Here is a 58,196-nt window from a genome sequence, read left to right as displayed (position 1 = left end):
CAGAATTTTCCTTTTTCTCCTTTTTTTTTTTTTTTTTTTTTTTTTTTTTTGGGCCTCTCCTTCCCAGTTTTCCTCCTGGAAAATCCACAGGAAAAAGGAGCAGGAATTCAGGGAAATTTGGGAAAATTTGGGAAAAATCCCTCCCAGCCTTAAAGCTTTGAGTTCCAGCTGGAGGAGGAGGGAAAAAAAAACGGGATAAAAACAAATCCGAGGGAATTCCCAGGGAATGGAGAATTTGGGATTCCTGGGAAAGGAGCTTTGGAATGTCGGGAATAATTCCAGGTGGTCCCAAATCCAAGGGAAATAAAGGATTTTATTTGGATGTTGTAGGAAAGGAGGAGCTGCCGGAAGTTCTGGGGGATTTTGGGGAAGGAATTCCCGAATTTTGGGGGGATTTGGAGGGTGGGATTTGGATCATTCCCAAGGCAAAGCAGCGCGGAATTCCAGGGGATCCCGTTTTTCCAGGGGTTCCCAGGAGGGTGGGAAATTCTGGGAAAATTCCAGGAAAGGAGGATGGGAAATTCTGGGAATTGAAGGTGGAAAATCCTGGAAAAATCTTGGGAATGGAGGGTGGGAAATCCTGGGAAATGAGGCAGGAAAATTCCAGGAAATGAGGCAGGAAAATTCCAGGAAAGGAGGATGGAAAATTCTGGAAATTGAGGGTGGGAAATCCTGGAAAATGGGGCAGGAAAATCCTGGGAAAAAAGGGTGAGAAATCCTTGGAAATTAGGATGGGAAATCCTGGGAAAATCTTGGGAAAAGGGTGGAAAATCCTGGGAAAGGAGGGTGGGAAATCATGGGGGAAAAAATGGTGGAAATTCCTGGGAAAGGAGGCAGGAAAATCTTGGGAATTGAGGGTGGGAAAATCCTGGGAATATCCTGAGAAGGGAGGTCAGGAAATCCTTGGGAAGGGGGGCAGAAAATCTTGGGGGAAAAGGGTGGAAAATCCTGGGAAAGGGGTGCGGAAAATCCAAGGAAATGAGGGCGGGAAATCCTGGGAATTAAGGGTGGGAAGTCCTGGGAAAAGAGTGCAGAAAATCCTGGGAAATTAAGGTGGGAAATCCTGGGAAATAAGGGTGGGAAATTCTGGGAATTGAGGGGCAGGAAATCTTAGGAATTGAGGGTGGGAAGTCCTGGAAAGGGGCAGGAAAATCTTGGGAATGGAGGACGGGAAATCCAGGAAATGAGGGCGGGAAATCCCGGGAAATGAGGGTGGAAAATCTTGGAGAAAAAGGGTGGAAGACCCTGGGAAGTGATGGGAAAATCCCGGAAAATGAAGGTGGAAAATCCCAGGAAAAGGGCGGGAATTCCGGGAAGCGGCTCCTAGGCGTTGTTCCCGCTGTCCCAGCCCCAGCGGGGACGGGGACGTGTCCTGGGGAGGCCACCAAGGCCCCGGGGCCGGAAGGGGACCCTGGCCATGTCCTGGTCCTGGTCCTGGTCCTTGTCCTTGTCCGTGTCCTGGTCCTGGTCCTGGTCCTGGTCCTTGTGGTTTCCTGGGAAAAGCCGTGACAGGAATGGCAGCGCGGACAGGAGGGGACAGGAGGTGACGGCTGCTGGTGTCACCTCCAAGCCCTCCTTGGGGACATTCCCAACTCCGTACCGGCATCTGGCTCCGTCCCAGCTCCGGCAGGTTCCGGTGCTCCCGTGGAATTCCTCATGGGATCGGTGCCCGTGGAATTGGTGCCCATGGGATCGGTGCCCGTGGAACTGGTGCCCATGGGATTGGTGCCCATGGGATTGGTGCCCGTGGAATTCCTCATGGAATTGGTGCCCATGGAATTGGTGCCCATGGAATTCCCCATGGAATTTGTGCCCATGGGATTGGTGCTCATGGAATTGGTGCTCATGGAATTGGTGCTCATGGAATTGCTGCCCATGGAATCGGTGCCCATGGAATTAGTGCCCATGGAACTGGTGCTCATGGAATTCCCCATGGAATTCCTCATGGAATCGGTGCCCATGGAATTTGTGCCCTTGGAATGGTTGCCCATGGAATTGGTGCCCATGGAATTGGTGCCCATGGAATTGGTGCCCGTGGAATTCCCTGTGGAATTGGTGCCCATGGACTGGTTTCCCTTGGAATTGGTGCTCATGGAATTCCCCATGGAATTGGTGCCCGTGGAATTGGTGCCCATGGAATTGGTGCCCATGGAATTCCCTGTGGAATTGGTGCCCGTGGAATGGTTTCCCTTGGAATTGGTGCCCATGGAATTCTTCATGGAATTGGTACTCATGGAATTGCTGCCCATGGAATTGGTGCCCATGGAATTAGTGCCCATGGAACTGGTGCTCATGGAATTCCCCATGGAATTCCTCATGGAATCGGTGCCCATGGAATTTGTGCCCTTGGAATGGTTGCCCATGGAATTGGTGCCCATGGAATTGGTGCCCGTGGAATTCCCTGTGGAATTGGTGCCCATGGACTGGTTTCCCTTGGAATTGGTGCTCATGGAATTCCCCATGGAATTGGTGCCCGTGGAATTGGTGCCCATGGAATTGGTGCCCATGGAATTCCCCATGGAATTTGTGCCCATGGATTTGGTGCCCATGGGATTGGTGCTCATGGAATTGGTGCCCATGGAATTCCCTGTGGAATTGGTGCCCGTGGAATGGTTTCCCTTGGAATTGGTGCCCATGGAATTCTTCATGGAATTGGTACTCATGGAATTGCTGCCCATGGAATCGGTGCCCATGGAATTAGTGCCCATGGAATTGGTGCCCGTGGAATGGTTTCCCTTGGAATTGGTGCCCATGGAATTCTTCATGGAATTGGTACTCATGGAATTGCTGCCCATGGAATCGGTGCCCATGGAATTAGTGCCCATGGAATTGGTGCCCGTGGAATGGTTTCCCATGGAATTGGTGCCCACGGAATCCCTCATGGAATTGCTGCCCATGGAATTTGTGCCCATGGAATTCCTCATGGAAGTGGTGCCCATGGACTGGTTTCCCATGGAATTCCTCGCGGAATCCCCCATCCATGGAATTGGTGCCCATGGAATTTGTGCCCGTGGAATTCCCTGTGGAATTGGTGCCCATGGACTGGTTTCCCTTGGAATTGGTGCCCACAGAATCCCTCATGGAATTGGTGCCCATGGAAGTGGTGCCCATGGAATTCCCCATGGACTGGTTTCCCATGGACTGGTTTCCCATGGAATTCCCTGCGGAATCCCCCACGGAAGCGTCCAGGGCGCGGCGCCGCCGCTCCAGGATGGATCCCAGCTCCAGGACGGATCCCGGCTGCTGCTCCCGGCTCTTCCGGCTGCGCCTCCGGCTCGGCCTCCGCAGGGCACCCTGGGACAGCCGGGGTCACCAGGGGACACCAGGGGACACCAGGGGACACCACGGGGACATCAAGAAGACGCCATGGAGACACCACGGGGACATCAAGGAGACGCCACGGGGACTCAAGGGACGCCAAGGGGACACCATGGGAGCATGATGGGGACATTGAAGGGACACCGAGGGGACAGCGTGGGGACACAAAGGGGACATCAAGGGACACCAAGGGGACATGGCTGCCCACCAGGATCCCCTGCAGCTCCAGCGCTGCGCTCCTCCTCTTGCTGGTCATGGAGTCCTGCCGGGAAATCGGGAATGGCTCAATCCCGGGAATTCCTGACCCCGGGAATTCCTGACCCCGGGAATTCCTGAGCCCGGGAATGCCAGGCCTGCCAGCCCGCTGTCCCCATTGTCACCTGGCACGGGGAGGGCCTGGCCCTGGCCGGCCGCAGGACGATCCCGGTGCGGATCCTCTCCAGCATCTCCTGCACGGCCCGGGCATGGACGTCCTCGGTCCCTGCGTCACCTGCCAGGGTGGCACCGCGTGTCACCTCCCCGTGCTGGGGACACCGCTCAGGTCACGCTGTCACCTCCCCGCGCAGTGCCACCCTGTCCCCAGATCACCCCCAATGGAGCTGGGGGACCCCTGGAGCGCCCTCTGTTCTGGTGACACTGGGGACACTCCCCATGTCCCCCACCCATCCTGGTGACACTTTGGGGACACTCCTGATGTCCCCACCCTGGTGACACTCCCAATGTCCCCATCCTGGTGACACTTTGGGGACACTCCCGCTGTCCCCACCCTGGTGACACTTTGGGGACACTCGCTGTCCCCATCCCAATAACACTTTGGGGACACTCCCGCTGTCCCCAGCCTGGTGACACTCTGGGGACACTCCCGCTGTCCCCAGCCTGGTGACACTTTGGGGCCACTCCTGCTGTCCCCAGCCTGGTGACACTCTGGGGACACTCCCGATATCCCACCCCCCATCCCAATAACACTTTGGTGACACTCCCGCTGTCCCCACCCCTCAGGACTCACTTTGCTCCCGGCTTTTCCGCGCCTTCCTCTGCCGCAGGGTGGCCAGGGGGCTGCGGGGGGGACAGGAGGTGACACCAGAGGGGACAGGAGGTGACAAGTCTGTCACCCTGTCCCCTCCCCTCGGGGACAGTCAGGGTGGGGACAGCGGATTTCCGGGAACATTCCGGAATGTTGGCGGGAAGAGCTGCCGGGATGTGTCACCTACTCGGCGGGGCCGGCGGTGGCAGCGGGCGGTGGCAGCGGTGGCGGCGGTGGCACCTCGGGGTGGCCCTGAGGTGGCGGCTGCTGCGCCAGCTGCTCCCGGAGCGATCCCACTGCAATGAGGCGGGATTTGGGATCCCTCCGGAACATTCCGGAATCCCCCATGAACCCTCCAAAATCCCCCTGGAATCTGTCTGGAACTCCTCTGGAATTTTCTGGAATCCTCTGGAATTCTTTGAATCCCCCTGGAATTCCTCTGGAACTCCTTGGAATCCCCCTGCAATCCTCTGGAATCCCCCCGGAATCTTCTGGAATCCCTTTGGAATCCCCCTGGAATTCCTCTGAGATCCTCTGGAACCTTCTGGGATTCTTTGGAATCCAACTGGAATCTCCCCGGAATCTTCTGGAATCCTCCTGGAATCCCCTCTGGAATACCTCTGGAATCCCTCTGGAATTTTATGGAATTCCCCTGGAACCATCTAAAATCACCCTGGAATCATCTGGAATCCTCCTGAAATCCCTCCGGAATGCTTTGGAATCTGTCTAGAATCTTCTGGAATCCCTCTGGATTTTTCCTGGAAACCTCTAAAATCCCCCTGGAATTTTTTTGAATCCCCCCCAATCCCCCTGGAATCTGTCTGGAACTCCTCTGGAATTTTCTGGAATTCTTTGAATCCCCCTGGAATTCCTCTGGAACTCCTTGGAATCCCCCTGCAATCCTCTGGAATCCCCCCGGAATCTTCTGGAATCCCTTTGGAATCCCCCTGGAATTCCTCTGAGATCCTCTGGAACCTTCTGGGATTCTTTGGAATCCAACTGGAATCTCCCCGGAATCTTCTGGAATCCTCCTGGAATCCCTCTGGAATTTTATGGAATTCCCCTGGAATCCTCCTGAAATCCCTCTGGAATGCTTTGGAATCTGTCTAGAATCTTCTGGAATCCCTCTGGATTTTTCCTGGAAACCTCTAAAATCCCCCTGGAATTTTTTTGAATCCCCCCCTGGAATTGTTTGGAATTTTCTGGAATCCTCTAAAATCCCTCTGGAATCCCACGGAACCCTCTGGAATTCCATGGAATGTGGAAATTCCCACCTTCCTTCTCCAGCCCTTCCAGCCTCTCCCTCAGCTCCCGCTTCTCCTCGCGCTCCTCCTGCAGCGCTTCCCGCGCCCGCCGCAGCTCCTCCCGCTCCCGCTCCAGCTCCTTCTCCTGTGGGACGCGGGAATTCCGGGATCTGGGAAAACCCCAAGGACGGCAGCGCTCCCCGACCCTAAAATCGGGGATTTGGGGAAAAACTCCCGGAGGGTTTTAGGGCAAATCTCCCCATGGCGGGATGAGGTTCCATCGACACCTCGGGGAATCCATGGAGGGAAATCCATGGGGGGAAATCCATGGTGGAAATCCATGGAAGGAAATCCATGGTGGAAATCCATGGTGGGAAATTCATGGAAAGGAATCCATGGAAAGGAATCCATGGAGGGAAATCCATGGAGGGAAATCCATGGAGTTAAATCCATGGTGGAAAACCATGGAAAGAAATCCATTGTGGAAGAATGGGATTGTAGGTGTGGTGTCTGGACCCCGCTGTCCCCTCCCCGCGATGTCCCCAGGCCTGGGGACAGTCCCTCACCCGCTGGCGCTGTTCCTGCCGCGTCTCCTCCAGCTCCCGGCTGAGTTTTTCCAATTCCTGGAGCGCTTCCAGGATTTGGGAATTTGGTGTGGCATTCCTCAGCAGGATGGAGCTCTGGCGCTTCGCCTCCTTCTGCTGGAGCAGCATCTGGGAGCGCGGGTGTCACCGCGGTGTCACCTCAGTGTCACCTCGGTGCCACCTTCCAGAGGGGCTGCTGGTGAATCCCACCCGCCTACATCCCAAAAAACCGCAGCAGGAGACTCCTGGGATCACCCCATTCCCTTGGGATCACCTCGTTCCCTCGGGATGGGTGCCAGGGGTGCTGGCACACCCCGCTGTCACCTCCGTGCCACCCCCAGCGGTGTCCCCAAGGCCTTGGTGGCACCTGGTGGGCGAAGGCCTCGGCGTGGCAGCGCAGGTCCTGCTCCAGCTCCAGCTGCTCCAGGGCCTGGCAGTAATCCTGGGTGACAATCTGGGACACTGCGGGGACAGCGGGGTGGCACCGGGGAAAGGGGGACAAGGGCGGGAAATGGGGGAGAGATTTGGGAAATGGGGAAAAGGTTTGGGAAATGGGGGAGAGATTTGGGAAATGGGGGAAAAGGTTTGGGAAATGGGGGGGAAAGGGTGGGAAAAAGGGTGGGAAATGGAGCGGGAAAAGGGGGAATGAGGGTGGGAAATGGGGAAAAAAGGGGGGAAGGGCAGAAAAAAGGGTGGAAAATGGGGGGGAAGTGGAAGAAAAGGGTGGGAAAGGTTTGAGAAATGGGAGGGGAAAGGATGGGAAATGAAAGGGAAATGAGGTGGAGGGAAAAGGGTGGGAAAGGAGGGGAAAAATGATGGGAAAAGGGGGAAAATGGGTGGGAAATGGGGTGGAGAATAGGGGTGGGAAAGGGAGAGAAGAAGGGTGGGGAAAAAGGAGGTGAAAATGAGGGAAAAAAAAAGGGAAATGAGGGTGATGCCACCACGGGCACTTGGGCACGGCCCCCTGGCGTGGCTGGGGACAGCCAGGGGCAGCTGCCCGCCGTTGGTTTGGGGTGGCACCGGTGGCACTGGGGTGGAGAATAGGGGTGGGAAAGGGAGAGAAGAAGGGTGGGGAAAAAGGAGAAAAAGGAGGTGAAAATGAGGGGAAAAAAGGGAAATGAGGGTGATGCCACCACGGGCACTTGGGCACGGCCCCCTGGCGTGGCTGGGGACAGCCAGGGGCAGCTGCCCGCCGTTGGTTTGGGGTGGCACCGGTGGCACTGGTGGCACCGGGAGGGGACACGGGGACCCTGCTGACCTCTCTTGAAGGACCTCAGTGCCCTCTGGCTGGCGGCCAGGGCTGCCCGCAGGCGCTGCTGCTCCTCCCGCTCCAGCTCCAGCTGCGCCGGGAAATTCCGTCAGAAATCCGGGAAATATCCGGGAGAAAGGAAGTGAAAAATCCGTTAAAAATCCGGGAGAAAATCCGTGACAAATCCTCAAAAAATCTGTGGAAACTTCATGAAAGATCTGTGAAAAATCAGGGAGAAATCCAGGAGAAATCTGGGAGAAAATCTATGACAAATCTGTGAGAAATCCATAAAAACTCAGTGAAAAATCCAGGACAAATCTGGGACAAATCCGGAGGAAAAACAAGAAAAAATCAGTGAAAAATCTGGGAGAAAATCTAGGAGAAATCCACAAAAATGTCAAGAGCACTTTCATGAAAAATCAGTGGAAAATCAGTGAAAAATCCTGGAGAAAATCCAGGGGAAATCCACAAAATTTTGTGAACAATTTCGTGAAAAATCAGTAAAAAATCTGGGAGAAAATCAGCGAAAAATCCGCAAAATTCCAGGAGAAAATCAGCGAAAAATCAGCAAAAAAATCCGCAAAATTCCAGGAGAAAATCAGCGAAAAATCAGCGAAAAATCAGCCAAAATTAGCAAAAAATTAATGAAAAATCCCACTCTGAGCCCTGGGACATTGCGGGGGGCTTAATCCCAAAATCCCAAAGTGGGAAATGGGGGTTGGGGCCGGTTTTGGGGTACCTGGGTGTGCAGGTGCTGCAGCTGCGCCTGGAGCTCCCGGTGATGTTCCAGGAGCTGGGAGAGATCTTCCTGTGGAGCTGGGAGAAAAGTGGGAATGAGGGGTGGGAAAGGGGGAAAAAGGGGTGGGGGAATGAGGAGTGGGAAAGGGGGAATTGAGGGGTGGGAAATTGGGAAAAGGGAGGAAAGGGAGGTGGGAAGTGGGAAATGGGGAAAGTGAGGGGTGGGAAAGGGGGAAAAGAGAAGAATAGGGAAAAGGGAAAAATGGAGAAAAGGGGGAAATGAGGAGTGGGAAGTGGGGGGAATGAGGAGTGGGAAAGGTGGGGGAAAAAGTGGGAAATGAGGAGGAGAAATATTGGGAAAGGGGGAATTGAGGGGTGGGAAATTGGGGTGGGAGTGGGGAAAGAGGAAAAAGGGTGGGAAAGGGAAGAAATGAGGGGTGTGAAAGGGGGAAAAAGAGGGAAAAGGGGGATAGGAAACTGGGGGGAATGAGGAGTGGGAAAGGGAGATCAAAAGTGGGAAATGGGGTGGGGGAGAAAGGTTGGGAAAAGGGGAATTGAGGAGTGGGAAATTGGGGAGAAGTTTGGGAAATGGGGGGGGGGGGAAGGGGGAAAAAAGGGAGCTGAGCCCCCTGGTCACCCCATCCCAGCCGTGTCCCCCATATCCCGATTGGAATCTGCCTCTGCAACGGGATCCAGCGGGAATGGGGTGTGACAGCGGGGTGGCACCCCCGGGACACCCCAAACACCCCCCAGGGGCCATCCTGGGGTGGGATCAGGGAATTTGGGATGTTCCCACCGGGTCCTGAGAGCAGGAAGTGGCACCTTGGGAAAAGAGGATGGGAAAGGGGAAGCGCGAGCGGCGTCGGCGACTGCGGTTGGATTTCGGTGTCGCTTTCGCTTGATTTGACCCAAAACGGGGCTTGGGAACAGCCCCAAAGCTCGGCGTGGGGACAAGCTGGGATCTGGGGACACTGGGAGGGGACAGCGGGGCAGGGATAGGATCCTGTTCCAGGGCGGGATGGGATGGGATGGGATGGGATGGGATGGGATGGGATGGAACACCCCAGGCTCACCTGGGAGCTGGGTAGGGGCAGGTGGCTCCTCCGGGGGCACCTCCGTGTGTGTCACCTCCTCTGGGGTCACCTCAGGTGCCATCACAGGTGTCACCTCCTCTGGGGTCACCTCAGGTGCCATCACAGGTGTCACCTCCTCTGGGGTCACCTCAGGGGTCCCTTTGGGGCTCCTGGCCAGGCTGAGCCTCTCCAGCCGAGCGTTCTCCTGCTCCACCAGAATCCCAGAATCCCAGACCTGGGGTTCCCCCCACGCCCCCAAGCCGGCCATGCCCCGAGGGTGCCCCCGCACCTTTGTCCCCATGAAGGGACAGTTTTGGGGACCTGTCCCCATCCCCACCTGGGCACTGAAGGCCTGGGCTCGCTGCCAGCACCGCTGCTCCAGCTCCACCTCGGTGTCCAGCGCCTCCAGCTCGGCCAGCAGCGCCTGCGACGCTGAGGGTGACACCGGGGGTGACACCGGGGGTGACACCGGCGGTGACACCGGGGGTGACACCGGGGGTCAGGTGCCACCAGGGCACTGCGACGCTGAGGGTGACACCGGGGGTGACACCGAGGGTGACACTGGGGGTCAGGTGCCACCAGCATGTCCTGCCCACGGCCCGCTGTGCCCAGAGCCCGGCCAGGGCACCCGGGAGTGGGGCTGGCACTGTGACAGGGGGGATTTACCCCAGAGCCTGCGGGGGGCAGGGAGGTGCTGGGGACACTGGGGACATGGGATGGGACAATGGGAATGGGACACCGGGATGGGACATTGGGGATGGGATATTGGGATGGGACATTGGGAATGGGACACCGGGATGGGACATTGGGATGGGACACCGGGATGGGACAATGGGATGGGACATTGGGGACATGGGATGGGACAATGGGGATGGGACACCGGGATGGGACATTGGGGATGGGATATTGGGATGGGACATTGGGAATGGGACACCGGGATGGGACATTGGGATGGGACACCGGGATGGGACAATGGGATGGGACATTGGGGACATGGGATGGGACAATGGGGATGGGACACCGGGATGGGACACCGGGATGGGACATGGGGATGGGACAATGGGATGGGACATTGGGATGGGACACCGGGATGGGACAATGGGATGGGACAATGGGATGGGACATTGGGATGGGACATTGGGACGGGACATTGGGATGGGACACTGGGATGGGACATTGGGATGGGACATTGGGGATGGGACATTGGGATGGGACAATGGGATGGGACATTGGGATGGGACATTGGGATGGGACACTGGGATGGGACATTGGGATGGGACATTGGGGATGGGACACTGGGATGGGACATTGGGATGGGACATTGGGGATGGGACATTGGGATGGGACATTGGGATGGGACATTGGGATGGGACACCAGGATGGGACATTGGGATGGGACATGGGGACAGAACACAGGGATGAGGCACTGGGGTAGGACACAGGGATGGGACACGGGGATGGGACATGGGGACAAGACACCAGGAAGGGACGGGGCTCACCTTGCTCCAGCTCAGCCAACCGAGTCTCCGTGTCATCTGGCACTGGATCCAGGGGCGGGTGCTGTGGTGGGAAAAACGGGAATGAGGCTCTGGGTTAGCACGGAATTCTGTTGGCATGGAATTCCGTTGGCATGGAATTCCGTTGGCACGGTGTTCTATCGGGATGGCTGTTGCAAATGTCACCGCGTTGGCACAGCGTGGCATTGTCATGGCACGGAATGGCCCTCGGGATGGAATCCCATTGGGATGGCATGGCATTGGGATGGAATTCTATTGGGATGGAATGGCCCTTGGGATAATTAATGCCCTTGGCATGGAATTCCATTGGTACTGGTTGGCAGTGGCACCGCTTTGGTGCGGAATTCCATTGGCAGGCATTCCACCAGCGTGGAATTCCATCGGCACCAGCAGGGCATTCCAGGGGCATTGCATTGGTATTCCATCATCGTTCCATTGGCATTCAATTGGAATTCCATCACCATTCCATTGGCATTCCATCATAATTCCATTGGCATTCCACTGGAATTCCATTGGATTCCATCATCATTCCATTGGAATTCCATCATAATTCAATTGGAATTCCATCATAATTCAATTGGAATTCCATCACCATTCCATTGGCATTCCATCATCATTCCGCTGGAATTCCATCATCATTCCATTGGAATTCCATCATCATTCCATCATCATTCCATTGGCATTCCATCATAATTCCATCATCATTCCATTGGCATTCCATCATCATTCCATCATCATTCCATTGGCATTCCATCATCATTCCATCATCATTCCATTGGCATTCCATCATCATTCCATTGGAATTCCCTTGGTGAGCCCTGAGCCACCCGGACACCCCCAGCGCCGGGGACGCTGTCCCTGTGTCACCCCTGGAATCTGGACATGGGGCACCCCCCGCTTCATCCCCCCGATTTATGGGATCAGGAAGGGGGAATCCAATGGGAAAGGAGCCTGGAAGCGATACCTGGCCAGGAGCTGCCTCTTCATCCTCCTGCTCCTCCTCCTCGCTGCTCCCGGACTCCAAGATGGCTGCGGGGACCCGAGCCAGGACTGTGGTGACACGAGAGGTGACAGTGGGGGACAGGATGGTCCCTGGTACCCCTGAGTGTCCCCTAGCAGAGGGGGACACAGCCCTGGGGTCCCCGATGTGGCGCTGGGGACATCCCTTGTCCCCAGGGTCCCCCTGGACCGTGCCCCACAATCCCAGATCCGGTGGGGAACACTCCCGGGAATCTCAATCCCGACCCCTTTTAGTGGGACCAGACCCTCTCCCTGTCCAATCCCCCAATCCTGAGGAGGGAAAATCCCCCCTGACCCCAAATCCCACCCCCCAAACCCCACTGGTGACCCCCCAGAAATCCCCCACGAGGTTCCCCCTTACCCGTGAGGTGTCCCCCGACTCCGTCCCCAGCCCAGGCCATGCCCAGGGCCCCCAGACCCCCGAGATCTGGGGGTGCTCCCTCTCCCCGGCGCTGCCTCCTCGTTCCCTGCAGGGAAGTGAAACCACCCTGCCCTCCCTCTCCCCTCCCTCCTCCGGAGAGGCCCCGATCCCAGCGGGGGGAAGCGAAACCCACAGTGGGATATTGGAATTTTCCACGGGCAGTTTTCCCCTAAAACACAGAATTATGGGGTTTTGCGGAGCTGCAGCTCGGGGTGGGGTGAGGGGTTCCTGCTCCAGGGGTCCCAGGGTGGGAATTCCATGGCCACGGAAGGAAACATCGGAGCACGGAAGGGTTTGGTGACCACGGTTGTTTATTCACCAATAAAAACAAAGAGATTTTTCCCGATTTTAGGAAGGGGGGTCCAGTTGTAGGAAAGGGGGATCCGGTTGTAGGAAAGGGGGATCCGGTTGTAGGAAAGGGGGATCTGATTGCAGGAAAGGGGGATTTTGGAGGATTTGGGGTCACAGGGCCGTGCCCTGCTCGGGCGCCTTGGCCTCGCGGGGGTAGAACTCGGCCAGGATGTTTTCGGGGATGCGCTTGAGGAGCTGCTTGGGGAAGATGCGCAGGAGCTGCCAGCCGATGTCCAGCGACTCGAAAATGCTCCGGTTCTCGTAGGGACCTGCCGGCGGAGCGGGATGGAGGATTTGGGGCTGCTGCAGGGGCTCTCCCACATCCCAAATCCCCGGTTTAGGGCCGGAGGCTCACCCTGGGAGATGAAGTTCTTCTCGAACTTGTGCAGGAACTCCAGGTAGAGGAGGTCATCAGCGGACAGGGCCTCCTCGCCCACCACGGCCTTCATGGCCTGCACGTCCTTCCCGATGGCGTAGCAGGCGTACTGCGGGATCCAGGGATTCCACCCATGGATCGGGATGGGCACGGACCCCACAGCCCGGCCGGTGCCACCAAGGGACACGACCCACCAGCCCGGGTGGCTCAAAGATATCCCAGCTTGCTCCTGTCCAGCCTGGCCTTGGACATTCCCAGGGATTTGGGGCAGCCCCAGCATTCCTGAGTTCTGTCACTTTCCCTGGATTTTCCCCACATCCCAATACAAGCAGCTGAAGATTTGGGATTTAGAACACCCCATGGAGCTCAGAGGGATCCAATCCTGAATCATCCCAAAATCAAAGCTTCCCTCTGGAATCCCATGGCCATTCCTGGTGCTCTGAGCTCTTCCCTTCTCCAGGAGAACATTCCCAGCTCTCCCAGCCTGGCTCCAGAGCAGCTCCAGCCCTCAGAGCATCTCCAGAACCTCCTCTGGAATTGCTCCAGCAGCTCCACACCCTCCTGAATTTGGGATCTGGCAGCAGGAGCAGCTCCACAGGTGCGATCTCACCTGAGCCTCCCAGGCAGGGACAGGAGGGCCCTGAAGTGACCAACGCCCCCCGGGTGTCCCCAAGCCCTCACCAGCTGGTTGGACACGTCCCCGTGGTCCTTCCTGGTCATTCCCTCTCCGATGGCCGATTTCATCAGCCGGGACAGGGACGGCAGGACGTTGATGGGGGGGTAAATCTGTAGGGTGGGAGCAACCCCAATGTCCAGCCAGCCCTGGGGGACCCCACCCCTACCCCCAGCACCCCCATCCCGGTGTTCCCGGGTGGTTCCCAGCCCTGGTGGGTGCTGGATCCATCCCTGGATCCGTCCAGGATCCATCCCTGGGCATGGGAAGGGGTTTGGGAACGAACCTGGCGGTTGTGGAGCTGCCGGTCCACGTAGATCTGGCCCTCGGTGATGAAACCCGTCAGGTCGGGGATGGGGTGGGTGATGTCTGGGGTGGGGGGACAAAGGGCTTGTGAGACCCCAGAGTGGGGCTGGCAGCTCAGCCGGACACGGGACACCGCTGTGTCACATCTGTGGGGTCACCGGGGCAGCACAGCCCCCACTGGGGTCACTAAAGGGGGTTTGGTGTCACCCCATTGTCCTGGAGCCATCCCAAATGGGTGGGAATGGGATGGTTGGGATGGCACAGAGGGGTTTTGGTGTCACTTCCCTATCCTGGACTGACCCCAAAAGTGAAGGGATGGGGGTGGATTGGATGGCACAGAGGGGTTTTGGTGTCACTCCCTTGTCCTGGAGCCAGGAATCCCAAAAAGGAAGGGATGGGTGTGGTTGGGATGGCACAGAGGGGTTTTAGTGTCACCTCCTTGTCCTGGAGCCACCCCAGATGGGAGGGGATGGGGTGGTTGGGATGGCACGGAGAGGTTTTGATGTCACCCCATTGCCCCAGAATGATCCCAAATGGGAGGGGATGGCAGAGAGGGGTCTCAGTGTCACTCCCTTGTCCTGGAGCCACCCCAAAAGGGAGGGATGGGGGTGGCTTGGATGGCACAGAGGGGTTTTGGTGTCATCCCCTTGCCCCAGAGTGACCCCAAATGGGAGGGGATGGGGATGGTTGGGATGGCAGAGGGGGGTCTCAGTATCACTCCCTTGTCCTGGAGCTGGGGACCCCAAATGGGTGGGAATGGGATGTTTGGGATGGCACAGAGGTGGTTTGGTGTCACCCCATTGCCCCAGAGTGACCCCAGATGGGAAGGGATGGGGGTGGTTGGGATGGCATGGAGAGGTTTTGGTGTCACCCCCTTGTCCTGGAGCTGGGACCCCAAAAGGGAAGGGAGAAGGGTGGCTTGGATGGCCCAGAAGGGTTTTGGTGTCACCCCCTTGTCCTGGAGCCGAGGACCCCAAAAGTGAAGGGATGGGGGTGATTGGGATGGCACAGAGGGGTTTTGGTGTCACCCCCTTGTCCTGGAGCTGGGACCCCAAAAGGGAAGGGATGGGGATGGTTGGGATGGCACAGAGGGGTTTTGGTGTCACGTCCATGTCCTGGAGCTGAGGACCCCAAATGGGAGGGAATGGGGATGGTTGGGATGGCACAGAAGGGTTTTGGTGTCACCCCCTTGTCCTGAAGCCGAGGACCCCAAACAGGAGCTGTTGAGGGGTTGCTGGGGACATGGGGAAGTCTCAGACCCCAAATCACCCCAGCAGCATCACCACCCCAGGAGCTCCCAAAACCGGGGAAAACCGGATCAATTTGGGATTTCCCATCCCTGTGATTTCCCGCAGTGGGGAAATCCCGATCTCCCACGGCGTTCCCGTTCCCTCCCGGTATTCCCGGCCCCGCCTGACCGTCGTTGGGCATGGTGAGGATGGGGATCTGGGTGATGGAGCCGTTCCTGCCCTCCACGCGCCCCGCGCGCTCGTAGATGGTGGCCAGGTCCGTGTACATGTAGCCGGGGAAGCCGCGGCGGCCCGGGACCTCCTCCCTGGCTGCCGACACCTGTGGGGTTGGGGGGATCAGAGCACCCCAAACACCCCAAAAACCACATGAGGCACGAGGGACACGAGTGTCCTGAGCAGCCCAGGTGTGCTTGGTGCCCCAAGCACCCCCAAAAACTCCAGAAGCTTGGGAACCCCAGGTGTGCTGGGAATTCTGAGCACTCCAGACACCCCAAAAACCTCAAACACTTCAAAACACCATGGGAATCCAAGATCTTCTTGTCACCACGATCACCCCAAACCTCCCAAGGACCCTGGGAACCCCAGATGTCGTTGTGACCCTGAGCACTGCGGGTACCCCAAAGACCCCAAACACCCCAAAAACCACAGGAGGTAAAGGTGACACGAGTGTCCTGAGCAGCCCCGACAACCCCAAAAACCCCAGGTGTGCTGGGTATCCCAAACACCCCAAAAATCTCGAGAACTGTGGAAACTCCAGGTATGATGAGGATCCTGAGCACCCCAGACGCCTCAAGGAGCTTGGGAAGCCCAGGTGTGCTGGGAGCCCCAAGCACCTCAGACACCCCAAACACCTCAAAACTCCCAAACACCCCAAAAATCACGGGAACCCCAGCTGTCCTTGTCACCGCGATCACCCCAAACACCCCAAGGACCCTGGGCTGTTCTTGTCACCCTGAGCACCCCAAACTCTCCAAGGATCCTGGGCTGTCTTCGTCACCCCAAATCCCCCAAGGACCCTGGATTGCCCTTGTCACCCTGAGCACCCCAAACCTCCCAAGAACCCCAAACACCTCCAGCTGGCCTTGTAATCCTGAGCACCCCAAATCCCCCAAGGACCCTGGGCTGTCCTTGTCACCCCAAAAACCCCAAGGACCCTGGATTGTCCTTGTCACCCCAAACCCCCCAAGGACCCTGGCCTGTCCTTGTCACCCCAAACCCCCCAAGGACCCTGGGCTGTCCTTGTCACCCCAAAACCCCCAAACACCCTGGGCTGTCCTTGTCACCCCAAACCCCCCAAGGACCCTGGGCTGTCCCTGTCACCCCAAGGACCCTGGGCTGTCCTTGTCACCCCGAGGACCCTGGGCTGTCCCTGTCACCCCGGCCCCCCAAACCGCCGCGCTGACCTCGCGCAGGGCCTCGGCGTAGGAGCTCATGTCGGTCAGGATGACCAGCACGTGCTTCTCGCACTGGTACGCCAGGAACTCGGCCGTGGTCAGCGCCAGCCGCGGCGTGATGATCCTCTCGATCCTGTGGGACACCCCCCATTAGCGCAATTAGGTTAATTAACCCCCCGCAGGGCAGGTTTGGGGTGCCAGGGGGGCGTGCAGAGGAGCCCAGCCTGGTGTGGGGTGGGGTCCCCCCAGTGCAGGGGAATCCCAGAGTTTTTGGGGTCCCACGCAGGGCGGGGCACTGGGGAACCCCAGGGGGAGTCAGGAGAGTTCCCCAAAGTGATCTGGGAATTGTGGGGTCCTGGTGGGGAAGAGGGAGAGGGAGGAAAGGGAGGAAGGAGAGGGAGAGGGAAGAAGGGGAAAGGGGAAAGAAGGGAGTGAAGAGAGGGAGAGGGGAAGGAACGGGAAGGGAGGAAGGAGAAGGAAAATGGAGGAGAAAAGAAGGAGAAGGAAAGGAGGGGAGGAGTAAAAGGAGAGAAAAAGAAAAGTAAAAGAAAAATGGAAAAAAATGAAAAGAAAGAGAAAGAAGGAAAAGGGAGAAAGGAGGAGGAGGGAGAAGGGAAAGAAGGAAAAGGAGAAGTAGAAAGGAAAAGAAGAAGGAAGGAAAAGAATAAGAAAGGAAGGAGGAGGAGGAAGAAGGAAAAGAGGGAGAAGGGGAAAGAGGAAGTAGAAAGGAAAAAAAAGAGGAGACAAAAGGAGAAAGGAGGAGGAGGGAGAAGAGGAGGAGGAGGAGGCAGGGCTGTGCCTCACGTGGGGTCGTTGGCCAGGTTGAGGAAGAGGCACACGTTCTCCATGGAGCCGTTCTGCTCGAAGTCCGACTTGAAGAACCGCGCGGTCTCCATGTTCACCTGCGGCAGGCGGGACACGCGGTCAGCGGGTGGGGACACGGGGACAGGGCGGTTCTGGGGCCACCTGGGATGTCCCATCGTGTCCCTGACTCACCCCCATGGCCGCAAAGACGATGGCAAAGTTGTCCTCGTGGAAATCCACCACATCCTTGGATTTCTTCACCAGCCCGGCCTGGCGGCAGATCTGTGCCGCGATCTGAGGGAGGGGACAGGGACAGGGGTGGCAGCAGGGACACCCCAGAGTGGCCATGGCCCCTGTGGGACCGGGACACGGCCCCATGGACTGGGGGCCAGCGGGGTGTCCTCTCCTTGCTGCGTCCTGCCGTGCCTGTGGTCACTCCTGACTGGTCAGGGATGGTTCCAATCTCATCCCGACCCATGGATCCCATCCCCATCCCAACCCAATCCCATGCCAAGGATCCCATCCCATCCCATCCCATCCCATCCCATCCCATCCCATCCCATCCCATCCCATCCCCCTATGGAATTTCCAGCCCCTCCTGCTCCGTCCCACACTCGTGGGGACATCAGAGGGGTCTGGAGCCCCCCAATCCCTGGATTTAGGGACCCCAAACCAGCCCAGATCCTTCCACAGAGCGCACAGGGATTGCTGTGCCAACAGGGAAACTGAGGCACGAGCTGACGGCAGCTTCCCAACACCAGGAGCAGGAATCTGACATTCCCAATCCCTCCATCCTCTGCTTCCCCAATCCCACCTCGTTGTGGGGCAGTCCAGCAGCAGAGAAGATGGGAATTTTCTGTCCGCGGGCGATGCTGTTCATGACGTCGATGGGAGAGATCCCGGTCTGGATCATCTCCTCGGGATAGATGCGCCCGTGGGGGTTGATGGGCTGGCCTGGAGCGGGAAAAGGAGGGATCATGGAATGCTGGGGTTGGAAGGGGCCTTCAACCCATCCAGTCCCACCCAGGGACAATTCCCACAATCCCAGGGGGCCCCAAGCCCTGTCCAGCCTGGCCTTGGACACTTCCAGGGACGGGGGTGAGGAGGATGCAGGGATCGCCCTGGTTGGGGGCAAAAATTGGGAAGGAAGTTCTGGAGATGAGCAGGGAACAGCTCTGGGGTGGGACAGGAACCATTCCTGCACTTGGACACCCTCCTGGAGCACCCTGGGATGGATGGATGGATGGATGATGGATGGATCCATGGATGGATGCAGGGATGTGGTGACACCACAGCGCACAGTGACACCACAGGGCACGCTGTCACCCCAATTCCAGGCCATCCCCACGCCCCTCCCGCGTTCCCGGAGTTGTCACCGTTGATGTCCAGGAAGTCCTCGGCCATCACCGGGGGGCCGCTGTCGATGGGTTTGGCGGAGCCGTTGAACACCCGGCCTGTGGGGACACAGGGACTGTCCCTACCTGAGGCCACCAGCCAGCGGTGACACCTGCCAGTCCCATGGCCCTGGGACACGGTCCCCATCCCGATCCCGGGACATCCTCCCACTCCCAGAGGGGACACTGGGACTGGAAATGCCACCTGCGGGCTGGGTGACACCGCAGCTCCTGTGGCAGGAAGGTGCCAGCACAGGGGAACAAGACCCCCATGTCCCCAGCCACCCCCATCACCCTGTCCCTGTGTCCCCGTGTCATGTCCCCATCACCCTGTCCCTGTGTCCCACCACCCCCATCACCCTATCCCCATGTCCCCATCACCCCTATTACCCTGTCATCATGTCCCCATGTCCCCATTACCCTGTCCTGTGTCCCCATCGCCCTGTCCCGTGTCCCCATGTCCCCATCACCCTGTCCCTGTGTCCCACCACCCCCATCACCCTGTCCCTGTGTCCCCGTGTCATGTCCATTACCCTGTCCTGTGTCCCCATCGCCCTGTCCCGTGTCCCCATGTCCCAATCACCCCTATTACCCTGTCCCTGTATCCCCATCACCCCATCCCTGTGTCCCCACATTCCCATCACCCCTTCCCCATGTCCCCATCACCCCTATTACCCTGTCCTCATGTCCCCATGCCCCAAGCCACCCCATCACTCTGTCCCTGTGTCCCCATGTCCCCATCACCCTGTCCTGTGTCTTCATCGCCCTGTGCCTGTGTCCCCATGTCCCCATCACCCTGTCCCTGTGTTCCCACATTCCCATCACTCTGTCCCCATGTCCCCATCACCCCTATTACCCTGTCCCTGTGTCCCCATGTCCCCAGCCACCCCCATCACTCTGTCCCTGTGTCCCCATCACCCTGTCCCTGTGTCCCCATGTCCCCACCACCTCCATCACCCTGTCCCCATGCCCCCATGTCCCCATCAACCTCATCACCCTGTTCCGTGTCCCCATCACCCTGTCCCATGTCCCCATTGCCCTGTCCCTGTGTTCCCATGTCCCCAGCACCCCTATTACCCTGTCCCCATGTCCCCACGTCCCCATCACCCTGTCCCGTGTCCCCATCGCCCTGTCCCGTGTCCCCATCGCCCTGTGCCCATGTCCCCGCTCACTCCTCTCTCAGTCCCCATCTCAGTGGGGTGACACCAACCCCCCCGCACGGTCCCCAGGGAGGGGACACGGCCTCGCCGCTCCCTCTCAGCCTCATCGACCGCCTCGGAGCCGCGGTGGCATCGATCGCGACACAGCCGCGCTTCCCTGACCTCGCCCCCCCGGCTGCCGCCCCCTCCCCGCCCGCCCCCCACGGGACACGGTGGCGGTGCGGGGACACGTCAGCGGTGTCACAGCGCATCAGGCTGATGGCAGCGCCGAGCGCCGAGCACGAAAGGTCAGCGGCCACGGCAGCGGCGACTCCCGGGGGACACCGAGAGCGGGAGGGGGCGACACCGGGGGGGCTCGGCCGCCCCCTGCCCTTTGCGGGACGCGATGGCGGCGGACACGCGGCCCCCGTGGGTGGGGGGACAGCGCGGGGACAGGGCCACCCCCCGGCCCGCCCCGAGTGACCCCGGCGGGGTTTGGGGGGCTCGGGGGACATGAGGGGACAGGGGGGGCTCAGAGCTGGATCCCAGAGTGGTTTGGGGGGGAAGGGACCTTAAATCGCATCAATGTCACCTCCCTGCCGTGGGGACACCTTCCACTGCGCCAGGTGGCTTCAAGCGCTGCCCAGCCTGGCCTGGGACACTGCCAGGGACGGGGTGGCACCGCCAGGGACGGGGTGACACTGCCAGGGATAGTGTGACACCTCCAGGGATGGGGTGACACCTCCAGGGAGGCGGTGGCACTGCCAGGGACGGGGTGATGTTTTTAGGGGTGGAGTGACACCGCCAGGGACTCGGTGACACTGCCAGGGACGGGGTGACACCGCCAGGGACAGGTTGACACTTCCAGGGACACGCCAGGGATAGTGTGACACCTCCAGGGATGGGGTGACACCTCCAGGGACGCGGTGCCACCTCACCTGGACTCCTTTCCCCTCCCACGCCACGCGTTCCCGGGATCACCGCCCAGAGGACGCGGGGACGGGTCCCGCCCTGTCCCGGGTGACTGTCACAGCTCGGGGGTGACCCGGGGACGTTCTCAGCCCCAGAGCTGAACCCCAAAACCCCAAACCCCCCAGTTTTCGGTGCCAGCCGTGCCCGGCCTCACCCAGCATGTCCTCGGACACCGGCGTGCGCAGGATGTCCCCCGTGAACTCGCACGTTGTCGCCTTGGCATCGATGCCCGAGGTGCCCTCAAACACCTGCGGAGTGCCCGGGGAGGGCAATTAGTGAGGATTAATTAAGGGTTTGGGGGCCGTGACGTGACCCGCGCTCACCCCAACCCCCCCCGGAGGGGACATAAAAGAGGGGACAAGGTTTGGGGTTAAAATCCCTTCTTGAGGGGCTTTGGGGGGATTTTTTTTGGGGTGGACCGTGAATGCCGCGCCCGCGGGAAAAGCCTTTTGATCCAGATAATATTTGACACCATTCGCGTTAATTAACCCCCGGCCCGCCGCTTTAATTAGAGCCGGGTGGCCCCTGGGAGCAGGGGGATCCGGGGACGGTGACAGGTGACACTCGGAGCCCCCCAGGTGGGTGCGGGGGCTGCGGGTCACTCCCCACAACGCTGAGGCTGCAAAAATCCCCTTTTCTCCCTTTTTTCCCTTCCTTTTATCCCTTTTCCCCTCCCTTTTTCCCCCTGCCCGAGCCTGACTCCCTAATAGGATTAAAAGGGCATCCCCGAGGCACAGGTGGCATCAGAGCGGCGACTTTGGGGCAGCTGCGCCACCCCCCCGGGCCCCACAGGGCCATCTGGGGGGGATCCGGGCTAATTAGGAGGGGTTTGACCCCAAACAGCCCCGGTGTTGGTGGCTTTGGGGACACCCCGGCAGCCCCTGTGGTCCCAGGGCTGGTGGCTTTGGGGACACCCCGGAATCTCCAAACAGCCCCGGGGCCGGTGGCTTTGGGGACACCCCGGCAGCCCCTGTGGTCCCAGTGTTGGTGGCTTTGGGGACACCCCGACAGCCCCTGGAATCCCAGGGTTGGTGGCTTTGGGGACACCCCGGCAGCCCCTGTGGTCCCAGTGTTGGTGGCTTTGGGGACACCCCGACAGCCCCTGGAATCCCAGGGTTGGTGGCTTTGGGGACACCCCGGCAGCCCCCGATACCCCAGGGCTGGTGGCTTTGGGGGGTGGTGGCAGCGCGGTCCTGGGATGGAGCGGGGGGGTCAGTGTGGGGTTGTGGGGTGAGGGAGGGGGACACGGCCTGTCCCGGGACACCCCAGACCATCCCAGGACACTGTCGCCTGTCCCAGGACCCATCCCAGGACACTCCTGGCTATCCCAGGACACTGTCACCTGTCCCGGGACACTGTCACCTGTCCCGGGACCCATCCCAGGACACCAGTCCCGCCTCTTAAGAGGACAGGGACACGAGCCCGACAGCCACCACTGGAGGGGGACAGAGCCACGGGACAGAGCCCGGGACAGGGACCCGGGACAGAGCTCCGGGACAGGGACAGAGTTCCGGGACAGGAATGCAGGACAGGGACCCTGGGACAGTGATAGAGACAGAGCTCGGACACAGCTCAGGGACAGAACCCCGAGACAGGGACCCGGGACAGAGCTCTGGGACAGGGATCCAGGACAGGGACAGAACTCCGGGACACAGCCCGGGACAGTGACCCGGGACAGTGACCCGGGACAGTGACCCGGGACAGGGACAGAGACAGAGCCTGGACAAAACTCAGGGACAGAACCCCGGGACAGAGCCCGGGACAAAGCACGGGGACAGAGTCCCGGGACAGGCACGGAGTCCCGGGTCGCGTAGCCCCCGCGTGTCGCCGTGTGGCGGTGTCGCCACGCCCCCGCGGTGTCGCCGTGTCGCCGCGGTGTCGCCGCGGTGTCGCCGCGCTCACCTGCACGATGGCCTTGGCGCCCATCACCTCCAGCACCTGCCCGCTGCGGGTGGTGCCGTTGGGCAGGGTGAAGTTCACGATCTCGGCGTACTGGGCGAACTGTGGGGACAGCGACACGGCCGAATGGGGTGGCGGTGTCCCCTCTGTCCCCTCAGCCCGCCCCTGTCCCCCCAGCCCCGCCCGCTCCGCTGGTGCTGCCTCAGTTTCCCCTCCTTTGGTCCTGAAGCCACCAAACTGTGAGCAGGGGGACACCGGGCAGCAAAGGGGTGGCGGGGGTGGGGGTGGCACTGCCTGTCCCTGTCGCTGTCCCATCCTGGAGCTGCCCCCGGGCTGTGGCACTGCTCCGTGCCTCAGTTTCCCCGAAGCCGAGGGGATTTTCAGCTCACGAGTAGGTGACAACCAACGCTGTCACAGCCAGAGCCACCAGGCTGCCACCACCCCCAAGGCACGAGTGGCACTCGTGGGACACCGCGGGGACACATCCTGCTCTGGGGACAGTGGCCGATGTCGCTGCTGCCCGGCACGCTCAGGGCTCTCCTGCTCCTCCTCCTTTGATTGGGCTGATTAATTAATAAATGACAGGGCCATGGACACGCGACACCGGGTGACAAAATCCCTCCGGGGGTCACCCAGGTGTCCCTGCCCAGCCAGGAGAGCGGGCAGCAGGGACAGGGAGGGTGACAGCAAGGGGACACGGGGGGTGTGGAGTGACCCCGCTCAGAGCAGGGAGATGGGGCTTGGGCAGGGAACAGGGGACAGAGCTGGAAAAGGGGACAGGGGACCCGGGACAAGGGACAGAGCTGGGAAAGGCGACAGGGGACACGGGACACGGGACAGAGCTGGGAAAGGGGACAGGGGGGGTGACAGCAAGGGGACACGGGGGGTGTGGAGTGACCCCGCTCAGAGCAGGGAGATGGGGCTTGGGCAGGGGACAGGGGACAGAGCTGGGAAAGGGGACAGGGGACAGGGGACAAGGGAAAGGGGACAGGGGATGGGGGACAGGCGACAAGGGACAGAAGACAGAGCTTGGTCAGGGACACAGGGGACAGGGCACAAGGACACAGGGGACAAGGGCTGAGCTCGGGCAGGGACACGGGACATGGGGACAGAGTCCCCGGACCGAGCGCACACATGTCCCACGGAATGTCCCACGGAATGTCACCCGTGTCGGCGCACACGCCACCAGCACGGGGATACGGGGACAAGGGGACACGGGGACATGGGGACACGGGGACACAGGGGAACATGGGGACACGCCACCCGCGCGTTCAGGCGGGGACAGGGCTCTGCTGCCGAGCGCGTCCAGAGGAGGGAGCTCGGACCGGGGACACGAGGGGACAGCCCAGGGGACAGCCCAGGGGACAAGGGACAGGGGGGATGGTACAGGGACAGCGGACAGCCCAGGGGACAAGAGATGGAGAAGAAGGGACAGGGGACAGCCCAGGGGACGGGAGGGAGGGGACACAGGACAGGTGACAGGGACTGGGGACACACTCCTCCCATCGCACCCTCAGCACTGGGGTCCCCACACAGCCGCAGGTGCCACCGCCGAGCTGTCCCCATGTCACCCGGGTCCTACCTTGACGTTGTCCAGCACCACCAGTGGCCCGTTGACACCGCACACTGTCCTGTAGGCTGGGGAGGGGACACCGTCAGTCCCCAGAGCCGCGGGGCCGCCCGGGCGGTGCCACCCCCCCATGCTGTCCCCTCCTGTGTCCCTTTCCCCGTCCCGGTGACACCCAAGTGACCCGTGGTGACACTCCGTCCTGCAGGGAGTGTCACTCGGGTGGCTTCCAGGGCACTCAGGGGTTGTGTCACCTTCTGGAGGTGTCCCCACGTGCCCCGCAGGGATGTCACCAGGACAGTGTCCCCTTGTCCCCTCCTCCCTTGCTCGAGGACCCTGCCTGGCCCTGGATGCGGCGACACTTCCCAAGACCCCGCGGTGGCCCTGGGGACACCCCGGGGGTGACACTGGGGTGGGGCAATGAGGGTGTGACCCCGCGGGGACAACCCTGGGACAGGCGGTGACAAACGGGGACAGGGGTGACAAGCGGGGATGAAGCTGGGTAGGAACACAGGGAGGGAGAGTAGATCCCGGGAGTGCTGGGACTGGGATCCTGGGAATGGGATGGGATCCTGGGAATGCCGGGATTGGGATCCTGGGAACGCCGGGATTGGGATCCTGGGATTGGGATGGGATCCTGGGAACGCCGGGATTGGGATCCTGGGATTGGGATGGGATCCTGGGAATGCTGGGATTGGGATTCTGGGAATTCCAGGACTCGGATCCTGGGAATTCCGGGTGTGGGATGGGATGGATCCCGAGAATAATGGGGTTTGTATTGGATCGTGGGAATGCTGGGGCTGGGATCGAGTCCTAGGAACGCTGGCATTGGGATGGGATCCCGGGAATAATGGGATTGGGATCAGCTCCCGGGAGTGCCGAGATTGGGATGGGATCCCTGGACTGCCAGGATTGGGATCAGCTCCTGGGACTGCCAGGATTGGGATCAGCTCCCGGGAGAGCCGGGTTTGAGATCAATTCCCAGGAACTCCGGGATTTGGATCAGTTCCCGGGAACGCCAGGGTTTAGATCAGCTCCCGGGAGAGCCGGGTTTGGTATCGGGTCTCGGGAATGCCAGGACTGGGATCAACTCCCGGGAGCGCCGGGATTGGGATCAGCTCCCGGGAACGCCGGGTTTGGGATCGGCTCCCGGGACTTCCAGCACTGGGGTCAGCTCCCGGAAGAGCCGGGTTTGGGATCCGCTCCCGGGAACTCCGGGTTTGGGATGGGCCCCCGGCGGTGCAGGTGTGCGGGAGCGGATCCCGCTCTCAGCCGCGCCTCGGTCATCCCGGGAGGTGCCGGAGCCCCGAGCGCTGCCCCGGCCGCGCTGACCCCGCCGGGCCCTTTCATGCCCTGCCCTCCCCTCCCCCGCGCTCCGGCATTCCCACCTGATCCTAATGGGATCGGAGAGGCCGGGCCAGCTGCAGGGCGTCCCGCGGGGATGGGGGGGGTCCCTGGATGTCCCCGGCTGGGACAGCCCCAGGGGGTTCATCCCTGGGGATGGGTCCCGTTCCAATCCCGGGCACCCCACGGGGCACTGTGGGGTCACCCCCGTGGCACAGCAGGACCCTCGGTGTCCCCTCCCCTCTGCCAGGGCAGTGCCAGCGATCCTGGACATTCCAGCAATGGGATGACACAATTCCAGGCTGGTTTGGGTTGGGAAGGACCTTAAAGCCCAGGAATTCCACCCCCGGCACCTTCCACTGTCCCAGGTGGCTCCAAGCCCCAGTGTCCAACCTGGCCTTGGACGTTCCCAGGGATCCAGGGCCAGCCACAGAAAATCTGGGAATTCCAGCCCAGCCAGGAATTCCTTGCCAAGATCCCAGCCCAATCTCCCCTTGGCCAGTGGCAGCCATTCCCTGTGTCCTGTCCCTCTGTCCCTTGTCCCCAGTCCCTCTGCAGCTCTCCTGGAGCCCCTGCAGGGACTCTGAGGATTCCCTGGAATTTTCCCTTCTCCAGGGGAACATTCCCAGCTCTCCCAGCCTGGCTCCAGAGGGACTCCAGCCCTGGGAACAGCTCTGGAATCTGCTGTGGATTTGCTCCAGAAGCTTCAGACCCTCCTGAATTTGGGATCCAGGAGCTGGAGCAGCTCTGCAGGTGGGATCTCACCTGACTGGAGCACAGGGACAGAATTCCCACCTTTCCCAGGGCTGCCCCAAATCCTTTCCCCTCCAGCCTGGATTTGTGCCCCATCCCAGCTTCTCCCGCCCTTGGCCTTGCTGAGCCCCACGAGGTTCTCCCAGCCCCACTCCAGGAGCTAATTAGCTAATTAGCCTTCTCTGCCCTTCCCCAATTAGGGCCGGCTCCTGCTGCTCGCCCATTCAGCCTCCGGAGGGGCCGGCGCACCGGGAGCCCCCTCCCTTCCTTTTGTCCCCTTTATTCCCAAAGTGACCATCCGGCCTTTTATTCCAGCTCCCTCCCAAAGCTCTCCCGCTTCCCTTCCCCCGGCAGAGTTTCTGGGATTTTTTCTTCTCCTCCTTGGCACTCCAGAGCCACCCGTGTGGGACAGGGACACTGGGAGTGTCACTTGTCCTGGTACGGGGTGTCCAACATGGTCCAAGTGGCTGCCACCCCCTTGGGGACATTCCTGGCTGCCCTCCGGGATGGCTCTTCCCACCGGGAATGTGGGAGCCTCTGGCAGTGCTGGTGTCACTAGGGGTGACATTGGATCATTGGCCGAGCTCTTGGGTGATATGGAAATCCATCCATGCATCCATACATCATCCATCCATCCATGCATCCATCCATCCATCCATCCATCCCTCCATCATCCATCCATCCATCATCCGTCATCCATCCATCCATCCATCCATCCCTCCATCATCCATCCATCCATCATCCGTCATCCATCCATCCATCCATCCATCCCTCCATCATCCATCCATCCATCATCCGTCATCCATCCATCCATCCATCCATCCCTCCATCATCCATCCATCCATCATCCGTCATCCATCCATCCATCCATCCATCCCTCCATCATCCATCCATCCATCATCCGTCATCCATCCATCCATCCATCCATCCCTCCATCATCCATCCATCCATCATCCGTCATCCATCCATCCATCCATCCATCCCTCCATCATCCATCCATCCATCATCCGTCATCCATCCATCCATCCATCCATCCCTCCATCATCCATCCATCCATCATCCGTCATCCATCCATCCATCCATCCATCCCTCCATCATCCATCCATCCATCATCCGTCATCCATCCATCCATCCATCCATCCCTCCATCATCCATCCATCCATCATCCGTCATCCATCCATCCATCCATCCATCCCTCCATCATCCATCCATCCATCATCCGTCATCCATCCATCCATCCATCCATCCCTCCATCATCCATCCATCCATCATCCGTCATCCATCCATCCATCCATCCATCCCTCCATCATCCATCCATCCATCATCCGTCATCCATCCATCCATCCATCCATCCCTCCATCATCCATCCATCCATCATCCGTCATCCATCCATCCATCCATCCATCCCTCCATCATCCATCCATCCATCATCCGTCATCCATCCATCCATCCATCCATCCCTCCATCATCCATCCATCCATCATCCGTCATCCATCCATCCATCCATCCATCCCTCCATCATCCATCCATCCATCATCCGTCATCCATCCATCCATCCATCCATCCCTCCATCATCCATCCATCCATCATCCGTCATCCATCCATCCATCCATCCATCCCTCCATCATCCATCCATCCATCATCCGTCATCCATCCATCCATCCATCCATCCCTCCATCATCCATCCATCCATCATCCGTCATCCATCCATCCATCCATCCATCCCTCCATCATCCATCCATCCATCATCCGTCATCCATCCATCCATCCATCCATCCCTCCATCATCCATCCATCCATCATCCGTCATCCATCCATCCATCCATCCATCCCTCCATCATCCATCCATCCATCATCCGTCATCCATCCATCCATCCATCCATCCCTCCATCATCCATCCATCCATCATCCATCCATCTATCCATCCATCCATCCATCCATCCATTGGCAGGGACCTCTGGATGTCACGGAATCCTGGACTGGTTTGGGGTGGGAGGGGTCTCAAATCCCACCCGGTTCCATCCAGGGCCCCTCCCACCATCCCCGGCTGCTCCGAGCCCCGGTGTCCAGCCTGGCCGGGCACATTCCAGGGATCATTCCAGCCCCTGATCCATGCCCGGCTCTGGGATGTTCTGTGGGACAGAGCAGGAAATCACGGCAGCAACGCCACGGGACAGGCATGGAAAGGGATCGGGGTGGGGAGAGAGGAGGAGCAGGAGAAAAAGGAAAAGAAGGAAAAGAAGAAGAACGAGGAGGAAGAGGAGAAGGTGGAGATGAAGGAGAACAATAAAAAGGAGTAGAAGAAGAAGAAGGGGAAGAAGAAGAAGAAGAGGAGGAGAAGAACAAGAAGAAGAAGAAGAGGAGGAGAAGAACAAGAAGAAGAAGAAGAGGAAGAAGGGGAAGAGGAAGAAGAAGAGGAGAAAGAAGAGGAAGAGGAGGAGAAGGACATGAAAGAGAAGAAGAAGTGGAAGAATAGTAGAAAAAGAAGAAGATGAGGGAGGAGGAAGAGGTGGAAGAGGTGAAGAAGGATGAGAAAGAGAAGGAGAAGAAGGAGGAGGAAGGGAAGGATGAAGAAGAAGAAGAAGAAGAAGAGAATGAGGAGGAGAAGGAGAAGAGGATAAGAACAAGAACAAGAAGAGGCGGAAGAGGAGGAGGAGGAAGAAGAGGAGGAGGAAGAAGAGGACGAGGAGAAGAACAAGAGGGGAAGGAAGAGAAGGCTGAGAAGACCAAGAAGAGGAGGAAGAGGAGGAGGAGGAAGAAGAGAAGGAAGAGAAGAAGAAGAAGAAGAAGAAGAGGAGGAGGAAGAAGAGGAGGAGGAAGGCCCAGAAGCGCGGGGGGAGCACCGGAAAGCCCCAGCAGCGATAATGAAGCCGCAGCCGCGGGCTGGGTGGGCTGCGGCCGCCGGCCTGGGGGCGGGGGCAGAGGGGCCGAGGGAAAAGCAAAGTCTTTCAACGTGGCCTTTCCACACCCCCAGCCCCAAATTCACAGCTGCTGTCACTTGCGATCTCCGTCAGCGCTGACACTCACGCACTGCTGACCAGCGCGGCCGCCGCGCGGGGGGGACCGCGGCCCCGGTGACAAAGGGGACCCGACCCGGCTCCACCCGCCGCTAATTGCTCCCGCTGGCCCGCCCTGCCCTCCGCAGCCCCCGCCGCCCCTCCCAGCCCCCCGCACGTAGGGCTCGGCTGCAAAGTGCGCCGGGGGCTCGCTGCCACCTCCGAGGGGGCCGGGGAATGGTTGGGGTGCGAAGGCAGGGAGGAATTCCTTCCCCAAATCCCACCCCAATCTCCCCTTTCCCAGTGGGAAGCCATCCCCCTGTTTTGTCACCTCGTCCTCTGGGCCGGGTGTGCAGGGAGTGATGCTCAACCCCCGCCCCAAATTCCAGAGCTGGGAAGGGATGGGGACACCCGGAGCAGGGATGGGAGGCAGGAGGGATGAACAGCCCCCACAACCCCAAACCCCAGCCCCAGAGCAAAGCCGTGGGTGCAGGGCTGCCCCAGCAGGCCCAGAGCTGCTCCTGAGCCACCCCGGGGCACAGGGAGGGGCCCCGGTGTCCCCCAGGGCACAGAGGGGGGACCCCAGCCCTGGCAGCCCTCGGCAGGGGCAGGGAGGGGCAGAGGGTGCTGGCACCAGGCTCTGGAGGGGCTGGATGCATCCCCACCCCTGGCAGTGTCCGAGGGACAGGGACAGGACCTGGAGCAGCCTGGCACAGTGGGAGGGGTCACTTGGCGTGGCACTGGGTGGGATTTAAACTCCCTCTCAACCCAAAATCCAGGCTTTAAGGATCCCAGGAATGCCGAATTTCCAGAACTCACCCCACAAATCCACCCCCTCTTTTCCTGCTCCAACTCCTCCTCCCAATCCCTCTCACCCCCGAGCCCACCCTGGCACTTTTCCGACAATCCCTAAGTGACCGCTTCCCCCCCCCACCCCCGGCCGGCCCTGGTCGCCTCCTCAACCTGCCCATTGTGCCATGTGTCACTTTGTGCCGCGCTGTCAACCCCGCGGGGCTGGCCCGGGGCTGGCAGGGGCCGTGAAAAGCCCGGCGGGGGGTCACACTCTATGCCACTAATTAGGGCCCGGCGGCCGCGGGTTCCCAGACACACCTGCACGGTCATGTGGGGGCAGCCGGGGAAAAGGCGGCCCCAGCCAAGCGTGAAGCCAGCGAGAAAAAAAAAAAAGGAAAAAAAAACCGAAAAAAAGAGGAAAATTCAATCGTCGGGGTCGCTGTGGGTTTTGCTGGTGGAAAAAAACAGGGAGGGAGGAGAGGGGAGGGAGGGATCCTAAAGGATGTGGGATCAAGGTGGGGGGTGGTTGTGGGGCAGTGGGGTCACAGCCCCCCAGGGCAGGGTGGCCGAGGGTTGGGAGTGTCCCTGGGTCCTGCTCTGCTGCTGCCCGTGTCCCAAACGGCACCAGGAACAGATCCCAAAGGCACCACCCTGTGCCTGGAGCAGCAGAGGTGTCAGGGATAACGGGGACAGCTGGGACGTGGCAGTGACCCACCAAAATCACTGCTGGGCTGGGGCTGCGCGGACAGATTGGGTGTGGGCCTGCTGCTCTGTCCATCTGTCTGTCCAACCATGGATCCATCCATGGATCCATCCATGCATCCATCCATCCATCCATCTATCCATCCATCCATCCATCTATCCATCCATCCATCCATCTATCCATCCATCCATCCATCTATCCATCCATCCATCCATCTATCCATCCATCCATCCATCTATCCATCCATCCATCCATCTATCCATCCATCCATCCATCTATCCATCCATCCATCCATCTATCCATCCATCCATCCATCTATCCATCCATCCATCCATCTATCCATCCATCCATCCATCTATCCATCCATCCATCCATCTATCCATCCATCCATCCATCTATCCATCCATCCATCCATCTATCCATCCATCCATCCATCTATCCATCCATCCATCCATCTATCCATCCATCCATCCATCTATCCATCCATCCATCCATCTATCCATCCATCCATCCATCTATCCATCCATCCATCCATCTATCCATCCATCCATCCATCCATTCCTGCCCATCCCAGTTCTCCCAGTTCTTACTCTGGTGGCCAGTGCCACACTGGGACCCCAAACTGAGAACCTGAACTGGGACCCCAAACTGTGACCCCAAGCTGGGACAGCAAGCGAGGACTCCAAACTGGGACCCTCAACTGGGACCCTAAATCGGAAGCATAAACTGGGATCCTGAACTGGGATCCCAAACTGGAACCCTTAACTGGGAACCTGAGCTGGAACCCTTAACTGGGACCCAAAATTGTGATCCCAAACTGGGACCCCAAGCTGGGATGGCAAGCTAGGGCTCCAAACTGGGATCCCAAACTGGAACCCTAAACTGTGATCCCAAACTGGGATGGCAAGCTAGGACTCCAAACTGGTACCCTAAACTGGGACCCCAAACCGGAATCCCAAACTGGTACCCCAGTCTGGTACCCCAAACTGGTACCCCAATCTGGGACCCCAATCTGGGACCCCAAACTGGGGGAACCCAAAACTGGGGGAACCCTGCACCCCCATGAGCTCAGGTGCCCACCCTGCCCCTCCCCCATATTCAGGGATGTCCCCACCCCTCCGAATGTCACCGCCCAGCCGTGCCACCCCTCTCTGTCCCTCCTGCCACCTCTGCTGTCACCTCCCAGCACATTTTGGGGTGCGGGGACCCGTCTCCAGCTGCCCACCTGGGTGACAGGGACACACCGGGGACAGGACCGGTGCCGGGCTGGGCACGGGGGGGGGGACAAACGCGTCCCTCGAGGGGACAAACGCGACCAGCGGGAAGAAACGGGGGCGGTTTTTCCTGGCAAAGGGACACGCGGGTGACACCGAGCCAAGGGCTGGCGCTCCGCCAGGTGACCCGGGCAGGAGTCACCCGCGGGTGGCCGCTGTTGACAGCAAACACGGCGGGTGGCCGGGCAGGGCCAGCTCGGCTCGGGAGGGACCGGAGCCACCCGGCTGGGGACGAGGGGAGGTGACATCCCAGCGAGGTGGCTCCCGAACCGGCCGGCCCCGGCAGCGAAGGCACAAAGGTCACAACGGACGCCCTTGGTGACAGCGGGGGCTTGGGGACAAGGTGACAGGGGGATCGTGCAGCCCCGTGTGGCGCTGGCACGGTGCCAGGTGTCCCGATGTCGCCATGGGATGGCGACACAGCGGGAAGGGCGCCCCGGCACCTCTGGGGTGTCACCAGGGCGCCCCACAGGTGTCCCCGGGGTGGGGACACCTTCCCCAGTCCTTGTGGGTGCGGTGCCCAGCAGGGGACACCCCCGCAGCCCCACACTGTCACCCTGTCCCCCCCGAGAGACACACGTGGCCCCTGTGCCACCCTGCATGTCGCAGTGCCACCCAGCTGTCCCCTCCTGAGCCGGTGTCACCTGCCCATCCATCCCTGCCATCCCTGCCTGTCCCAGTGCCACCCACCCGTCCCTGTCACCCCTGCCTGTCACCCACTTGTCCCCGTACCTGCTCCAGCGCCACCCACGCACTCCTGCCCGGTGTCACCCCCTCGTCCCTGCCACCACTGCTCGGGGACAGAGGGATGTCCCTCCCCTCCCCTGGGTGTCCCCTCGGTGTCCCCGTGTCCCCCACTCACTCAGCCGCGGGTTGCTGTGGAAGTCGCGGGTCACGGCCAGCCCGTGCTCGCGGGCGGCCGCCAGCTCTGTCGCCGCTGCTGTCACCTTGGTGGCGGCCATGGCCCTGTCCCTGTCCCTGTCCCCGTCTGGTCCCGGTCCCGCCGGGCAGCGCCCCGCGTTTTGTAGCCCCGGCCCGGCCCCGCCGGTCCCGCCCGCGACAGCGGCAGCAAAGGTGACACCGGAGACACGGGTGAGTGACACCCGAGACACGGTGACACCGGAGACACGGTGACACCCGAGACACAGGTGAGTGACACCCGAGACACAGGTGGCACCGTGTTGGCTGTAAACAGCGGGAGGGAGCGGCCGGGGGCGGGATCGCGGGAGCCGGGATGGGGGCAGGGAATGGGAACGGGAATGGGAACGGGAATGGGAACGGGAATGGGAGTGGAAGCGGGAATGGAAGTGGGAATGGGAACGGGAATGGGAACGGGAATGGGAGTGGGAATGGGAGTGGAAATGGGAATGGGAATGGGAGTGGAAATGGGAATGGGAATGGGAGAGGGATGGGGAACGGGAATGGGAACGGGAACGGGAATGGAAGTGGAAATGGGAATGGGATGGGGAATGGGATAAGGGACAAGGGACAGAGATAGGGATAAGGGATAAGGGATAAGGGATAAGGGGTATGAGATAGAGAATGGAATAGGGATAAGGGATAGGGATGGGAATAGGGATAGGGATAAGGGAATGGCACAGGGAAAAGGATAGGGATAGGGATAGGGATAGGGATAGGGATAGGGATAGGGAATGGGACAGGGAATTGGATGGGGATGGGGTTAGGGATAAGGGATAGGGATAGGGATGTAGATAAGGGATAGGCATCGGGATCGGGATAGAGATAAGGGATAGGGATAAGGGAACAGGATAGGGAAAGGGACAGGAATAAGAGATAGGGATGTAGATAAGGGATAAGGATCGGGATAGGGTTAAGGATGGGGATAGGGATGGGGATGGGGTTAGGGATAAGGGATAGGGATAAGAATAAGGGATATGGATAGGGAAAGGGGCAGGGATAAGGATTAGGATCAGGATAGGGATTGGGATAGGGATAGGGATGGGAATGGGGTTGTGGATAAGGGATAGGGATAAGAGATGGGATAGGGATGCGGGTAAGGAATAAGAATAGGGATAAAGGGTAAGGGTAGTGAAAGCGGGATAGGGAGAGGAATTGGGATATTCCTGCTCCTCAGCAGGGATAAAAGACATGAGACAGGGAATGGGATAAAGGATAAAGGCTAGGGAGAGGGAAAAGGTGAGGGAGAGGGTTGGGGATAAGGGATAGAAATGGGGAAAGGGGTAGGGATAAGGGGTTGGGATAGGGATGAGGAATAAGAATAGGGATAAGGAATAAGAATAGAATAAAGGAATAAGAATAGGGATAAGGAATAAGGAATAAGAATAGGGATAAGGGGTAGTGATAGGGGATGGGGATCGGGGTAGGGATAAAGGGTAAGGAAAAATGGGATAAAAAATCAGAAAATAGGAAAAATAGGGATAAGGGATTGGGATAAGGAATAAGCAGAGGGAACAAGGGGTGCACGGTTCGTCGGGGGCTCTGAGGACACAGCAGAGGGGGCAATGGTGGCCTTAGAAATGTCACCCTGCGATGTCACCCACGGGGCCAGTGGCACCCGGAGCGGGGGGCGATGGAGGATGAGGAGGAGGCGGAAGGAGGCAGGACGTGACTTTTATTAACATCAGAAACCACAACCCCCCACATTTCCCCTTAAAATTTCACCTCCAGTTGCCGGTTTTCCAGTCATCCCAGCCTGGAGGAGCTCCCGGCACCGAATGGGACAAACTGGGGGTGTCCCCAAAGCTGTCCCCGACCCCCAAAGCGACAGCTTCGCTTTGGAGAAAGGAGCTTTGGAAAAATCTTTGGGTGCGATTTGGGACTTCTGGAGTTCAACGGGCAAAAGGAGCAGCGCCGGGATTCCCGTGGATCTTTCAGGATCACCGGAGCAGGCAGGAAAACCCCGAGGATATTCCCAAACCACGTTCCCAAATCCAGCCAGGGCTTTGCGGATTTTTCCCGGTTGGAAAATCCCTAAATCCCCGCTGGAGCGGGGCTGGGAAAAGGGAAAAGCAAAATCCAAGCGGGGCCCGGCTGGGGCTGGGGACAGAATTCCAGAGGCGGGGACACGGCCACTTCCCTGTCCTGGCCCCACCTGGATCGGGAAGAGGCGGGATCGACACAAATTAAAGGGTTGGGGGAGGAAAAACCCCAAATATCGCTGGAGCAATTCCAGGCGAATTGTGCCAGAATGGGAGGGAGGGATGGACAGGCAGGATTGTCACTTGCCACCTGTCCCTGCCTCAGTTTCCCCGCCCGAGCCGTCCCCTTTCTCCAAAGGGAGAAATAACAGTTCCCTAAAATAAAATAAAATGACGGAAAGTTTCTCATAAAATCTTTTATTTTAAATATTTCCCTGCAAAATCCTGGGAATTCGGGGGCCCGGGGATGTGGCCCCACAGGGAGCAGCACCCGGGGGTGGGGGGGAGGGGACGCTCAGTGTTAATTATCATTATTAATTAATGAATTGATTAATTCACCAACAGCAGCGGGTTTGGGGGTGTGGGGGGAGCCCCCAGGGCAGGGCCTGGGTGTGGGGAGGGGGCTCGGGGCGTCCCCCTGCTCCTGTCACAGCCGTGTCCCTGCGGCGTGGTGACACCCCGGGGTGTCCCTGCGGGGTGGTGACACCCCAGGACACGTGGACACGGTGGTGCCACCGCAGGGTGTCCCGCCGAGGTGACACTCACATCCCCCAGCAGCTGCCCCTGTCCCCAAGGGCCACCTCACGCAAAGCCCCCCTGGTCCCCAAGGCCACCCTCAGCCGAGTGGAAGCCACTGTCACCCGCTGGGGCCTGGGAGGGGACCCGGGCTGTGGCAGGTGACAAGGGGGGTGTGGCGGGTGCCAGTGTCACCGCGGGGCCACCCCAGGGTGGTCTGGGGGTGCTGCTGGACCTGCACCCCCCCAGAGCGGCCACTGTCACCGCTGTCCCCAGGTGTCACCCCGCGGGGTGGGACAGTGACCCACGGCCCCTCGGGGGATCCCTGCGGGGTGGGCCAGGCTGGGGCGGCCCCAAAAAGGGGACAGGGCGGTGTTCGGGGTCCCCAGGAGCCCGGGGGTGTCCCAGCACGGCGTTGTTCCCAGCACGGCGACAACCGGGGACATCACCCAGGCCACCGCAGCCGCCCTCGGGGGACAAACACCCCCCGGGAGCAGCGCCGGGACCCTGCGGTCACCGCGGGGACCTCAGCCCGGCGCAGGCGGGGAAACTGAGGCACGGCGGGGACAGAGCCCGGCGCCACCTCGCGCTGTCCCTTTTGTCCCCCCGGGAAAAGACACCCGGGCCAGCGCCACCCCCCGCTGCTGCTGTCCCCTCCCGCCGACACCTGGAGCGGGGCTTTGGTGACAGCGACACCTCGGGGCGTCACCAGCTCCGCCCCGGTGACCCCGCGCCATTCCCGGGGGCGCACATTCCCAGCGGGAATTCCCAGGTGGAGGGGACGAGCTGGGCGTGGCGTGGCGGGGGGGAGGTGACGCTTTTTGACACTGTTTTGTTCGGTTTTTTTGGGGGGGGGTTATTTTTTTGTGGGGTTTCTTTCACGGGCTCGGCTTCTTGCTGGGTATAGAACCGTCCTTCCTCTCCAGCCGCGTGTAAGGCTCGAACGCGGACGCTCCGGGCGGGTGAGAACCGGGAACATCGTGCAGGCTGCCCAGCAGCGGCCCCCCGAAACACAGCGGGCCCCCCGGCAGCCGCGGCGACGGCGAGGAGGATGAGGAGGACGAGGAGGAAGCGGCGAGCGGCGGCACGGGCAGGCCGAAGGGCGGCGGGGCCGGGGGGCTGCTGCCCAGCCCCGGGGCAGGAACGGGGCTGGAACGGGGGGACAGCAGGCTCGGGGGCGCCGGCACGGACAGCAGGCGGCCCTGCTCCAGCAGCCGCAGGATGTTGCAGGTGGCCACGGACTCGGAGGTGCCGGAGGAGCGTTTCTCAGAGTCCCTGCTCTGGTCTTTCTTCTGCTTCGTGCGGCGGTTCTGGAACCACACCTTGACCTGGGGAGGGGGTTTGGGGTTTGGGGTGGGCGCGGCGGGGGCGGGAGGGCACGGACGGAAAGAGAGCGCGGGGGGGCCGGGGAGAGAGGCGAGAACCAGGAGAGTGCGAGAGATCGAGAGAGAGAGAGAGAGAGATGGATTAGAATAAACGGCCAAGCGAGATCCGCCCGCCCGGGGAAAGGGAGAATTCCTGCGGGGGCACCCCGGGAATGAGAGCACCGGGATGGGACTCGGGGCTGGAGACCAGGGGTGGCAGCCCAGGAATGGGACTGGGGACAGGAACCCAGGGCTGGGATCCCAGGGATGGAACCCCAGGAATGGGATCGCAGGAAGGGGACTTGGGACAGGAACCCAGGGCTGGGATCCCAGGGATGGAACCCCAGGAATGGAATCGCAGGAATGGGACTCGGACAGGAGAGCAGGGATAGGATTCCAGGGATGGAACCCCAAGGATGGTACCTCAGGAATGGGATCGCAGGAATGGGACTTGGGACAGGAACCCAGGGCTGGGATCCCAGGGATGGAACACCAAGGATGGAATCCCAGGAATGGGACTCGGGACAGGAGCACAAGAATAAGATCCCAGGGATGGAACCCCAGGAATGGCACCCCAGCAATGTGACTCGGGCCAGGAACCCAGGGCTGGGATCCCAGGGATGGAACCCCAAGGATGGGACCCCAGGAATGGGATCCCAGGTTTGGGAGCCTGGGGATGAGATCCCAGGGATGGGACCCCAGTAATGGGATCGGGCTGGGATCCCAGGGATGGAACCCCAGGAATGGAATCGCAGGAATGGGACTCGGACAGGAGAGCAGGGATAGGATTCCAGGGATGGAACCCCAAGGATGGTACCTCAGGAATGGGATCGCAGGAATGGGACTTGGGACAGGAACCCAGGGCTGGGATCCCAGGGATGGAACCCCAAGGATGGGACCCCAGGAATGGGATCCCAGGTTTGGGAGCCTGGGGATGAGATCCCAGGGATGGGACCCCGGGAATGGAATCCCAAGAATGGGATCCCAGGGATGGGACCTCAGGAATGGGATGCCAGGGTTGGGAGCCCAGGGATAGGTCCCCATGGGTGGGACCCCAGGAATGGGACCCCAGGGATGGGACTCGGGACAGGAGCCGAGGGATGGGAACACAGGGATGGAATTTAGGACAGGAGACCAGGAGTGGGATCCTGGGGATGGGGTTGGGATCCTGGGGATGGGTTCCCATGGATGGGACCCCAGTAATGGGATTCCAGGAACGGGATCCCAGGGATGTGACCTCAGGAATGGGATCCCAGGGTTGGGATCTCAGGATAGGAGCCCAGGAATGGGATCTCAGGGATGGGACCCCAGGGTGACACGTGAGGGGACACGGTGGCTTCTGGTGGCCCTGTGTTGCTGGGTGCAGACCCAGCTGGGGACACCCGCCCCCCAAAACTGCCCGAGGCCCACAGGGACCCCCGCACCCCAAACCCGGCCCTGCCCACCGCAGACCCCCCTGAACTCCCCTGGGAGCCCCCTCCCTCCTTCCCTCCCTCCCTGGCAGAGCAGAGGGGCAGGAGAGGCAGAGAGAGAGACAGAGAGAGGCGGGAGGGACGGACGGACGGACACGGGGGTGAGGGGAGGACACGGGGGGGAAGACACTCGGGTTAGAGCGGGAGGGACCCCGAGCCGCGGGGCTCCTCCCGGTGTCACCGGCCGCTCGCTGGGGACACGGCACAAAGGGGGAGCTGCGGGAACCGGGGGACACCGGGGACACCGCGGGGACACCGCGGGGACACCGCGGGGACACTGCGGGGACATGGCCTCCCGCCACCGCCGGGCCGCGCCTCCCCTCGGGGACATCGGCGACACCCGCGCGGGGACATGGAGGCACCCGCTGCCACCGGGCACAGCCGGGGCCGCAGGGATGGCGTCACCGTGTCACTGAGCCCAGAGCGGTGTCCCCATCCCAGTGACCCCCCCTGGCCACTCCGTGATGACCACTGGGATGGTTTTTGGAACACAGCTGTGTCTCCAGGGGTGGTGTCCCTGTCCCACCGACCCCAGAGCAGTGTCCCCATGTCACTGCCTCCCCTGGCCACTCCCTGCTGACCACTGGGATGGCTTTGGGAACAATGTCTGTCCCCAGAACGGTGTCCCCATCCCAGTGACCCCCCTGGCCACTCCCTGCTGACCACTGGGATGGCTTTGGGAACAATGTCTGTCCCCAGAACGGTGTCCCCATCCCAGTGACCCCCCCTGGCCACTCCGTGATGACCACTGGGATGGTTTTTGGAACACAGCTGTGTCTCCAGGGGTGGTGTCCCTGTCCCACCGACCCCAGAGCAGTGTCCCCATGTCACTGCCTCCCCTGGCCACTCCCTGCTGACCACTGGGATGGCTTTGGGAACAATGTCTGTCCCCAGAGCTGGTGTCCCCATCCCACTGAGCCCAGAGCAGTGTCCCCATCCCAGTAACCCCCCTGGCCACTCCCTGCTGACCACTGGGATGGCTTTGGGAACACAGCTGGGTCCCCAGGGGTGGTGTCCCTGTCCCACTTGACCCCAGAGCGGTGTCCCCATGTCACTGACTCCCCTGGTCACTCCCTGCTGACCACTGGGGTGGTTTTGGGCACAGTCCCATGTCCCCAACCACGTCCCCTGACACAGAATTGTCCCATCCCCTGGAGCAGCTGAATCCTGGGAACGGCAGATCCCAAACCCGCAGTGGTGGGGACAAAGAGGACCCAGGCAGCCCCAAGGCCCACCTAATTAATGCCACCTTAACGAAGATCCGGCGTGAAGCCGTACAGGATGGGCATTCCCAGAACTCTCACTCCAAATATTCCCAATTCAGCAATTCAGGAGGAGCAGGAATTTGGGGAGATCCCTCAGTGGGATATATATACACATTATTTTATTGTATATAAATACATAATTGTTGTTTTATATTATATTTAATTATGTCCTTATGTTTTCTATATTATATTGAATGAGATCTTAATATTTTTATTGCTTTTATTTGCTGCTGTATATTAAATATTCTATCGTTGAGATATTTTATATTAATTTGTAACAATAGTAATAGCTATTATTAATATACAACCATAAAATATAACTATGTCATATATAATACATAATACATATGTATATAGAGTATATAATGTATTTAATTTAATTATAAGGTATTATATACTTTATATAATACATTACAATTTCTTTTAGAGTATATGTTTGTATATTGTGTATTATTTAATTGTAATTTAATTTGTATATTGTGTATTATTTAATAATTGTATATTATTTTTCCTCTTTATTCTATAATTTTATTTTATAATTTTATAATTTTATAATTTTATAGTTTTAATTTTTTAATTGAATTTTTATAATTAATTAATTTAATTTGTATATTGTGTATTATTTAATAATTGTATATTATTTTTCCTCTTTATTCTATAATTTTATTTTATAATTTTATAATTTTATAATTTTATAATTTTATAGTTTTAATTTTTTAATTGAATTTTTATAATTAATTTTAATTTTATTTTATTTTATTATTTCATTCTCTTGTCTTCCATTAAAGTTTTAGAATTCTCTTCTACTTCATTTTATCTTGTTTTCTCCTAGTCTATTTTATTTTGCTTTATTCTTTTCAATTTTATTTTCCCATCTTTTATTCCATTCTATTGCTTATCCCTGAGCCAATTTGCTTTCAGAATATATTTTATTTTATTTTTTATTTCATAATATTTAATATTTTTCTTTTATTTCCTATTTTATTTTGTAATATTTTACATTTTATTTTATTTTATTTTCATTTCCCACTCTCTATTCCACGACCGAACGAGTCCCTGAGATCCCCCTGGATTTCTCCTCCTCCCGCGGATCCTTTCCCTAAGGATTCATCCCTCTGACTCCAGGAAGGCAGGGCAGCATCCCCTCCCCTGCTCCTGGCACCTGGAATATCATCCTAAATGTCACCGCGCTCGGAATGCCGCAGCCCGGCGCTCCAGGGAATTCTGATCCTGGAATCCCAATTCCCGGATCCCCGGCAGGGTGCGGGGAGCAGCGCATGAAGACGGGAATAAAAACGGGAACACGGCATTATCCAGAGCCTATGGAATCATCTGGAGCCCGCGACGTCGGCTCCATCCCAGTTTTCCATGGCTGTCGACACCGGGATGGAGCCCACGAGGGGTTGGATCCCTGGAATCCCTGGGATGGAGCCCACGAGGGGTTGGATCCCTGGAATCCCTGGGATGGAGCCCACGAGGGGTTGGATCCCTGGAATCCCTGGAATCCCCAGGATGGAGCCCACGAGGGGTTGGATCCCTGGAATCCTGTGCCATGACCTTGGAGGGTGCCATATCCTGGGATTCCTTCTCCAGAGATGCGGGGCTGCTGTTCCCATCATTGCCCTTCCTCAGATGCTTCTGAGCCACAAAAGGAATTATTCCCAAGAAGGGAATTCTGACGGAAACCTCTTATCTGGGAAGGCAAAGGGTGGGAGCTCATCATTCCACAGATCTCAACGATCCAGGGATTTGTGCGGGTTTTTGGTCCAGTAACCACCCGCCCATCCATCCATCCATCCATCCATCCATCATCCATCCATCCATCATCCATCCATCCATCATCCATCCATCCATCATCCATCCATCCATCATCCATCCATCCATCATCCATCCATCCATCATCCATCCATCCATCATCCATCCATCCATCATCCATCCATCCATCATCCATCCATCCATCATCCATCCATCCATCATCCATCCATCCATCATCCATCCATCCATCATCCATCCATCCATCATCCATCCATCCATCATCCATCCATCCATCATCCATCCATCCATCATCCATCCATCCATCATCCCTCCATCCATCCATCCATCCATCATCCATCTGTTATCCATCCATCCATCCCAGCATCCCAAAGCACAACACAAATGGAACCGGAATCTTCCTCCTCTCATTATGGCTCCCGTTTTCCATCCTCATCCGCTGCTTCCCGCTGCGCTGGAGCTGAGCTGTGGTGGGAATCGCTCCTGACTGGGATCCCAAACCCCATCCCGCCCAGGCAGATCCCGGGCATACCAACACCGCACACTCCAGCACTCCCACATTCCCAAAAATCCCCACAGCGTGTTCTCCCAACGTTTATCCACCCAACAGGACAATCCCGATCCCGCTGTGCGTCTCTGGGGTCGGGGCCGTGTTTGGGGTTTTTAGCGGTGTTTGTTTTGGGCGGCCCTGACCCCATCCATTGTCCATCCATCCATCCATCCATCCATCATCCATCCATCCATCCATCTGTTATCCATCCCTCCATCCCAGCATCCCAAAGCACAACACAAATGGAACCGGAATCTTCCTCCTCTCATTACGGCTCTCGTTTTCCATCCTCATCCGCTGCTTCCCGCTGCGCTGGAGCTGAGCCGTGGTGGGAATCGCTCCTGACTGGGATCCCAAACCCCATCCCGCCCAGGCAGATCCCGGGCATACCAACACCGCACACTCCAGCACTCCCACATTCCCAAAAATCCCCACAGCGTGTTCTCCCAACGTTTATCCACCCAACAGGACAATCCCGATCCCGCTGTGCGTCTCTGGGGTCGGGGCCGTGTTTGGGGTTTTTAGCGGTGTTTGTTTTGGGCGGCCCTGACCCCATCCATTGTCCATCCATCCATCCATCCATCCATCCATCCATCCATCCATCCTTCCATCCCAGCACCCCAAAGCACCGCGTGGATGGAACCGGAATTTCCCTCCTCTCATTACGGCTCCCATTTCCATCCTCATCCGCTGCTTCCCATGGAGCTGAGCCGTGGTGGGAATCGCTCCTGACTGGGATCTCAAACCCCATCCCCGCCCAGGCAGATCCGGGAATACCAACACTGCACAATCCAGCACTCCCACATTCCCAAAAATCCCCACAGCGTGTTCTCCCAGCGTTTATCCACCCAACAGGACAATCCCGATCCCGCTGCGCGGCTCCGGGGCCGGGGCCGTGTTTGGGGTTTTTAGCGGTGTTTGTTTTGGGCGGCCCTGCCCCGGCGCTGACCCCGGCTCCGTCACGCGCTCCTGGCACACGTGTGGCCCCCGGCTCCTCCATCCCGTGCTATTCCTGGCTGCCGAGCGGGAATTGGCCGGGATTAGCTCCCGACCGCCGGCAGCTGACGCTCGTTGCGAGCCTGCGCTCCGCCATCATCCTGTGCCACCTTCCTCCTCCCTCTCCTCCTCCTTTTCCTGCTTTTCCTCCTTTTCCCTCCTCGTTCTCCTCTCTCCGGCCCCACTGCGGCTCAGATCCCGGATCCTGGAGTTGTGCAATCCACCAGGATCGCCGCCAGAACCCGCGGGTTTCATAATGGCGGCTCCGTGACCCTGCCTCCTCTCCCTGTTCCGAGCGGATGGATTCATCCCTCTGCTGCCATTCCAGCTCATCCCGCTGCGCCAACCATTCCAAACCCTCCGCCGCGGCCTTTGGGAATGCGCTTCCAGCCACCAGCACGGTGGGAATTGTCGCTGACCCTCATCCGGGAGCCCGTTCCCAGCACAGCCCCTTTCCCACCGCCGATCCAAAACAACAGCCAGCAGCCAGGCCCGTGTCTGGCTCCTGCTCCAAAATTCCGGATATTCCCGGTTTTGCGGCCAGGGACCCTTGTGGGTGCTCTGGTGCCCTTTGGAAATGGAAAATTTGGAGACACTGGTGAAGCTGGAGGGGAATTCCCCCATTTTTGGGGTTTTGGGAACTTCTGGGATGGGTGGGGACACCACCCTAGTGGGGACACCCTCCATGAAATCCCGAGGGTCTGGATGGGACCTGTGGGTGGGAATTCCAGCCCCAGCATCAGGATCAGCTCCAAAACTCAAGAAAACCATCGCCAAACCCAAATCCCATCATTTTTCAGGAAAACATTTCAATCACATCCCCTTGGAGGATGCTGGGATTGCTCTGGAAAACCCATTTCAGCTTCATCGGGAATCAAAGCTTTCCATCAGAAATTCTGAAATCCCAGAATTTTATTTTTTGGGGGGAGGGGATTGCAAATCCTTAATGATACAAATCTCGGTGAATTATTCCCAGTATTTTTCCCCATCAGCCATTTCACTCCGTGCTTGGAGCATTCCGGAAGCACCTGGATATTTTGGGATCCCAAATACCCAACTCCTCTATCCCAGAGCACACCTCAATTTCCCGCTCCCCTTTTTAGTAACACTCCCCAGAAATCCAGATTTTATCCTCCCAGACGGGTTTTTGGGATGCCGATGCCGGAATTCGGGAATCTCCGGGGGCTGTGCCAGCCTGGCCGTGCCACCGCCATGTCCCCACTTAGGCCCGGCTTTATTGTCCCCCCCAGGCCCCCGCTGCCAGGAGGGGCCAGGATTAGCGGGGCCACGTGAGCTGGGTTTGCTCCAGGAACGTGCTCGGACGCAGGCTGGGATGTGGGAACGGGATCCAGCACCTGCTGGAGGTTCCCAAATCCCGGGAATCTCCGGTGGGTACCAGGATTCGGGATCTTCCACCTTCCGGGTGCTTTCAGCACCCCAGTGTGACCCGATCCCATTAAATGTGGGATCGTTCAGGCTGATGCTCCCCGTTGCCACCTATTCCCAAGGAACTGACAGCTGCAGGATGCTCTTCCCAGATCCTCTGGAATAGCCCAGATCCCTCCTGGAAGTGAGTCAGGGAAGTGCTCCAGGAAAACAGGGTGGGAGAGTTCATCCCGTCCCGAAAAAGCTCTGGCAGAAGGGATGGAGGGAGGGATGGAGGCCCCTCAGGAAAGAACCACTGAATCCCAGAATTCCCAACTGGATTGCGTTGGGAAGGACCTTAAAGCTTTTCTTCCAGGGGCAGAGACATCTCCCACTATCCCAGGTGGATCCAACCTGGCCTTGGGCACTGCCAGGGATCCAGGGGCACACAGGAAATCTGGGAATTCCAGCCCAGCCCCTTCCCACCTCCCAGCCAGGAATTCCTTCCCAATATCCCAGCCCTGCCCTTTGGAAGTTCCAAAACCACCTGGCGTGGATCCCGTCACTTCCTCCGTGTCCCAGTCCAAGGGATGGAGGGAGGGATGGAGGGAGGGATGGAGGGAGGGATGGAGGCCCCCAGGAAAGAACCACTGAATCCCAGAATTCCCAACTGGGTTGCGTTGGGAAGGACCTTAAAGCTTTTCTTCCAGGGGCAGAGACATCTCCCACTATCCCAGGTGGATCCAACCTGGCCTTGGGCACTGCCAGGGATCCAGGGGCACACAGGAAATCTGGGAATTCCAGCCCAGCCCCTTCCCACCTCCCAGCCAGGAATTCCTTCCCAATATCCCAGCCCTGCCCTTTGGAAGTTCCAAAACCACCTGGCGTGGATCCCGTCACTTCCTCCGTGTCCCAGTCCAGAGGGAAATGGGAATCACGGGGTTTTGGGGCTCCCAGCTCTTCCCAACCTCATCTTTCCTGCTTTTTTTCTTCCCCCAGGAGAGGAAAACCTGCGGCAGCCCCAGCCCTTGTCCCCTTGTTCTGTCCCTGCGGGGACCGGGAGCCGTTAACGAGCCGAGGTGATTAATTTTTAACGGCCTCCTCTTAATTGCTAGGCTATAAATAGACCTTCCCGGCTTCCTCGGCTTTCCCAGATGTTTTGCTCCATGTTGGGAATCCCGGGATGCTCCAGGGGGTGTGGGGCTGGAGTTGTAGGGTGGCCCAGGAGTTGTCCCCAAGAAAGTTTGCATGGAGCCCATGGGGACACCCGGAGAATCCCATGGATTTGCCAGCAGCCAGGCAGGCGGAAATCATGGAATTATGGGATCATTTAGGTTGGAAAAACCCTTGGAGACTCCTGAATCCAGCACTGCCAAGGCCACCACCACGTCCCCAAGTGCCACATCCACAGGGCTGGCAAATCCCCCTGGAATGGGGATCCACCCCTGCTCCGAGCAGTTGGGAAACCCTTTCCATGTAGGAATTTTCCCCAAAAAATCCAAGCGAAACCTTCCCCGGCACAATTTGGGACTGCCCCTCATCCTGAGTGTCACCTCCCTGTCCGGGCCTTAAGAAGGGCTGGAAAACACCGGGATCACTTGAACCTGAGCCTGGCAATGAACTCCAGACCCTGAGAGCAAATCCCTTCATCCATCCCAATCCCATCCCATCCCACGAGGGATTTATGGGAATTCCACCCCCTCTCCTTCCCTATTCTGCCTCCTCCACCTGGGATTTTCCATCCCATAATGATACTGGGAAGGGGCACTTTTCCCTTCAGTATTCCAGTGAATTTTCCCAGAAAAAGCTGGATCCGTGGATATGAGCTGCCCTCAGGATTTGGGATGGGTTTGGGATGTTCCCACCACTTCCCAGCTCATCCCAAGGACCTCAGAGCTCACCTCGGGGTCTCCATGGAAATATTCCCCAATGGAAACATTCCCCAGGTTAATTAAACTCGTTGAACGTTAATCATATCCGTGGATTAATTAGGAAAAGCACTGGGAGGCAGAGTGGGGACGTGGATCCCGGGAGGGAAGAGGAATTCCCGGGATGGGTGGAAGCAACTTTGGCTCTGAAATTTCCTCCCACTCTCCTGGATGATCCCACCCTCACATCCATGTGATTCCCATAATTTCTGGGTGATCCCATAATTCCTGGGTGATCCCATCCTCACGCCTGGGTGATTCCCATCTTTCCTGGGTGATTCCCATTATTTCTGGGTGATCCCCTCTTCCCTGGCTGATCCTTCCTCTCCCTGGATGATCCCACCCTCACTTCCAGGTGATTCCCATCTTTTCTGGGTCATCCCATCCTCATTCCTGGGTGATTCCCATAATTTCTGTGTGATTCTCATCATTTCTTGGTGATCCCATCCTTACTTCCAGGTGATTCCCATAATTTCTGGGTGATCCCATCATTTCTGGGTGATCCCACCCTCACTTCTGGGTGATTCCCATAATTTCTGGGTGAGTCCATCCTTACTCTTGGGTCATTCCCATCTCCCCTGAGAGATCCCTGCTTTCCTTGGATGATCCCACCCTCACATCCAGGTGATTCCCATAATTTCTGGGTGATCCCACCCTCACTCCTGGGTGATTCCCATCTTTTCTGAGTGATCCCCCTTTTCCCTGAGTGATTTTCCCTCTCCCCTGAGCAATCCCAGCTCTCTCTGGATGATCCCACCCTCACTTCCAGGAGATTCCCATAATTTCTGGGTGATCCCATCGTTTCTGGGTGAGTCCATCCTTACTCCTGGGTGATTCCCATCTCCCCTGAATGATCCCTGCTTTCCTTGGATGATCCCACCCTCACTTCCAGGAGATTCCCATAATTTCTGGGTGATCCCATCGTTTCTGGGTGAGTCCATCCTTACTCCTGGGTGATTCCCATCTCCCCTGAATGATCCCTGCTTTCCTTGGATGATCCCACCCTCACTTCCAGGAGATTCCCCATTCTCCTGGATGATCCCTGCTCTCCCTGGATGATCCCACCCTCACTCCTGGCTGATTCCCAGGGTGATCCCAGGGTTTTTGGGGTGATCCCTCTCTCCCTGCCCGATCCCTCCTCTCCTCCCAGCAGTTCCCTCTCTCCCAGCCCAATCCCCCACTCCTGGAGCACAACTCCAAGCCAAAAAATCCCAAATCCCGCTCTCCCCAACCCATCCTGCCTCCCACTCTCCCGAACAGCTGCCAGGAAAACAAAACCAGACCCTAAACCCCCCTTCCCCCCCCTATTTCCAGTAGGATTTCTGCAAGATCCCAGCCCCGCTCCCGGAATGCTGCAGCATTCCAGCTGCGATCACACCGTGTCTCTTCCCATCTCGTCACATTCCCTCCTCGCCGGGATGAATCATCCTTCCCCCTCCCTTCCCAAACATCCACAGGCACACACACAAAAAAAAATCCCAGCCCTGGTGGCCCCTCTCCTTCAGGGTTCCCAACACATCCATAGGGAAAAGTCAGGAGCAGCTTCCTCGGAATTAAAGATTTAATTCCAAGGATTCGTCTTGGAATTAAAATCCAGCCCAGGGAGGGGCTGGAAAGGATCTGTCCCCTGTACCCCAAAAAATAAAGAGCCAGGAGATGATGTTGATTGGGATTCACCACCAAAATTCCCTAAATTCTGGGAGCTGCTCCGGGAATGAATCACCAGAAGCAGCCAAAATCCTGGGATTGATGCAAAAGTCGGATTTGTCCCGGTTTGGAGGAGCTGGGTGGGGACAGGAGGGGCTGGAGGTCACTTTTCCCTCTCCAGGCCACATCCAGGTGGGATCAGCACCTTCCAGACCCAAAGGGGGCTTGGAAAACTCAGTTTAAAGCTCTTGGAATTCCTGAGGAAAACATCCTGGCCGTGAAAAACCAGGAATGAGGAAAAGGGGGATGCCTGAGTGCGGAACCATCGCCGGAGAGAGAGGAAGAGGAGGAATTTGGGAATTTTGGGTGGCTTGGAAAAATCAGGGAGCCAGGAAGGTTCTGGAAACTGGGAATTGGCTGCAGGGAAGGAAAAATGGTGTGAAAAGCAGGGAAAGGAATTTAAGGAGACAGGGATGAAGGAGGGAAGGGGGTGCGGGAAGGGGGAGAGCGGAGGAGAAGCGACAGCGCCCGGCCCACGGGGTGGGAATTTTCTCACCCAGGGATGGAGGCAGCAGCCAGGCTCCAGAGAAAAGATGGGAATTTCATCCCTAAGGAAAGGCTGTGACCTCCCAGCCCTGGCACCCTGCTGGGAGCGTCCGCCGTGCCCAGGGGACAAACGCTGGCCATGGTGGCACCGCCGAGACCACGGAGAGAGCCTGGGAAGGGGACTGGGAAAAGGGATTTGGGAAAAGGGATTGGGAAGGGGTATTTGGAAAGGGGAATTTCGAAAGGGGAATGTGGGAAGGGAGATTTGGGAAGGGGGATTGGGAAGGGGGACTGGGGAAGGGGATTTGGAAAGGGGGAATTTGGAAAGGGGGATGCAGGAAGGGAGATTTGGGAAGGGGGATTGGGAAGGGGGATTTGGGAAGGGAGATTTGGGAAGGGGGACTGGGAAGGGGGATGTGGGAAGGGGGATTTGGGAAGGGGAATTTGTGAAGAGGGATTTGGGAAGAGGGATCCTGGGAAAAGGGATTTGGGAAGGGAGATTTGGGAATTGGGAAGAGGAATTTTGGAAGGGGGATTTGGGAAGTGGGATCCTGGGAAGGGGGATTTGGAAAAGGGGATTTGGGAAGAGGAATTTGTGAAGAGGGATTGAGGAAGGGGGATTTGGGAAAGGGAATGTGGGAAGGGGGATTTGGGAAGAGGGATCCCACGCCGGGGACGCACAGCTTGTCCCTTGTCACCTGTCACTCCCAGCTCTGTGGAGGTGACACCGGGACCACAGGAAGAGGAACCCTGGGAAAAGGGAATTGCTGAATCCTGGGAAAAGGAAGTTCCAGCTCCCTGGAATCCTCCGCTCCCGCTTTGCACAGTCCCCATGGATCTGTGGAGGGGACACTGGGACAGTGACAAGAGGGACCTTGAGGAAGGGACCCTGCCAGGGGACAAAGCTGTCCCTGCAGAGTGACACCTGTGACAGTGCCAGCTCCATGGCAAGCTCCATGGCGGTGACACTGGGACCTCAGGAAGAGAAATCCCGGGAAGATGAACCCTGGGAAGAGGGATTCCAGGAAAAGGGACTGACCCCAAGAAGAGGGACCCATCAGTGGCTGCCTGTGTTGGGGACAAAGCTGTTCCCACGGGGTGACACGGCCAAGGCCACCTGTGACACTCCTGGCTCCATGGAGGTGACACTGGGGCCTTGGGAAGAAAAATCCCAGGAAGAGGAAGCCCAGGAAGAGGGATCCCAGGAAAAGGGAACCCCTTACCAGGGGGACAGGCTGTGACACAGCCAAGCCTACCCATGTCACTCCCAGCTCTGTGGAGGTGACACTGGGACCTCGGCAAGGGAATTCCTGGGAAAAGGAGCCTCAGGAAGAGGGATTCCAGGAAGAGGGACACCGGGAAGAAGGACACTGGGAAAAGGGACCCCTCACCTGGGGGACAAAGCTGTTCCCACAGGGTGACGCGGCCAAGCCCATCCGTGACCCTCCTGGCTCCATGGAGGTGACACTGGGACCTCGGGAAGAGAAATCCCGGGAAGAGGGACCCCAAGAGGATGGATTCCAGGAAGAGGGACGCCAGGAAGAAGGACCTGGGAAAAGGGACCCCTCACCAGAGGGACAAAGGTGTTCACACAGAGTGACAAAGCCAAGGCCACCTGTGACCCTCCTGGCACCATGGAGGTGACACTGGGACCTTGGGAATAAGGAACCCAAGGATGCTTTTCTCCCGACCACAGCACAGCCAAATCCCACCCCAATCCTCCTCCTCACTGAAATCCCACTATTCCACCACCAAAACAATCCCATAACGTCCATTTCCCCCTCACCCAGCAGTAGGATCTCCCAAAAAATCCCAGTGGGATCCCTGGGCACCCCTTGGAGCCAGGGCCTGGCTGCCCCTGGCTGGGGTGGGTTTGTTCCATAAAAAGGGTCGGAAAAATTGGAATTATTTCCTGTACAAATCAAGGTAAACTATGCAATCACCAGACCCAGCAGGAACAGGGTGGACGAGGCTGAATATTTATAATTATTCTATTATTATTATCATTATTATTATTATTATTATTATTATTATTATTATTATTATTATTATTATTATTATTTTATACAATTATTAATATTATTTAATTAATTATTATTACTATTTAATAATAAATTTCTAAGCCAAAACCATCACGACCCCATCAGAGGCACCAACCTCAGAGCTCACCCCGTGCATTCTCCCGGCTCTCCCCAGCACAGCAAAACCAGGAAAATCCCTTCCCATCATCCAAGGAAGGCGATGGAGAAGAGATGCAGGGCTGATTCCTGGATTGCCAGATTTGGGATGCAGGAAAAGCGGGAGCAGCCCCCACACACCCCAATCCCCACCTGGGGTCACCGCTGTCACCCCCTGCTCCATTCTCCTCCCGCTTTTCCCGGGATCATGGAATGTGTTGGCTTGGAAGCAACCTCAAAGCTCATCCAGGGCCACCTTCCCTGATCCAATCCCTGTCCAACCTCTCCTTGACGCTTCGCCGGACATTTGAGTGGACACCACAGGCTGGGGGTGTCCCCACAGACCCCTCAGGGCTGTCCCCAACCGCATCCCAACCATTCCAAGGACGCGACGAAGAAAAACCGTCGCCGGGAAGGAACGCCGCGTGCATCCCATCGCCGCCTCTCTCCGCGCGTCCGACGGCTCGGGGACACGGCCACCGCGGTGTCCCCGAGCCTGAGGAGCCCCCGCGGGTCTCACCTGCGTCTCGGAGAGGTTGAGCTGCCGCGCTAACTCCGTCCTTTCGCGGCCCACCACGTACTGGCAGCGCTGGAATTCCAGCTCCAGGCGGTAGAGCTGCTCCGCCGTGAAGGACGTCCGCGTCCGCTTGGGCCGGTCCAGGTCCAGCCCCTTGGGCAGCACGATCTCACGGATCGTCCCTTTGGCATCTGTGCAGAAAACAGGGAAAACCGTCAGGAAAAAACCCCAAAAGAGTGAAGGAATCGGTCCAAAAATTAAAAAAGGCGGTTAGCGAGCGCTGGGAAAATGGAGGGTTTCATCCTGGGAATGATACTTTGGAAAGGGTGGAGCAAACAGGAGATTTATGCCAAGGAAAAATTTGAATTAAATATTTTTTCTGTAATTTTTGATATAATTTTTGATGGGGAGAACCATCAGGGACAAAAACAAAACTGAAGGAATTGGTCGAAAAATCCGAAAACGTGGTTAACGAGCACTGGGAAAATGGAGGGTTTCATCCTGGGAATAATAGTTTGGAAAGCCAGGAGCACACAGAAGATTTATGCCAAGAAAGAATTTGAATTAAAGATTATTTTTTCTGTAATTTTTGATATAATTTTTGATGGGGAGAGCCATCACGGACAAAAACAAAACTGAAGGAATTGGTCCAAAAATGCAAAAATGCCATTAATGAGCATTGGGAAAAAGGAACGTTTCATCCTGGGAATAATAGTTTGGAAAGCCAGGAGCACACAGAAGATTTATGCCAAGAAAGAATTTGAATTAAAGATTATTTTTTCTGTAATTTTTATATAATTTTTGATGGGGAGAACAGTCAGAGGAAAAAAAAAACCCTGAAAGAACCAGTCTAAAAATCCAAAAATGCGGTTACCAAAGATTGGGAAAACAGAGCATTTCATCCTGGGAATAATAATACGGAAAGCCAGGAGCAAACAGAAGATTTATGCCAAGGAAGAATTTGAATTAAAGATTATTTTTTCTGTAATTTTTATATAATTTTTGATGGGGAGAACAGTCAGAGGAAAAAAAAAACCCTGAAAAAACCAGTCTAAAAATCCAAAAATGCGGTTACCAAAGATTGGGAAAACAGAGCATTTCATCCTGGGAATAATAATACGGAAAGCCAGGAGCAAACAGAAGATTTATGCCAAGGAAGAATTTGAATTAAAGATTATTTTTTCTGTAATTTTAATATAATTTTTGATGGGGAGAACTGTCAGGAAAATAAACAAAACTGAAGGAATCGGTCCAAAAATCCAAAAATTGGGGGGGAAATAGAAAATAAATGAAATTAAAGAGTATCTGGATGTGGATTATCCATGCAATTCCCACAACCTGGAGCTAAATTATGGCTTGGTTCTTCCCTCTGGCCCCAAATGCAGAGAGTTTATAAATATCCAGGGAAAGGCAACAAATTTCCATGAATTAGGGTTTTTTTAAAGACATAAATAGAAGCCACAAATTTTTTGGGGAAAATGGAGCGTTTAATCCTGGGAATAATAGTTTGGAAAGCCAGGAGCAAACAGCAGATTTATGCCAAGGAAGAATTCGAATTAAAGATTTTTTTTTAAATGTAATTTTTATATATTTTTTTGTTTGTGTCTTTCCTTGGGAATACTGGGAAAAATTCACCTCTGTTACAATTTCCATCTCTCCAGAATTACCCTCACTGGAGGAATATTTCCTTGGAAAGCTCAGCTCCCGTTTTGGGGAGGTTTCCTATTAAAGGACAAGTTTGGGAAGCGCTGTGGGCACCGAGCTGCTCCCAACTGTGGATTTTATCAGGTTGGGAATATCCAGGGAAAGAAAAGTTTGAGGGTTTGGCCATGGGAAGTGGCTGTGGCCATTCCAGAGGAGCCTCCGCGGCTTCCCACCGGGAAAGGACAAACTCCACCAAAAAAATTGACAGGAATTCTGTCCCAGCTCCCAGGAATTAAAATGAGCCTCGGGAATCACACGCTGGGATCTTCCCAGATCCCAAATCCCGACTGGGTTTGGGTGAGCTCTCCCAGGGGCTTTTCCAGAGGGTTAAAATCCAGCCAGGAAGTCGCTCCAAGCCCTGATTTTGGGATGCTGGATCCCAGTTCCAGAGGGATCCCGGCTGGAGGTCAACGACTCTCCCCTCCTCTGGATGAGTTGGGCATGGAGGAATTATAAAATTCCTGGGGTAGGAAGGAGGAAAACAGCGAGGAAAAGCTGGGAATGGGGTGATGGAGATGGGGTGGGGATGGCGGAGATGGGAATGGTGGCACTGGGATTGGGATGGGAATGGTGGCACTGGGATGGAAATGGTGGCACTGGAATGGTGGCAGTGGGATTGGAATGGTGGCACTGGGATTGGAATGGTTGTGCTGGGATGGGAATGGTGGTACCAGAATGGGAACAGTGGCACTGGGAGAGGCACAGTGATACCGGAACGGGAATGGTGGCACTGGGATGGGAATCGTAGAATTGGGATGGGAACTATGGTGCTGGGATGGGAATCGTAGCACTGGGATGGGAATGGTGGCACCAGGATTGGAATGGCGGTGCTGGGATTGGAACAGTGGCACCGGAATTGGAATGGTGGCACTAGGATGGGAATGGCGGCACTGGGATCAGAATGGTGGCACCGGGATCAGAACGGTGGCACTGGGATGGGAATGCTGGCACTGCCATAGGATCAGCGGAGCTGGGATGACGACACAGGAGCTGGGATGAGGGCGGTGGATCCGGCACTGGGATAGTGGGAATGGGGACCAAACACCGATTTGGGAAAGGGACCCCAATCCCAGAGCCACGGTCCCACCGTGGAGCCGCGGGACACGACCGAGGCGCCATCCCAGGACGCGGCACCGAAGGAGTCCCGAGGGCCTGGGGACACCCAGGGTGGCACGGGGGGTGGTGGCACTGCACCCACACCCCAAACCCCACGGGCTGGCGCGGAGCTGCCGGGAAGGAAAGGGGCTGTAGGCGGATCAGCGGCTTTTCCGGCGGGATCAGCGCCGGGAACCATTTTGTGTGGGAAGCGCCGTGGCGGTGACGATGCCCAGGCCACGTCCGCACTCCCGTGCCCACATCCGTGCCCACACCACGGCCACGGCACAACAACAGCCGGGAATGCCGCGGACGCCGGAGCCGGGGCTGCAGCTGCGGCCTCGGCTCCAGCCCGGCATTATTTATTGTTGTTCCCTCGGCAGCTGGAGCAGCTCCGGAGGGACGGCAGGGAAAAGGGCATGGCCACGGTGCCAGCTCGGCACAGGGGACACCAAACCCCTCGTCCCACCCTGCTGACCTTCCCCAGTGCAGGTTTTGGGGTGCTCAGGGCATCCCCCCATTCCAGCCTTTGGAATGCCCTCCTGAGAGCCTTTTCCCTTTCTGAAGTCCCAAAAATTCCCGGGGGGTTCTGTCCCGTGGCGGTGACGATGCCCAGGCCACGTCCGCACTCCCGTGCCCACATCCGTGCCCACACCACGGCCACGGCACAACAACAGCCGGGAATGCCGCGGACGCCGGAGCCGGGGCTGCAGCTGCGGCCTCGGCTCCAGCCCGGCATTATTTATTGTTGTTCCCTCGGCAGCTGGAGCAGCTCCGGAGGGACGGCAGGGAAAAGGGCATGGCCACGGTGCCAGCTCGGCACAGGGGACACCAAACCCCTCGTCCCACCCTGCTGACCTTCCCCAGTGCAGGTTTTGGGGTGCTCAGGGCATCCCCCCATTCCAGCCTTTGGAATGCCCTCCTGAGAGCCTTTTCCCTTTCTGAAGTCCCAAAAATTCCCGGGGGGTTCCGGAGCCTTGGGCCTCACTGGTGACACGTCCTGCTCTTGGGAACCAGGGTACTCCTGGTGGCCCTGGAGCCAGCACAGGGCTGGGGTTGAAATGCCCCGAAAGAGCCGAGGGCACCCAAATCCATGGGGACACCCAATCCTGTCACAGGGACACCCCACACTGTCACAGGGACACCCCACGATGGCACAGGGACACCCCACACTGTCACAGGGACACCCCACGCTGTCACAGGGACACCCCATGATGGCACAGGGACACCCCACACTGTCACAGGGACACCCCACACTGTCACAGGGACACCCCACGCTGTCACAAGGACACCCGTGCCCGCCTGTGTCCCCACACCATCACAGCTGCCAGGACCTTTTGGGGTGCACACCCCCCCTGCCAGCCCCCAGGATGTCCCCTCAGCGCCATGGGGTGGCCACGGTGGCACCAAACGCCACCGGGGACCCTCCACGAGCTCTGTGGCCACCAGGCCCAGCGCCGGGCCAGCCCCGGCAGGTGACCGGGGGAGCATCCCGGGATGTGTCCCCAGCCCCGAGCGGCTGCGGTGGCCGCGGTGACAGCGGGAGCGGCCCCGGGGCTGCCCAGGTTCCTCCTTGTCGCGTTTATCCCCGGGAGCCACCCCCGATGAGACCGGGAGGTGACCGGGAGGTGACCGGGAGGTGACCGGGGGCTCCGTCCCGCACGGACCATCCCCGGTACCGCGGGATCATCGAGCGGACTGGGACCCGAGAGGACCCCGTCGGTGTGAGGGGGTCACCAGGACCCCCCGACTCCACCGAAAGCACCGGGGCTGCACCGGGGCTGCACCGGGGCTGCACCGGGGCTGGCGGCAGCTCGATGAGACCGGGAGGTGACCGGGAGGTGACCGGGAGGTGACAGGGAGGGGACCGGGGGCTCCGTCCCGCACGGACCATCCCCGGTACCGCGGGATCATCGAGCGGACTGGGACCCGAGAGGACCCCGTCGGTGTGAGGGGGTCACCAGGACCCCCCGACTTCACCCAAAGCACCGGGGCTGCAGCGGGGCTGCAGCGGGGCTGCACCGGGGCTGCACTGGAGCTGCACCGGGGCTGCACCGGGGCTGCACCGGAGCTGCACCGGGGCTGGCGGCAGCTCCGCGGCCGCCGCTCCTCACCGAGGCCGGGGCTGGCGGGGCCCTTTTCCCGGGGCAAGCAGCGAGGGCGAAACTCAAAATATTTAAAAAAAATAATATTTTAAAACATAAAAATGAAGGTTTTAACCTCCCGCTTCGCACAAAACCGACCGCGAGGCTCCGGGCCCAGCCGCGGCTCGGGCCCGGCCCTGCCCGGCGGCGGCACCGAGGGTGGGCACCGGCGGGTCCGTGTGCCCGCAGCCCGGGTGGCCCCGCCGCCTTCCCCCGGTTTCATTTCGGTCAATCCCGGTGATTTGCGGCGTTTTCTCCCCGCCACCATTTTGTCCGCACCGTGGCGGCCGCGGCAAGATGGTGAAACCGGGAGCTCCCGGTGAGGGTCCCCGGGGTCGGCGGGAGCGGAGACCCTGCCCCGGCCTTGGGCTCCGACCCCCGCCCCTCTCCCGGTGCCGGCACCGTCGGGGCGGCCTCGGTGGGGCTGGAACCGGCGGAGGAGAGGCCTGACCCCAGCCTGACCCCGGCGGCACCGGCGGCAGCCCCGCTCGGCGACCCCCGGGGACGCGGGGACAGCACGGCCGGGACCCCGGGGTTCTCACCGAGCGCTGCCCGGCACTGTCCCCGCTTTGGACTGGGACAACCGAGCTGTCGGCGAAGGGCGCCTATCGCGACAACCGGGACAGAGGTTTGGGTGAGCGGCGGCGCTTTCGCGGGATGCCCGAACCCGGGATAACGACGGGATAACGACGGGATAAGGACGGGACAGGGGCACGGACCGGCTCCGGTCCCCGCGGCCAACAGGACGGAGGTCACGGCCGCCGCTCCGCTCGCCCGAGCGCTGCGCTGGGCACCGGGAGGCCTCGGCCTGACCGCCGAGCCGCTCCGGGCTCCGGGAGGAGCGGCGGGGACGCGGAGCATCCCCGGGACCCCGGGGCGCTCGGGTCCCGCCCGCCCGCGACAGCCGCGCCAGGGCGCCCCAAACTTCTCGGGGTTCGGCACAAGCCAGAAGTGGTCCCGGGCCGGCGGGGGCTGAGTACGGGCGGCGGGGCGAGGGATGCGGGACGCGGCGGCTCCGGGGAGCGCCGAGCCCCAGCCGGGGCCGGGCCGGTGATATTATAAAGGGGAAAGGGGAAAAAAAAAAAAATAAATAAACCCCCCCTCGCCCGCCGCCGCTCCGTGACGCTTTTCTCCTGCGACATCGCTCCCAACGCCGGGCTGATGCTGTCCCCCCTCTGCCGCCGCCCGCGCGTCCCCCGCGGGGCTCCGCCGGCCCGGCGGCTCCGTGAGCCCCGGGCCGCTCTCCCGGAGCCCTCCCGGCCGCCCGCTGGGCACGGCCCCGCTCGCAGCAGCGGCGGGGCCGGGAGGCCGGGGGTCGCGGCCGGGGGTCGCGGCCGGGATGCGCTGGAAGCGGTGCCGGGGATGCCCCGTGCCCGGAGCGGGAACCCCCGGCGGGGGAAGCGGGGGAAGCGGGGAGCGTGCCCGTACCTCGCACCAGGATGCGGCGGCAGTAATCCGCCTCGCCGGTCCCCGACGGGCTCTCGGTGTCCGGGGCGCACTGCTTGGAGGAGCCGGGGCTGACCGCCGACGTTCCCGGGATGTCCTTGAAGCCGCCGCCGGTGCCGCCGCCGGTGCCGCCGCCGCCGGCGCGCAGGGCGCTCTCCAGCTCCGCCCGGGTCGGCAGCTTCTCCCGGGCCCGCCCGGTGGCCGCGGGCTCGGCCAGCAGCACGGGGCTCCCGCCGGGCTCGGCCCCTCCATCGCTCATCCCTGCGGGCGCCGCGGCGGGATCAAACATCAGGAGGCAGAGAGAGAGACACGGGGAGAGGGAGAGAGGAGGCAAGGCTGGGCGGGGGGGATGGGAGGGAGCCCCCCCGCCCCCCCACCCTCCGCAGACCCCTTCCCCT

At 58.7% G+C, this 58,196-nt stretch overlaps 3 protein-coding genes across 5 annotated transcripts in view; all 3 read right to left on the bottom strand.

The window, feature by feature from the left end:
- Positions 1–2,814: 2,814 nt before the first annotated feature.
- Positions 2,815–12,245, bottom strand: LOC120509429 (shootin-1-like). Its single transcript, XM_039724037.1, has 15 exons — positions 12,129–12,245; positions 11,712–11,797; positions 10,730–10,790; positions 9,568–9,662; positions 9,231–9,435; positions 8,159–8,235; positions 7,429–7,510; positions 6,538–6,632; positions 6,153–6,299; positions 5,617–5,731; positions 4,530–4,638; positions 4,325–4,374; positions 3,699–3,808; positions 3,527–3,580; positions 2,815–3,294 (listed from the first exon to the last, which is right to left on the bottom strand). The coding sequence occupies exons 1-15, from the start codon at positions 12,166–12,168 to the stop codon at positions 2,815–2,817; spliced, it is 1,806 nt and encodes a 601-aa protein (XP_039579971.1). The 5' UTR covers positions 12,169–12,245.
- A 236-nt stretch (positions 12,246–12,481) lies between these two features.
- On the bottom strand, positions 12,482–33,324 carry ATP6V1B1 (ATPase H+ transporting V1 subunit B1). The gene is made up of 14 exons (XM_039724478.1): positions 33,037–33,324; positions 24,329–24,384; positions 22,750–22,848; positions 21,002–21,095; positions 18,719–18,796; positions 18,157–18,296; positions 17,535–17,636; positions 17,343–17,440; positions 16,548–16,671; positions 15,313–15,463; positions 13,875–13,957; positions 13,597–13,701; positions 12,895–13,024; positions 12,482–12,808 (listed from the first exon to the last, which is right to left on the bottom strand). The coding sequence occupies exons 1-14, from the start codon at positions 33,134–33,136 to the stop codon at positions 12,651–12,653; spliced, it is 1,518 nt and encodes a 505-aa protein (XP_039580412.1). The 5' UTR covers positions 33,137–33,324; the 3' UTR covers positions 12,482–12,650.
- Positions 33,325–35,517: 2,193 nt separating this feature from the next.
- The window catches only part of VAX2 (ventral anterior homeobox 2), a 23,337-nt gene continuing 658 nt past the window's right edge, over positions 35,518–58,196 (bottom strand). The window contains exons 2-6 of one of the 3 annotated variants that reach the window (XM_039724490.1): positions 57,781–58,059; positions 51,413–51,600; positions 49,414–49,465; positions 48,726–48,885; positions 35,518–37,137 (exon numbers count right to left, since the gene is read on the bottom strand). In XM_039724490.1, the coding sequence (XP_039580424.1) occupies positions 36,666–37,137; positions 48,726–48,885; positions 49,414–49,465; positions 51,413–51,600; positions 57,781–58,057 (1,149 nt within the window). In that variant the 5' untranslated portion in view covers positions 58,058–58,059 and the 3' untranslated portion in view covers positions 35,518–36,665. Of the gene's footprint in view, positions 37,138–47,821; positions 48,441–48,725; positions 48,886–49,413; positions 49,466–50,106; positions 50,265–51,412; positions 51,601–57,780; positions 58,060–58,196 lie in introns of those variants that run through there. The other 2 variants (XM_039724508.1, XM_039724499.1) reach the window with 2 other exon arrangements.

Source organism: Passer montanus, unplaced genomic scaffold, assembly GCF_014805655.1.
Source record: "Passer montanus isolate IOZ18808 unplaced genomic scaffold, ASM1480565v1 scaffold109, whole genome shotgun sequence".
Lineage (NCBI taxonomy): Eukaryota > Metazoa > Chordata > Aves > Passeriformes > Passeridae > Passer > Passer montanus.
This window is presented reverse-complemented; position numbering and strand designations above follow the sequence as displayed.

Coding starts and splice junctions, on each gene's coding strand:
- LOC120509429 (XM_039724037.1), bottom strand. CDS start 12,168: ATGGCCTGGGCTGGGGACGGAGTCGGGGGACACCTCACGG. Junction 10,791..11,711: donor AAGAGGCAGCTCCTGGCCAG/GTATCGCTTCCA, acceptor TTCCCACCACAG/CACCCGCCCCTGGATCCAGT. Junction 4,639..5,616: donor GGAAGGGCTGGAGAAGGAAG/GTGGGAATTTCC, acceptor GCCTCATTGCAG/TGGGATCGCTCCGGGAGCAG.
- ATP6V1B1 (XM_039724478.1), bottom strand. CDS start 33,136: ATGGCCGCCACCAAGGTGACAGCAGCGGCGACAGAGCTGGCGGCCGCC. Junction 18,797..21,001: donor GGTGTCCGAGGACATGCTGG/GTGAGGCCGGGC, acceptor GTGTCCCCACAG/GCCGGGTGTTCAACGGCTCC. Junction 13,958..15,312: donor CCTCACCATGCCCAACGACG/GTCAGGCGGGGC, acceptor CCCCCACCCCAG/ACATCACCCACCCCATCCCC.